The 71,386-nt window shown below is 46.2% G+C and overlaps 1 protein-coding gene across 1 annotated transcript; it reads left to right on the forward strand.

The window, feature by feature from the left end:
- The first annotated feature begins 1,001 nt into the window (after positions 1 to 1,001).
- Positions 1,002 to 54,945, forward strand: SNX31 (sorting nexin 31). Its single transcript, XM_058668367.1, has 14 exons — positions 1,002 to 1,067; positions 1,168 to 1,242; positions 9,527 to 9,641; positions 13,080 to 13,144; positions 22,416 to 22,526; positions 24,728 to 24,818; positions 27,034 to 27,121; positions 29,985 to 30,054; positions 33,065 to 33,157; positions 37,192 to 37,395; positions 41,802 to 41,915; positions 45,880 to 45,957; positions 52,027 to 52,083; positions 54,850 to 54,945. The coding sequence occupies exons 1-14, from the start codon at positions 1,002 to 1,004 to the stop codon at positions 54,943 to 54,945; spliced, it is 1,323 nt and encodes a 440-aa protein (XP_058524350.1).
- The last annotated feature ends 16,441 nt before the right edge of the window (positions 54,946 to 71,386 follow it).

Raw genomic sequence — 71,386 nt, forward strand, 5'->3', positions numbered from 1 at the left:
GCTGCCTTCTTTCTCAGGGTTCAACACCAGCCACTTCCTTTGTGGGGGGTTGGTTGGAGGGAGGGTTAAAGAAAAGAAAGTTTCAGGCTCCAGACCTCAGCCTGGCTCTGCTGTAAGCTGCGGGGGGGGGGGGGGGGCGGCAACAAAAGGAACCTGCTTTAATTGTGCTGATCACAAGATACCAAATTTAACTAATCAATTTCTAAGCCCTAATTCACACTGCTGTGTACAGTGTTGGCAGGCTAGTAACTGGTTCCTACCTAAAGCAAATGTCCCCAGGTCAACAGAGGTCAGAATCCTGGGCAGGAGCCCATTTTTGACTTCAGCCTTTTCCTTTTTTTTCTTGGCCCCCAGGTCCCCTTACCAGGCTGTGTCCCTAGCAGACAACTTCCCTGCTAGGGGTGTGTGGCGTGGTGGGGGCGGGGCAGGCTGGCCACGCCCTCTCGTGACCCTATTGCTGACGCGTGTGCCCCAAGAGTGCACTTTCATGGTTAGTTTAAGGAACTCTGAAAGCCTGTTTAAAACAAAACAAAACAAAACAAAAAACAAAAACAAACCTTGGATTTTTCTCCCCAGAGGGATTTGGCCCTCTACCCCTACCTCCTTACCCCAACACCCTCTTCCATGCCCCTCTGCCACTCCCAAGGACTCCAAAGCGCTGAGGGAGTCTCTTAAAGTTGATTGCGCCCCCAGGCTCCAGTAGGCACCTGTTCTGCCCGTTGGCTGCCCTCGACGCTGGAGGGCCGGCTGGGCCGGGACCTTGGACGCACTCCGCCCACACCAGTCCCGGGGACTGCGTTCACCTGCTGCAGGGGGAGGGGACGAGGAGAGGGGTGCGGTCCGGCCCGATCCCACCGGCTGTCAAGAGCTCCTCCCCCAGGAGGTGTAGCCAGCCCCGGTGGTGTGCCCCCAGCGGGGAGAAAGGCCACCCGTCTTGCCGAAACCTGGTTGCTGGAGCCACTGCAGGTGCATCAGGCGGTGCTGCTCCGAGCCCACCAGCCATGAAGATGCACTTCTGCATTCCGGTGTCCCAGCAGCGACCCGACGCTCTGGGGGGCCGCTATGTGGTGCGGCCAGGCGGGAGGTGGTCGGGCTGGGAGGGCTGAGGGGTCCGGGGACAGCGACCTCGACGGCTCACCTGGGACGGGACGGGTTGTGTGTTTGCAGCTGTACTCCGTGTACCTGGACGGCTTCCTTTTCTGCCGGGTGCGCTACAGCCAGCTGCATCGCTGGAACGAGCAGGTGAGCAGTCGGAGTGGGGAGGTAGAAGTGTGCCCCAGGACGCCAGACTCCCTTGAGACACGGGACTTTTCAAGTCCCGGTCCCCAGGGTCGTGGTGAGGACCCGGTGTGACCTGCTCTGCAAACAGCTCTGTGAGCACACACTCACACTCCTGATCACCTCTAGCTGAGAACTGAGAGAGCTGGATGCAAGTGCTTTTCCCTGCACAGTGCACCAGCTAGGGTTCAGAGTCTGCCATGGGTGAGTGGGCTCCCTTACCTCCCGGCCTAAGTTCCCTTTCAAACTGTGCAGAACCCTTTAGACCAAGGTGTAGGATTGAGACTTGGGCCTCCTGTTCAGGGGTTGGGTTGATTTCCTTTCCAATGTTTCTCTAAGCTTAGCCCCTTTGCCAACGTGCCTGGCTGTTGGCTTTCAAAAGGCCACCCTCACGGGCTTCAAGTTCTGGTAGGCTGGAGACCTGGCAAGCAGATGGCTGAGTTAAGAAGTCGAGTCCTCTCTGATTTCTCAAGCTGATGTCCTGGAAGGGGTTGGGGGGAGTTCTCTGCGGGGTAGCCTGAGGTACTATTCTGTGTAATGGGTTTCATTGTTGTCATAAGGAGGTGTTTTCAAATGAGTTTTCCAAATGAGCTCAGGAGTAAATGCCAAGTTTAGGAATCAACTCTGCCCTCTATAGGATTTTTCTTTCTTATTTTTTATAAGTATTTACTTAGTTGTAAGTTAATTACAGAGAGAGGGACACACACACACACACACACACACACACACACACAGGCCTTCCATCCACTGGTTCACTCCCCAAAAGGGTACAACAACCAGGGTTAGACATTGCTGAAGCCAAGAGCCAGGTGTTTCTTCCAGGTCTCCCAAACAGGAGCCCAAACATTTGGTTCATCTTCCATTGCTTTTCCAGAGGGCATTAGCAGGGAGTTGGATTGGAAGTGGAGCAGACAGATAAAGGCCATGCAGGTGGCTCCTTACCCTACTACAGCCCAATGCTGACCCTTATTCTTTTGGGGGGAATTTTAAAGAACACATACCTGAAACATCGAAGAAAAGCATGAAGCAGACAGAAATGCTCTATCCAGAGGTGTCAGACAACAGCAAGTTAGAAAGAGTCCTACTAAGCCCTGCGTTTCTGATTGATTGACACCCCTGCTGTCCACACCAGCTCAGACCTCTGCACCTCCTGTCCGCAACCAGCTCGGTTTATACTCTCGAACGCTGAAAATATCACCACGGCGTGCCCTCTTGTGCCTAAATCCTAGTGTAGAGGCGAGAAAACCACTGATGAATTCCAGAAGTGGTCTCTGTGTTGCCAGAGCCTGCGACCCATCACAGGTCATGGGGACAGATGACACAATGAAGAAAGGCGGTGGATGCAGGTGTTTGAGCGCCAAGAAGCTGCCTGAGGGAGAAGCATACAGGGGGAGTGGCGAGGACTGCAGGTGGAAGATGCAGGTGGGCATCTTAGAGGGAGAGGAGAGAAAGGCAGACTAGGGATTTGGAGGCAGGAGGCAGGGATCATACCCCCATCCCCAACCCCCTCGTCCATCTTCCTGGAATGAGAAAGTGGCCATTACAAAGTGCCAAACCCAGGCAGCAAGGAGAGTGTGGGGGTGTCTGGTTCCTTGTTCCTGGTTCCTGGTTCCTCTCCTCGCCTCGCCTCTCCTCTCCTCGCCTCGCCTCTCCTCTTCTCCGCTCGCCTCTCCTCTCCTCGCCTCGCCTCTCCTCTCCTCGCCTCGCCTCTCCTCTTCTCCCCCTGTTTCTCCTCTCCTCCCCGTCTTCTCCCTTCTTCTCTCCCCCCACGTTCTGTCCTCTTTCCGAGCTATAGTTTATATGTGTGCTCGGTTTTTACTATAGTCCTATGAGCTAGAAAATCAAAGCACAGTTTTCCCAAAGTTGTACTCAGAGTGTTGAAGCCAGGCTTTGTTCTTCAGGATCTACTCTGACCCATTGCATTACATAGGTAGCCTCTTACTAACATTGGAAAAATAATTTAGGCTTACTCTGATGTGCCTGTACTATGTTTTGGAATAACTTTAGTAAGTTCCCTCATTTTAAGTGCTCTGTGTGATGAATTTTGTGATCGCCTACAAATTCCCCCTGCATTTGTCAAGGTAGAGAAAACTCACTTCTTCTATAAGTTCAGTTGGGGCTGGTGTTGTAGTATAGTAGATGAAGCCTCTGCCTGTGGTGCCAGCATCCCATATGAGTGCCAGTTCGAGTTCTGGCTGCTTCACTTCTGATTCTCCTCCCTGTTAATGACCTGGAAAATGAGCAGAGGCTCTCTCAAGTCCTTCAACCCCTGCACCCACGAGACAGACCAGGAAGAAGTTCCTGACTCTTGGTTCCTGGCTTCAGACTAGCACAGCTCTGGCTGTTACAGCCATTTTCGGGGGTGAACCAGTAGATAGAAGATCTTTGTCTCTCTTTCTCTTTCTGTATCTCTGCCTTTCAGATAAAAAAAAAAATCTTAAGAAAGAAATAAAAGTTCACCTTTGTTCCTCTCCACTCACCCTCCCACCCTCCGCCTCCCCAAGCTCTGGTATCAGAGTTCTAGCCCCAGGGTTTGTCTTAGAACATCCAGCAATCCCCCTTGAGATGGGCAATGCAGCCGCAGGCATCACTCCTACTTCATAACGAGTCTGTGTATGGTCATGTGATTTAGCAGGTCAGAGTACAGGATCGCCATTGATGTTTGCCTTTCCAGGGAATAAAACCTGTTCTTTTTTTTTTTTTTTTTACAAATCATATTTTTTTATTAATTATTTTGCATTATGTGACAGTTTCATAGGCTCTGGGAATCCCCCCACCCCTCCCCCTCACCTCCCCCCTGGTGGATTCCTCCACCTTGATGTAGTATTACAGTTCAGATTCAATCAAGATTCTTTCCTTGCAAATGTATACCAAGCATAGAGTCCAGCTACTTATTGTCCAGATGGGTTGAACAGTTTCTTGGGGAGACCATTTCTGGTCCGAAGTTAGAGCTGGTAGAATATCATCCCAGTCAATTAAGAGACCCAATATAACATCAACAGCAATTTGCAACATTATGGAATTGACATGGTTTTGAGTAACCAGTATATTAAAACAACAACAAAAAAAAGGCAAGTTCTTAACCACAACCTATGATTAGCTCATTGACATTTCAATTTTAGTTTATATACAGGACTGGCTGCTATGTACCTTAAAATGGCTATAAGGTACCATTCAGCTGTCTCGTGTCTATTTCATTTTAGCATTTAGCCATTTGTTGTAACACCTGTTCTTTTTGAGTACCAGTGTGGCCCAAGCACTGCGAGACACGGGATTGAGTGAGTGGTCTTTGTTTTTTTCTGAGTCACCCAGAGTCTGATGCCAGAAGGTGGTGTGATGTTTCCCAGCTACTTCTTTGCTGGCTCTTCTTCTTCCATGAAAGATGTGAAATGGCTGAGAATTCTTCATCTGATTTAAAACAAAGATCTATTAAAAAGGAGACAACATACAGGTTCCTTCTGTGGTGTGGTGTGGTGTGTGTGTGCATTTACGCAACAGAGAAGGAGAGAGCACGCGTGTGAGAGAGAGAGAGAAAAAGAGAGAGAGATATTTTCTTACTGGCAAGTTCAGCATCCCAGTGGACTAGAAAGCCCTTCCCTCTGAATTCACTGATTGACCCATTGACTAAGGATTTTGTTTTGACTGAGTTCCCATAACATGCTGTTTGCTGTGTTAAGACTGACCTTCACACATCCAGACTGTGGCTTTAAGACTTAGATTTCCATTTGGAGATGAAGGAGGGCTGTCTGGCCCAGGTGAGGCAGCTCCATGTGTGGGTCAGTCAAGGGATGTGTATAGAAGCTAATGCCTGGAAGATGGGACCTGGCAACAAGGCAGGTGTTGTCTTGAGGCCAGCCACAATCCGAGCTCTTAGCTGTCAAAGTCTCCAGCCTCAACTGGGGAAGACTCCCTGGGGCCTGGCAGCTCATTCCTTCAGCTCCACCTGCTGCTGACTGCTACCCCTTCCTCTGTCTTGTCAGCTCACTGGCCCAACATCTTCCTGTGCCTTTAGATTGGTGAAACGAGTTTGATTTATGTCCCTGTCTATACCCACCCACCTAAATGGATACATAGACATGTGTGAAAGAAACACTGAATCCACTCACACCAACAGTATCTTGGTTGTGTATGCCACGTGAGGCCCTAGGAACAGGATGCCTAGCCTCTTGCCCTCTGTGAATGGCAAGTGGGATAATGGGATAAGTCAGGAAAGCTGGCAATGAAGGTTTTGACCGGAAGGGGGTGCTCCACAAGTGTCTACATGCCCCATTGGCTCTGTCCTGCCTGGTACTGAGCAGACACCCTGCTGCTCTCTCCCCCTGATCCAACCTGATTCCCTTTCCTCTGCTACCCTACCAAGGCTGGCTCACTCATTGCCTCTGTCTGGTTCACTTTGGGAATACCCTTAGTTTCTGGTTCTCTCACATACCCTTTGTCAAGACTTGCCTCCTGTAGGAAGTCTACTTTGATCTGCCGATTCATTCCCCAAATAGCCTTAACAGCTGGAGCTGGGTTAGTCTGAGCTAGGACTGGGTCGTCTGGGTCTTCTATGCTGGTGCACAGAAGAGTTTTGGCCATCCTTTACTGCTTTCCCAGGTGTATTAGCAGGTAGTTAGATCAGAAATGGAGCAGCTGGGACATGAACTGGCAAAGGGCTTGTGTTTCCCGCTCTGATTGCTTGAGAGTGCTGCCAGCTTTCATAGCTGATCTGTGTGCCTGGGAAGGCTTCCGTGTTAGCAAAGCTCAGCAGGCAGGGCCTGTGCTTGACTTTGAGCAAATGTAACTGCCCAGTTCACTGTTCCTCCCCCCGCCCCTCCCGAACAGAATCAGAGAAGGAGCAGTAAGCTTTTCTGAGTTGGGAGAGTTTGTGCCCCAAGAAGGGCACAGCCACTTTAACAATTGCTGACTTTTCCCCTAGCCACGGGATCACAGTAGGACGGGAGGGGTCAGCTTTGGGTGCTGCTCTGCTTTCGGCAGATAAAAGCAGCCCTGCTGTCTCCAGGCTGCGGGGATTGGAGGCCATGGGAGAGGCTGCAACATGTATGAACACATGCCAATTGCCTTTTAAACATCACTGAATCAGTTAATCAAGAAACAATTGCAGGCAAAGAAGATACATCTCTGCTTTGGTTTAACAGAATCAGCAGAGAGGGGGAGGCATCCATCCGGGCTGTTGGATTAGCTCTGCCTGGCATGACGGGCCAGGGATGGTGTCTGCTATGGCAGGGCAATGTTCTTGTGTTCCAGAAAAACTGTTGGTGCTGTAATATTCTGTGCTAGGTTCACGTAGCTGTGGGGTCAGTGAGTGGTTGGAATGAGATGAGGGTCCAGGGAGAAGTGGGAATGGCCTATGTTTCCACCCACAGAAGGTTACATTTGTAATATGGAGTGTCCCATTCTGCATTTCCTCCTGTCATTCCCCCAACCTTCTAAATGACTTTGTAAAAATCCTAATTTGCTAAGTTTGTAAAGTTCAAAGGGCTTTGACACATGCACATTATCATGTATCTGCAATTCTGTATCATACAGGGCAGTTTTATTGCTGAAAAAAATTCCATATGTTTCGCCTCTTAAGGACTCCCTTTCCTACCTGAAACCGTGGGGGACTGCTGATTTCTCTGCTGATGCTCTGCTCTTGCATTTTCCAGAATGTCACAGGATTGAAATCATGACAGTATATCTTTTTTTCAAATTGGCTTCTTTCACATAGTACTATGCACTTAAGATTCATTTATGTTTATTTGTGGTTTGTTAGCTCATTTATTCCCGTTGCCAAGTAGTGTTTCATCGTGTGGATGTATCACAGTTTATTCATTGATTCACAGGTCAAAGGACATTTCATTGCTTCTGGTTTTGAGAGTAATGAATCACACTGCTGTAAACGTTGTTGTTCTGTGGACATGGCTTTCAGATTGGTTGAGTAAATACTTCAAACTAGGATTGCTGGATTATGTAGTAAGACTATGTTTCGTTTTGTAAGGAAGTTCCAAACTGTCTGTTAAAACTGCTGCATTTCCTGCAGAACATTTGATTTAAGGTTTCTTTAAATCAGAAAAATAGGGGTCATTGCCATGGTAAAGTAGCTAAGGCTCTGCTTGTGGCACCAAGATCCCATATGGGGCTACTTCGTTTCTGATTCAGCTCTTGGTTTATGGCCTGGGAAGGCAGCAGAGGATGAACCAAGTCCTTGGGCCCCTGAACCCAAGTGGGAGACCCAGAAGAAGCTCCTGGCTCTCAGCTTCCAATAATCTTTGCCCCAGCCATTATGACTAATTGGGGAGTGCATCAATGGGCGGAAAATCTTTGTCTCTCTGTAACTCTGCCTTTCAAATAAAAATAAAATCTTTGAACAAACAGAAACAGAAAAATAAATATTGGCCTCAAAGTCTCTCTAAAAATCAAACAACAACCCAACAATACACAGACTGATCCAGTGGAACCTTCCGTGCACTGTCCAATGTAGTGGCAACTTGCCATATGTCTTGTATCTGCTGGACACTTGAAAAATTATGCCAGCCAAAGAAGTGAATTTCAAACTTTTATTTTTGTTGTTAAAAGGTACCCCTTTGGCTGGTGGCCAGCATATTGTTTGGTGCAGTTCTGGGCCACAGTGAGGACTCTGGCTTTTGCCTGAGTGAGTTGAGAAGCCCTGGCCATTCTGGGTAGGATAGTGGAATAATGTGACATGCGTGTTCTAGCTATCACTTTGCATGCTGGGTCAGGAATAGCCCAAAAAGGGTAGAGTACAGGATCCAAAAGACTGGTGGGAAGGCTGCTACCATAGTCTGGGAAAGAGATGGCAACGCCTTGTATCAGGGTGATGATGGGCGTGGAGAGAACTAGATTTCCCACCAACTTTGAAGTCAGAACCCATGTAAGGTAAATAATGACAATACGTATTGTATTTGTGCCAAAGTCCCTGGAGTTAAGATTCTTATCTGTTTGAAGTTTCATTTCTCTCAAGTCTGCTTTCCGTTTTCTGAAAGCAACTGCCTAGGGCAATAGTCAGATTTCAGCCCGCTGTTCCATAGCACTGTGTAGAAACCCAACTGGGGTTCGGGGTGTGTGTGGGTTCTCTTGTTCTGGAGAGAGTGATGTGGCTTCACCTTCAGATTGGGCTGGAGCGATGACGCATTTTGATTCTTCATTTTAAAGTTCTATTCTAGGCATCCAATATTCAGCATCCATAAAAGCAGCCATCATTGATTCAAGCCCATGGACCTTCCACTTACATAGGACACCCGATGATGCTCCTGGCTCCTCAATTGAGCCTTGCCCATTCCTGGCTGTTGCAGCCATCTATGGAGTGAACTAATGAATGGAAGATCTCTCTCTCTCCTCTCTCTCCCTCTCTCTTTCACTCTCGCTCTCACTCTCTGTAACTGTTTTGAATAAAAACAAACAAGTGAAGGAGTCAGCACTGTGGTCTTGAGGCATGTATGAGGGAGGAACGGGAGAAAGGGCCCATGTGGGTTTGTTTTGGTATCATATGTCAACCTTATGAAGATTCTGCCACCAGCACTGTTTAGTAGAAATACCATGTGTACAACACACATAATCTCGACTTTTCTAGTAGCCACACTAAAAGGGTAAAATAAATCAGCAGAATTAACTTTAATATCGTATTTTAGTTGATCTATTACATACAGCTATTTTCATTTCAACATGTGCGCCCAGTGACAACAAATTCTCAGTGAGCCATTTTCTTTGAAATTTTAAAAATAACTCTCTGAAGTCTGGAATGGATTTGACCCCGAGAGCACATCTCAACTAACACGAGCCACATTTCAGTGCTCACTGGGTCCTAGGTGGCAGGTCCCTATCATGTCACATAGCACTGCTGTGTTGCCCAGTTCAGCTTTGGTGGGGTGTGATGGAAGGGTAAAAATGCTAATTATCATCACTGATAGAGCAAAAGCACTCTTTTGGAATGAATTATTGCAAAAAGAAATACTGTATGGTAAGCAGTCTTGTAAGACATATGAAAAATAAAAGTACACCCCAACTCAACCAAGCTTAGGTTAGGAGCTGTCTGTCCGTGATGTGTCTAATAGTACTTCTAAGACACATGCTAGAATACATTTCTCCATCAGAAAATAAAACTATCCCCTTCTTTTGTCTACCAGGAAGGGTAAATATCAACTGAAGTGCTGGGCGGTGACTTGCCATGGAAGGGGGAAGAAACATTGGTGTCCTATCCACCTTGACTTGGACACTTGGTTCTCTGTGTGTTTTCTGGCTCTTTCAGCTGAAGCGAGTCTTTGGGAACTGCCTGCCACCCTTTCCACCCAAGTACTACCTGGCCATGACCGTATCCATGGCCGATGAGAGGAGAAACCAGTTGGAACAGTATTTGCAAAATGGTATGTATTTGATGGATAAGCTACACACCACAGAACTCACCCATTTAAAGCATACTAGCATAAAGCTCTGAACATTTACATAATTGTGTGTACCTCACCTTAATCTAATTTTCAATCAAACAACAGCATTACTCCAGAAAGAAATTTTTGTTTTAAATGTTTATTTTATTTGAAAGGCAGAGTTATAGAGATAAGGAGAAAGAGAGAGAAAGGGAGAAACAGAGTTCTTCCATCCACTGGTTCACTCCCTAAATGACTGCAATGACTGGGGCTGTGCTAGGCCAAAGTTAAGAGCCAGGAGCTTTTTCCAGGTCACCCATGTGGGTGCAGGAGTCTTAGCACTTGGACCATCTAATGCTGCTTTCCCAGACCATTAGAATGGAGTTAAATTGAAAGTGGAGCAGCTGGAACTCAACAGGTACCCTTATGAGATGCCAGTGTCACAGGTAGCTGCTTAACCTACTATGCCACAGTCACTGGTCTCCAGAAAGAAATTTTGTAATTATTAGGGGTCAGGCCAGACCCTGTTCCCTCCTCACCCAGTCATGGGGAATAGCACTCTGATTTCTTTTTTGTTTGTTTCCAAATGGCTTGAGTATTCCCCAGATATTGCCTGTGCACATAATCATGTGTACACGGCTCCTGGTTTGTACTTTATCGGAGGGAGTTAAGACATTTTCCTCCACCTGATGTTTTATCCAGAGTATGCAGAGTATGTAGGAAATTTCTGCATACTCTCACTGTTTTGAAATGTTCACTTTCTATATTTGCTTCGTTATTCTTTTCCCCATGGCTATGTTTTGTGCTGGCATATATATATACAGTATTTTTTGAAGTGCTTGTACACAGCTCAGCCACTAAACACTTATTTTAAAAAGAAATGTCTATGTCTTTTTAAAAATATTTATTTTTATTGGAAAGACAGGTTTACAGAAAGAAGGAGAGATAGAAATATCTGTGTTCCTTTCTCTGGTTTACTCCCCAAGCGGCCGCAATGGCTGGAGCTGAGCCAATCCAAAGCCAAGAGCCAGGAGCCTTCTGGTCTCCCACACAGGGTGCAGGGTCCTAAGCCTTTGGACCATCCTCCGCTGCTTTTCCAGGCCACAGGCAGGGAGCTGGGTGGGAAACGGGGCTGCTGGAATTAGAACCTGCACCCAGCTAGAATCCCAGCGTGTGCAAGGCGGGGACTTTAGCCACTAGGCTACCACTCCAGGCCCAGCCACCAAACTCTTAAATATTTCTCTGTGTATTTTCTAAGATCAAGGACAGTCTCTTAGGTAACCACAATATAGCTATCAAAATCAGGAGAGTAATATTGTCACAATAACATTATCTGGAGACCTTATTCAAACATCATTAACCATCACACTTACGTCCTTCACAGCAAAAGACAAGGAGTTGTTGCTTTTGAGTATTTGTCTTTAACTCCGTGAGTGAAAATTTTGGATCAGGTTTTTCCCATTTGTTCTCTTTAAGTAGAGATTATGCTTCTTTTTAGACTTATTGAATCAGCCTTTTGAAGTTCAAAATGCAAGCCCAGAAACCATTATTTAAAATTTGTTTATTTATCTGAAAGGTAAAGTTGCAGACAAGTTGGGGAGAGAGAGATATCTTTCATCTGCTGGTTTACTCCCCTGATGGCTGGGTCTGGACCAGGCTAAAGCCAGGAGCCAGGAATTCCATCCGGGTCTTCCATATGGGTGCTCAAGCATTTTGGCCTTCTTCTGCTGTCTTCCCAGGCACGTTACCAGGGAGCTGGATGGAAAGTGGAGCAGCTGGGACTTGAACTTGTGCTCGTACAGGATGCTGGTGCTGCAGATGGTGGCTTAATCCACTGCATCCCAGTGCTAGCCCTGTCTACAGGCACCTACCTATTCCAGTAGCTGTCCCTCCTTGCCCACAGAGATGAATATCACACATGACATGAATATTGCATAAAGCAAAATGGAGGGACTTTGTGCCTGTTTCAGAGAAAAGAGTTGGCCTGTTACATGCAGAGATTCTCCAACGTGTATGGGAAAATGTGGCACTGTTTGGGAAAAGAGGCTCCCATAACGTGATCAGACCGTTCTGGGTTTGACTGCTGCTCGTAGGCATCCTTGGATGATCTCAGGAAAGCAGCAGTCCAGAGAAAAGAAATGTGACAATGATGACAAGTTAGCTCCACTCCAGGGCAGGATCCAGGCGATGCCCGCTGTGTTTGGCAGAGTGGGTCAGAGGAACCTGGGAGAGCAGCACCTTGGAAACTGAGCTCTCACCAGGCATCTGCTCTGTCTGTTCTGGCCGCAGCCCATGGCTGCTGATGTTTTGCTGTTTAAGCGGCAATTATTTGAAAGGCAGAGCATCACGTGGGGACAGGGAGTAGAGAATAACAGGGAAATATTTTGTCTGCTGGTTTGCTCCCTAGTGGCTGCAAAAATCCAGGGCTGCACTGTGCCCAAACCAGGAGCCTGGAGCCCCAGTCTGTCTCCCATGTGAATGGCAGCAGCCCAAGCACTTGGGGTGTTTTCTGCTTTCTCAGGTGCATCAGCAGGAAGCTGGATTGGAAATTTACACCAGTGCTCTGATATATGGGATGCTGGCATCACAGGCAGAAGGTTAGTACACTGTGCCACATTGCCAGCTGGGTTTTCTGGCATTTTAAAAGAAAGAGCCATATATTTCTCTGACTATGGAAGAGTAAGCCACTCTAAGTCTCTCTGACCACCTCAGAATGCCTTTTTGATAACCTCTTGAGAGCTCTCATTATTGCAAGAGGTATTCTCAGCGTGATTTGGAATTTTTCAAATTGCTAGTTGTCTTGCTAAGTTTGTAGTCTAGACTCGGATCTACATTTAAGTTGTAGGGACACAGTGAAATAAACTGTCGCTTACAACGCCCGCATGTTGTCTCTGAGCACCCAGGTTGAGTCCCAGCTATGTTGCTTCATATACAGCTGCCTGCTAACGCAATCCAGGCCTCCTGGCTTTGGCTTGGGGCAGCTCCAGGCACTGCAGACTTTTAAGGAGTGAACCAGTGGGAGTAAGATCTCTCTCTCTCTCTTTCTCTCTCTCTCTCTCTCTCTCTCTCTTCTTTCTAGTCTTAAAAAAATATCAATAAACCTAAAAAAGAGATTATTTTGGTTTTTTTAATTAAGTTCGTTATCACTCAGACAGGGCAGCAAGGTGGATGTAGAACAGTGTGGGGATGCAGGGTCCAAGTAAGATTTCTGGGGGCCCCGTCACCCTGACTTGTTAGGAGGGGTTTCTGTTGTTGTTAAGCTGCCTGGAGGGAGGCATGCTTTGTGGGTTTTCCTGTAATGAGGACATCTAAGCTCCATCACTTTTGGGGACAGCTGTGCACTAGCAGTATATTGGGGGGGCTACTTTGGTGGACAGAACAGTTAGTAGGCTGATTCAGCCCAGCCCAAGCTAACCCACCTCACTGTCTGTTTTGCAGTAACTGCAGACCCGAATGTGTTGAAAAGTGACATCTTCATTGATTTTTTAAAATGTGTACAACTGGTAAGCTGGTCCTTTTTTTTCTTTAAAAGACTTCTTTTTATTTCATTTTATTTATATGAAAGACAAATTGCACAGGGAGAGACAAAGAGAGAGGTCTTTCATTTGTTGGTTCATTCCCCAGATAGCCACAGTGGCCAGGCTGGGCCAGGCTGAAGCCAGGAGCCAGAAGCTTCTTCTGGGTCTCCCATGTGAGTGCAAGGGCCCAAGGTCTTGGCCCATTGTCTGATGCTTTCTCAGGTGTGTGAGCAGGGAGCTGGATAGGAAGTGGGGCCGCTGGGGCTTGAACTGGTGCCTGTACTCGATGCTGGTGCTGCAGGCCATGGACTTACCTATCATGTTACAGTGGTGGCCCTTACTCTTCTGTTCTTGGGCCGTTATCTCTGTGTAGAACCTGCGTCCATGTTCACCATCTGCACACGTGGTTGGACTCACAGAAGCCTGGGCTCCAGTTATTCCCTTATAGTAGATTGGAGGGTGGGTCCTATTCTATTCTTCAGCAAATTTATAATCTAAGTGGATAATAAAGTGTGTCATTAACCCTGGGCTGATTTTATTAAGTAGATGTATTTTCTTTTTTTTTTTATTAAAGATTTATTCATTTTATTACAGCCAGATATACACAGAGGAGGAGAGACAGAGAGGAAGATCTTCCATCCAATGTTTCACTCCCCAAGTGAGCCGCAACGGGCCGGTGCGCGCCGATCCGAAGCCGGGAACCTGGAACCTCTTCCAGGTCTCCCACGCGGGTGCAGGGTCCCAATGCATTGGGCCGTCCTCAACTGCTTTCCCAGGCCACAGGCAGGGAGCTGGATGGGAAGTGGAGGTACCGGGATTAGACCGGCGCCCATATGGGATCCCGGGGCTTTCAAGGTGAGGACTTTAGCTGCTAGGCCACGCTGCCTGTCTGGTGTATTTTCTTATAGTCTCAGAATCCCATGTCTCAAAACTGACCCCAGGCAGACAGCTTTGGGGTGTAGCAGGAGAGCAGCCACTCTTATCAGCAAGCAAGTCTATGACCCTGGGTCTGCCTCCCAGGGTTCCAATTGCTCCGGGGTGAAGATGCGGGGCCTGTAGGCCATGTCAGCCTTGACTTGCATGGTTTTTGCTGCTGCCTTTCTTATAACAAGGTCAGGGAGGAAAGTCAGTGCGTTACATGGTAACCCATGGCAACTCCCTCTCCTTGGTCCACAGAGAAGGGTATGGTCACTTGCCATCCGTGGCGTGCAACTTTGCTGTGTCCATTTGTTTAGCGCATCATTCCTTCTAACTGTACAGAAGGAGATCTTTTTGTGACCTGCATGTTTGAGTGAAAGCTCTGAGAGGACTCAAGTTGTATGATAATACTATTCAGTTGAGCTGGATCTCTAGCAAGGGGAACCAGAATGTCTTGCCCTGATGTGCAAATTGTAGAGCACATTTCACTGGGACAGGTGTACAAAGTGCAGATATGCTTACTGCCCCACTCCACCTAAGAACTGGCCCTAGCACCTTCTATTATGTAGTGGTTTTCCCTTTCTCACTGTTGGATGGTTTAAAATAGGCAGTTGTATCAAAAAGTTTATGGAACTGGAATTGAAAAGCTAAATTTATTTGAGCACAAAGCTTTTTGAAATCTATGTGTGGTTTTCTCTTGACATATGTTTCTGTTCATTTGTTGGAGAGCTTAATACTCTCACTGTTTCTTTGGAAAATTTGTTGTCAAGGTTGCTGGTGATGGTAGTCAAATGCAAGCAGCATGAATGGCTATACATGGAAAAATGAGTTTTCTTCCCCATAGCAGCTTGACTCAGGACACCTGAGTACAACATTATGTGGTTTTCTACACACTCCCATGCCCACACAAGCATCTAAACATGTGGATTTTATTTTACAAGTTAACATCTACGTTTTGAATATTGATTTGTAAAACATTCTGTAGGTGTAAAAATTAAATTGATCTTAGTCCCATCATTTTTTTGGGTGTATTTTAGGTTTTACTTTCAATGCTTCTTTTTCCCCCCCAGGTTTATTTATTTGAAAGAGAACAAGAGGGCATGACAGAGAGAGATGTTGATTCATTTTCTAAGTGGTTGCCAGGGCTGGGACTGAGCAAGGCCAAAGCCAGGAACTTGTTACTCTACCTGGATCTCCCATATAGGTGCAGGGTCCCAAGCACTTGGTCCATCTTCCACTGCTTTCCCATACGCCTTAGCAGAGAGCTGAATTGGAAGTGGAGCAGCCTGGGCTCCAGCAGGTGCTGCAATATAAGGTGCCTGTTGCTGTGCCACTACACTGGCCCCTTCTACTACCTGTTAACAACAATCATCCACAGGGTGTTAGTGTTTTAGGGTTCTGTAAATATTGTTTTCTGGTCATTTGAAAGGTGTTTGCCTGATGTTAGTTCTCTCGGGGCTTTACTTTTCTGATTTTATCCAAATGCCCCTGTTGCATTGTACAGCGCTACTTCTCTCACTTTTGTAATGTCTATTTTTTTTTCCTGTGAGCTTTGCAACCTCCATTTCATATCCTTTTGTTATCTTACCTGCCTCATAGGGAGAAAGGGCCCAGAAATGCAAGACAAGATGCACAAACCACAACAGACAAAAACAAGCAATTTCCACACCCCAGCCTCTCCCTGACACTCTTTGTCAGCCCACAAGGAACATACTTTCTAGGTTCAACATAACCTGGAGGAACTGGCAAGAGGGCTATGGGAAAACCTTGGGTGAGAGGCAGAAAGAAACAAGATAATGCAAAAAGTCTACACGTGAAAACATGCCAGGAAGCTAAAAATGATGCATATGCTAATATGATCTTGCAACTCAAGTTGTGATGAAATCTCTCGAGTCCACTGGCTGACATACTCCAACTTATAGTCTTTGTTTGCCCAAATATTCACTGCCAACTCTTTGCTGAGGTACTTGATCAATTTTTTCTGTCCTCCATCCTCTGTTATGGTACCAGGTGTTCTCTGCAGGCTCCAATATACTGCCCTATCCTCCTGCTGTCCATCTAAGCCATTGAAGAGGCTCAGCTCTGACACATGCACTCCATAATCAGACCATGGAACCTGCAGTTCTCTCCAAGGTTGGAGTTCTGAGTCCAGTGATTCAGTTGGGTGAGGGGAATTCCCAACTCCCTTGCACCCTGTGCTAAGTCATGGTGAGATGTAAACCACAGCCCTTCATGTCTGCATCTGAACTTGGAAGCCCTTCGCTGGACTCGGATTAGCAGTGCTGGAGCTGGCTTAGTGACCAAATAAACCTCATCTGAGGTGATCCCAGACCCGATTCTTGTGTGTGCTTGCCAATACAGGGTCCAGCACAGTTGACCTACCCAATCAGCCTATGCACACACAGATAGTTGCAATTGCTGGGTCAGTCCTATCTCCTGCCCTGTCTTTTACACAAACCAGTGAGTGCTGGAGCCCAGCCCGATCCTGCCTGCCACACACTTGCCCTTCATGTAAACCAGTGGGAGTTGTAGCCTAGTCAGAGCGACTCACAATAACCCCCACCAGACCCGCCCCCTGCCCTGGTTCCCGTGCTTGCCAATATGTACAGCAGACTGGTCCAGTCTGTCCCACATCCCATTCAGCTCTCATACATGTCAGTGGGCATTGAAGCCTAGTTTATCCCAACCAGCCCCACTATCTAGTCCACAATAGTGTAAATGGGTGCTACCATCTGTCTAGCCATGCCTATCCCTAGTCCTGGTTCTCATGTTTATCAGTGGGAGTGGCAACCCAAGATGGAGGTACCCATTGTTTTCCTAATGGGCCCACATCCACTCCTGGATCTTGCACTCTCCAGGTTGTTCTGCTGTTTAGCCTGACAGAATTTGTCCCTTGTGCCAGTATCTGCCAGCTAATGCTGCAGCAAAATCCAATCAACCCATACCCTCTCTGGCTTATGCATGCACCAGTAGGAATAGTCAACCCAGCCTGGCTTTCCCTGATCCAGCTCACATGCAGGTCAACAGGTGTTGTAGCCTTGCCCAGCCTGGTCTGCCCCAATCCCAGCTCTCATGCTCACTAGTGGGAGTAGTGGCCCAACAGAGTACCCCAACAGCACCCCTACTGGGTTCACCCCCATCCCCCACAAGTCTCATGTGTGTTGGTTGGATGTTGTGGCCCAGTCTGGCATGGCCTGCCTCAGCATTTGCCAGTGGGTGCTGTAGCCTGACTGGGCTCAGCCTACCCCTAATTTCAGCTCACGCTGGTGGGAGCTACAGCCTAACCTAGCCCTGACAGTCCCCAATCCCAGCCCTAATATGGACTGGCTGGTATTGCAGCCCAGTCTGGCATGATCCACACTCCATTCTGGTTCTCAGATTTGCCAGCAGGTGATATGAACTGGCCCAGCCTGGCAGCCCCTAGACCTGAGCCAAACACATGCTGCTGGGTACCATTACCTGGCGTGGTCTGGGTTGCTCCCTATCTTGGTTCTTGTGCTCACCTGCAGGGACTGTGTCCTGAAAGAGGAGTTCTCTAAGTTCCTCCATCAGGATCTCTCCTTAATGCCAGATCTCATACACACCAGTGAGTCTATGAATCAGTCCCACTTAGTCCACCTCCTGTCCTAGAAGGAACAGTGGCCTTTCTTGACCAGCTATCACCCATTCTGGTTCTTGTTGTTGGGTGCTACAGCCCAGCCAAGCCTGATCCACACACAGACACAGCTCACACGTGGCTCTGCAGGGGCAGAGACCCAGCCTAGACTGTCCTATACGCACCCTGGTTCTCACAAGCACCAGTGGGTGCTAGTCTAGCCCTGTCTGGTGCACCCCAGACCCAGTCCACATCCATGCTGAGGGTCACTGCAGCCATGTGCAGACCAGACTGCAGCCCCCTCTCTGGCCCTCTCACTCACCAATGGGAACCACAACTCAGCCAGTCTGTCCCTTTAGCTCCCCAACCAGGTCTGATCCCAGCTACAAATCTTACGCATGCCAGTGGTTGCTGTAACCCAGCTTGGCATAGCCCCTCACCTGTCTTGGCCTTTGCCTTCAGATGCTACAGCCTGGCCTGACGCAGCTTGCCCCCCAGTCCCAACTCTCACTGAGGGGTGCTACAACCTGGCCCTGCTCAGTCTGCTCTCATCACTGCCTCATTTAAACCAGTAGGTGTGATAGCCTAGTCTGCTATGACCTGCACTCTATCCTTGTTTCTGCACTCACCATTGAACTAAGGTTTGCTCGGCTCTGCCTGGTCCACCCCCTTCCAAAACCAACCCATATACTTGCCAGCGGATGGAACTACCTTGCCCAGCCTGCCCAAAACCCAGGCCAGGACCACGTGCTCACCAGAGGGAGCTGTGGTCAACCAAGGGGTTACCCAGGTTCCCCCATTAGGCCCACTCCCAGACCCAGATTTCACACATGCCTGCAGGTGGTAGGCCGTTACCCGGCATAGCCTGTCCCCTCTGCCTGGCCTTTGTATGAGCTGATGAGTGCTGCAGTTCAGCCCATCCCACACCCTGTTTTAGGGTGCACATGTGGGTGTTACAGCCTGGACCTATCCAGCCTGTTCCTAGCCCAGTACCTGTGAGTGGCAGGTTCCATGGTCATGCCCAGCTTGGCCCATCACCACCCCAACTCTTAAACTAACCAGTGGAACTTGTAATTCCACAGGGTTAGGTCCACATTCCCCCCACAGAATCTACCCCCCAGATCTGGTTCTCTTGTGTGCTGGTTTGTGTCATGGCCCAGACTAATGTAACCTGTCCCCTGTTCCGACACTCACTGTCAGGTCCTGGGATTTGGCCTTGTCAGGCAAACCCCCAGCCCTAACTTTCGTGTGGGCTGGCATGTGGTGGTCAGCAATGATCCATGCTAACAAGCCCAGCTCAGGTCTCCCATGTGGGTCGGTCCATCGTTCTGATCCATAAAGGTCTTCCGGTCTCTCCCCTCCAAAACACTAGCTCTCAGTCCCCTCGTTTACCTGCAAGTACAGTGGCCTTGTTGCTGGGAGTCCCTCAAGAGTCTTTCCTCACCTGCAAGGTACTCCCATGGCAGTCCTCCCTTCCCCTGGTCCCCTTGTTTCTTTCCCCCATTCAATCCACAATCTTTGTGCCCAGGAGTGCATGGGTTCTTCAGCCCAGCCTTAAGAAGCCCAGAGGGTGGTGTGCTGATCCAAAACTCTCCCTACCCACAAGAGTCCCAAGCTCCTGGCACATTTGCTGGCCTGGTGCCCCACCCCTCCACAGACCCAAGATCCAGGCCCATTGAGGTTCTCCAAGCCTGGTCCAGAAGCATACCAAGGCAGCATGCTGACCTGGGGCTCTCCCCTCCCCTCTCCTCACCTCACCCAGGACCAAGCACATGGGGAAATCCCCCAGGTTCACTCCACCTACCTAGAGGTGAGTTCCCAGGTCCCCACATTCCCACCAGTGCTATACCCTTAACCTTCCCCCCACCCCAACCCCGCATCCCCAGGACAGGAATGGCAGCACTTTGCTGCACCACCCCCCAACCCCAGCCAATATGGAAATATTTTTATCAAGATCCAAATTATCTCCATAATTACCTTTACTGTTTGAACAATTCTTGTTCTTCCTAGAGTTAAAACTGCATTATCCTGAGGCCAGCATTGTGATGTAACAGATAAAACAACCCCTTGAGGTACCCTCATCACATATGAGGGCTGGTTTAAGTCCCAGAGGCTCTACTTCCAATCTAGCACCCCGATAATACATCTGGAAAAACACTGGATGATGGCCCTGCATCCTCATGGGTGACCTGGAAGAAGTTCCTGATTCCTGAGTTTAGTCTGACCCAGTCCTGGCTGTTGTGGCCATTTGGAGAGTGAGTTTATAGATGGAAGATCTCTCTGTCTCTCCTTCTAATTCTCTGTAATTATTTCAAATGAAATAAAGTTAAAGCACAAGCGTTATGTAAAAACACAAACATTACGTAAATGTAAGAACACATGCTCAGTTGTTCCTAACTAGAGCACTAACTCTCACCAGACCTGTAACCGTGTCAAAAACAGAACTTTCCCCAGTGATCAAGCAGGTCAGATTCATTTTCTTTGAGACATCCACACTGAGTTTCTGTTTTCCTGTTTCTTGGGAGGAGAGAGAGATGGATGTATTTGCTGCTGCTGGGAAGGAAGTGGAGAGAAGGAGATGTGGGAAGATGGGGGAGACAGGAGGGTGCAGGAGAAGACTTGAGAGTCAGTGAGTTCATCACCTGGAGGAAGCAGGATTGGCAGAACCTGGGTTCAGGTGGAGAAGGGACAGAAAAACTTTGGGCAAGGCTACAGGGCACAATAGAAGGAAAGTCCCCATCTGAATGTTTTCCCTGTGGTTTCTTGAAGGTGAGGTTAGCTGCAGGGAATGAGGAAGGAGGCAGTTGTGGTTGGAGTCTTGGGGAAAGTGGAACAGGTTGGTGCCAAATGGGTATCCGATTGCCAGTGGGTGAGGCAACCTGTTAGACGTGCTAGAGAGGAGGAAGAGAGAGGGTGGAGGCGGCTGTCAAGCAATGTGTCTCCTCCTATCCAGTGGCAAGGCCTCGAGCGGCCTTAGGCCTCCAGTGAGATGAGGTTATGCTAACCTAAACCTGTGTGGTCCATGTTGGAGACTTCAGAGTTCTTTCCTAAGATATCAGTAGGGCAAGTATGAAGTAGGGCAAGTATGCAGACTACACAGGGAGAGGATCCATATTAATAAATATAAATAGTACATCTATTCATAAATGCTTCATTTTAGGATCCACTATCCTAAGTTCTTCTTCTTTTTTTAAATACTCTCACTTGAGTTATTTGGAGAACTATGGCATGAAGATTGTTCAAATGTATCATTGTGCAGGACAGTGTGTGAAATAAACTCATATACTCTTCTACTCCTTGAGCTTCCTGTCTAAGCAGACATCCAAATAAATCAAGTGTGGAAAGCCAAAGGCATTCAGCAAATAAACAGAGTGGGTAAAGTGTAGCTTGGCTACTTCAGTGTCAGCTTTTCTAATTTGTAAAGGAGCGCAGTCACAGGAAAGAAATACATTCAACTGAGACGTTTCAGGAGTTTGGTTGGCTCCCTCTTCTCACCCACTACCCCCAAACCCTGCAATGCTCTGTGTTGCCAGTCTTTTGGAGCCACTGTCTATTTTACCCCTCCTCTCCCCCTCCTCGTCCCTGAGACTACAAGAGCTCAGGTAGCTGACTGAGGTAATTGTGGGACATACTAGGGAAAAGGGGGAAAGGAAAGTGAGGGGCCATTACAAACTGACTTATTCCTGGCCAATGGAGAAGAGTTCGGTGTCCCAGGAGTCACATAAGGACACTGGGAGGATTTAAGCAAGCCAGGAACATTTTTTGGATTTTTAAAAGGCACTAAAAAAGAGTATCGCTTTGGCAGCAGTGTGCTTTGAGGGCAGTGGGGAGAATAGAAACAAGGAGAGGGCCCATATAAATGTCCATGCAGGCTGTTTGGGGAGTTGGGTTGGCTGTAGAGATAGAGGAAGGAAATACACCAAGACAGGGTGTAAGAGGGGGCCTTTGAGAGACTCAGGATCCAGTGGGAAGCTGTTGGGTTGCTGAACACAACGAGGTGCTGGGATGAGGGTCCCACAATGAGGGCCCAGAAGCTCCCTGCCTGTGAATGCCTTGTACTTCTTCTGTTCCTGAGTTGTATCCATTATAATAACCTGGTAATTGCCAGTAAAGAGTTTTCTTGAGTCAATGAAGTCATCTTTTAATTAGGAAGTCCTAGGAACCCTTGAATTTGTGGTCAATTGGAAAGAAGTGTAGGGAGCCCAGGTACATCATTTGCAGCCAGGCAGTCCTCTGGAAGGGTACCCTTGAACGTGAAGGCTCTGGAACTGACTCTAAGGTAACTGTGTCTCAAGGGAACTGAATGGTCAGAGACCGATTTAGTGTCCAAGCATTGGAAAACTGGATGCTACGGTCCATCAGCCCTGTTCCTTTCTCCTCCACACAAAATTCAGTGTGAGGAAGAATCTGAGATAAGGACTTCTTAGGACGCTAAGAAATATTCAGAACTGGGAGAGCTCATTCTGCAGCTGCTAAGGGGGTAGGTGACATTGCCCGAAGCTTTTGGCTCTGAAATGAGTGCTGTGTCGTGTGTTTGGGAACAACTATGTCTGTGTGTGTTGCTGCGCTGTGTCCTGCTTTCATCCCCACCCCTCTCCCGCCCCATTCACCTGTTGTGGTCCTGGGGAATCACGTGCCCACAGAAACCCCCTGGGAGAGCAGCTGCTGATCGTTCACTTGCTGTTGCAGGGCCAGCTTTGACAGACAGCATGCAAGTTCCTTTTTCTTCTCTTTTGCTTGCAGAAGACATTCAGCATTGCCACTCAGACCACAACCCTGGACATATTTCTTCCTGCCGGAGGGAGGTTACAGGTCGAAATCCTCACATCAGACACCACTGAAAGAGTCCTAGAGGTAAATTTGGTTGGAAACTCCAGCTCCAGAACTGAATTCAGGCACAGCTCCTGTTGCAGAGCAGGAACTAGGACATGGCTGTCTTCTAGAAGCTTCCTAGCTGTCATTCTACTTTGCAGTGACTTATCTGAAGAAGTGCTTGGGATTTCTGGGATCCTCCCTCCCTCTGAACATCTGCTTTCAGAGATTACTTAAGTCCCTGCCGGAAGTTGCTGGTACATCCCGGAAGGAATGAAGCCTGAAAATATACTAGGTGCTTTATTATGGGCCACCCCAAGGAAATAACGGGGAGCCTTGCTGAGTCTGACACTGGCCAGACCCAGGTGACAGGACAACTTGAAAATCTTCCACTTCCACAGGAAAAACCTAGGTGGCCGGTGCTCTTCAGGTCTAACTCTGGGTGCAGGGTCAGCTCCCTGGGGACAGCAAGGACAGCATGCAGAAATCTCCCTCCTTCAGATGTGGTTGTTACTGGCTCTCTCCTCCTGGCTTGTTCTTCCTTCCACCCTGCTGGGCTGCAAAGAGCTCCCCAAGGCCTTGGGGAACTTTGGTTCTAATTTTGCACAGAGCATACAAGGGCAACCACAAAGTAGAAAGTGTGAACACTTTAAAGGACAGAAAGTTCCTGTGCTGCTGTTAAGCTATCTGATCCCTTCTGAACCAGGAATGAGAGTGCCTCCAGTGAACTCTGAGCCCCCAGGCCTTCAGTTCCCCTGATGCGGCCCCCGGTTCCCAACATTAAAGTCCACTCATGCTTTCCTGGCAAGGAAACATCTCCTCTCTGTCTTGGTCCTGCCCAGGAATGATGATTCTGGAACTTTCTTCCAGCTCAAGTCATTATGTACACACTTGATGCTGACTGATACTTGGGAGTGGGAGCACTGGTGAGAGCAGCGACACAGCTTGGTGCTGTGAGAGCAAGCTCTGAGTGTCACAGAGAGGAGTTGGTGAGCGAGACTGGGAGCACAGGAAATCCCAGTCAAGCCAGCCTGCTGGGAGGGTGACCTGGCTGGCGCAATGGAGTTAGCCTGGGGTGGTGTGCAGGTCTTACTAAAGGAAGGGCAATGCGCATATGACAGCATGATCACCTAGTTGTAAAAAAGGAACCACTGTTGAGGAAATGAAAGCTGTAGCTGTGAAGGTGGAGGAAGACTAAGAAGTGAGAGCTTTCTGAGTCTGAGTCTCAGATTTCCACTTTGCAGATTCCACAGTAAGTTATACTTGACCATGACAGGAAGCGTCAAAGAGAACCAAACCTGGGTGTCGGGGGCAGCTGGTAGTACGTGCATTGGTGTATATGCCAGCTGGACAGTGGGTGAGGTCCTGGTCTGTGCAGCTGGCAATCCAGCTCACGAGGAGGCATGTTGGTGTGCAATGCCAAGGGCAGATGTCACAGGAGGATGCTGTTCCTGGGGAATGGCAACTGTCCACAGGAGATGGTAAAAACCCAAAATATCTGGGAGATGCGTCTACATCAGAGATGGGTGACCAGCTGCATCTGAGACCTGCTTGTGTCCCTAAAGGAGTGGCTGGCTTCGTTCCCTTTTTTCTTTATAGTTTCAGCCTTTCTAAGACGAGTGTATGCTGTTTTTAGATCCCAGCATGATTTTTTTGAATGTCCAGTAACCCACAAACCTGGATGTGTATGGGCAACACCAGCTCTGTGGCACACTTGGAATACACAATGCACACTCCTTTTTAAAAAATTGTATGAATTTTATTTTTGATAATTTTTACATGTTTGATTAGGTGCAAAGAGTCAAAAGCTAGAGGAAAGTGGGTGAGACCATTGTTTTGACCTTCTGTTTTTTCCTTCCTGTATCTGGGGGAAGGGAGAAGATAGGGGGAGAAGCTACACCCAGCTTCCCCACCATCCCAGGGTCCTTGGTGTGGGGCACACTCTGAGGGTCCTGCTCAAGTGATTTTGATAGTTCAACAGTTATGAATTGCTGTCGATCTTGCAACTCCAATTGTGATGAAATCCTCCAGAGTCCACTGACTGACATACTCCAACTTATAATCTGTTTGCCCAAATATTCACTGCCAACTCTTTGTTGGGGAAGTTGATTGATTTGTTCTGTTCTCCATCTTCTGTTATGGTACCAGGTGTCCTCTGCAGGCTCCAGTGTCGTGCCATATCCTCCATGATGATGCACACTCCTAACACTCTCCCTCTCTCCCTTGCTTGTCTTTGGTTAAAGGTTGTATCTCACAAAATTGGGCTGTGCCGGGAGCTCCTGGGCTACTTCGGGCTCTTCCTCATTCAGTTTTGTGAGGAAGGGAAACTCTCTGGTAAGAAGCAAAGAAGGAAATAGGGATTAGCCAGGTGCAGGGGTAGGCAGGGGTGCAGGGGCGGGCAGGGGTGCAGGGGCAGGCTGGGGTGTGGGGTGGGCAGGCGAGTGAGGTGGGCAGATGTGTGGGGTGGGCAGGGGTGTGAGGTGGGCAGATGTGTGGGGTGGGCAAGGGTATGGAGTGGACAGGGGTTCAGCACAGCGAATAAAGAAGTCTCAGTTGAGAGGATGGTTATGCCCATCTCCCAGGGTGAGGTCTCAACTCTTTTTCTCAGTCCTGGGGCTAAAGTTTGGGGAATGGATGCTCTTAGACTTGCTCAGTAGGAGCTGGGGCAGGCAGCTGCTGAGATAGTGTGGTTGGGAGCAGGACCACACATCATCCCAGTGGATGTGTTTGCTGTTGGGCCTTCCCTTCTCTGGCCTTTCTCTCTCTGTCTCACCTTTAACCCCTGAGTTTGACCACTGACCACTGGTCACATGGCCATTAACCACTGGCTCTCCTGAATGCAATGCTAGACTCTGGGCTTCAGGCCGTAGCTCCACAGTGTAACACCTCCTTGTTGGAGATTTGTTATGGAATGTGGATAACCCAAAGAAATCCTTAGATTCTTTGAAGAGAAAAAGAGATTGTGAGTTAATGAAAGACAATCCAGTTCCCATACCTTTTGCTTTTCTCTCTAGTGTGTTCCAGATACTAAAAGGTTATTTTAAGATGTGAAATACTATCATTTATCTTAAAGTAGACATATGTATGCATGACTTTCAACGTTTTATACACTAAAAATGCAGCTACAGGGGCCCGGTGCCATAGCCTAATGGCTAAAACGTTCTTGCCTTGCACACACTGGAATCCCATATGGGAGCCAGTTCATGTCCCACTGGCCCTGCTTCCCATCCAGCTCCCTGCTTGTGGCCTGGAAAAGCAGTCAAGGACAGCTCAAAGCCTTGGGATTCTGCACCCACCTGGGAAACTTGGAAGAGGCTCCTGGCTCCTGCTTGGATTGGCGCAGCTCAGGCCCATGGGGCCACTTGGGGAGTGAATCAGTGAATAGAAGATCTTCCTCTCTGTCTTTCTTTCTTTATATATATCTGAGTTTCCAATAAAAATAAATAAAATCTTTAAAAAATAAAGTTAAAAAACCAAAAATGCACTTATAATTCCATTTTTTAAAAGATGCATTTTATTTCATTTGCAAGGCAGAGTTAGAGAAGATAGATAGATAGAGAGAGAGAGAGAGAGAGAGATCTTCTATTCATTGTTTGACTCCTCACATACCACAATGACCAGATCTGAGCTGATCCAAAGCCAGGAGCCAGGACCTTCCTCCTGGTCTCCTATCTGGATGCAGAGCTCAAGGATCTGAACTTTTCCAGGCCGTAAGCATGGAGATAGGCTACTGTACCAGGCCATAAGCACGGAGTTGGATCGGAAGTGGAACAGCTGGGTCTCAAACTGGCAATCATATGGGATGGCAGCACTATAGGTGGAGGCTTAACCTACCACACCACAGCCCTGGCTTCCTTAATTCCATTTTTCCATGTACCTCCTAAAGTCCATGTGCGTGTCCTGAAGCAGCTGTGGCAGGTGATTTGGAGTTGGGGGTTGTGCTGGTAAAGCCTCCTGGGTATCTATGATTCTATTCTATGTCTTCAACTGCCTCACAACATACCATAGTCCTACTCCAGGAGCTTTGATTTTATGAGGATCAAATAAGAGTTTTCCCATCCCACCATGTGAATGTCTCATCTATAGGGTCAGCCAACATCAGATCAACAACATTTAGAAAAAAGTTGTGTTTGTGTTGAATATGTTCAGACTTCTTCATTGCCATTATTCCCAAAATAACACCATAACATAGCTCTACATAGCACCTGCATCTACTGAGTATGATGAGGAGTCTGGAGGTGATGTAAATTATGTGGGGCTGAGTGTAGGTGCAAATACGACACCACTTAATGTCAGAAAGTTACACTTCCCCAGTCTGGGAATGTGCACGGAGTCCTAGAATTGATTCCCAACAGAGACCAAGGAAAAAGTCTATTTTTGTTTAATGAACTTCAGGAAGTCAAAGATTGCCTACACAGCAATAGGAACCTATTCTTCATTGTGATTTTCTTTTCCAATAAAAATGCTTTATTCTTTCATTCGAAAAGTGTCTGTGCGGCAACTCTTGGTGCTGTTCCAGCCAGTAAGACTGACTTTGCTCTTTTTCCAGTTGTGAAGAAGTTGGTGGACTTTGAGCTCCTTTACGTTAGCCTTCAGAGCTGTGGCGTGGACAACTGCAAGGTTGGCCTCAGAAAGTGGTGAGTACCAAGAGCAGCTGGAAGGGGCTGAGGGTACCTTCCTGGTGCCCAATAGTTTGCCAGGGTCCTGCCCACAACTACGAAACCTGAGGGAGGGTGGGAGAAACCCAGATGTGTGACCTCGGAGTGCATGTCGGGGGTGACTTTCACTGTTCTCAGCTAACTCCTCAGGGATGGTGGGATGAGGTGTTGGTGACCCGTGATTCTCCATCTGCACTGAGGAGCAATTAGGAAGGCCAAGTTGGAAACACTGGCTAGGGAGCTGAGGGGGGTGGAAGCAGTGATGGCAGGAGCTTGCTGGCAGGCCAAGACTTTGCTTGGGGATGGATACTTCTTGAGTTCAGGAAAGGAGTGGGTAGACAGCTGACAGTAGTCAGCAGTGGACAGCGGTTGGCAGACCCAATTCATCTACTGAACTATGAAATTTCCTGAAGGCCAATGATGAACCCAGCTAATTAGCAGCAAATGTGAGTCTGAAATAGTTGGCTTGGAGGCTGTGTACTACCCATATTCCTGGACAAATAAAACACACGTGTCCCTCTGCAAAGCTTCTCATTTCCCCCCAGAAATGGGGTTCCACAGAGAAGCAATGAACAGAAAGTAACAATAAGAAACCATGGCACTTGCTCAGGCCCACTGTTGTAATCTGCTGTCCCCGGTGCTAATTGCTGTGACTGCAGTGGATTGCTACTCAAGTTCACGTTGCCCAGACGTGTTATTCTGTAGTCTGAGTACAGGAGCTCTAATAAATGGAATTGGGAAGTCTAGCATTTGTAGTTTGCTTGGCCTCGCAATGCCTTGTTAGTATGCCAGAGTAACTTTTGAATTTTGGAAGAAAACTCCCCATAAGGCTAGAGGAAGTTCATAGATTGCTGTTTGAAAGTTTGCATAAATAAATAAATAAATAAATAAAAACAAGCAAATAAATAGATAAAACGAATAAGTAAATTTATTTGGATTGAAAAAAGAAGGTTTGAACCAATGCATGGTTTACTCCTAAATATGTACTTCCCTCACACTTTTTAAAGACTCCTTATGTTCTGAGATTTGGTCATAACCTTAGGGAAATAGCCTGAGAAGAAGGATAGAATGCAGTTCCATTTAAACGTTAGACGGCAGCTGCTCTAGAAGGCACGGGCATTTCTGGGTCTGTTTCTTTACCCGTATCACAGTGTGAGCTATCCCTGCTCGAGGGGCTGGGCACTGAGGAGGGTCACATGGTAAGGGTTTGTGCCCAAACAGTTCCTGGGAACAGAACACATGAATCTAAGTTCCAGCTCTCTAAGGTTTTAGCTGCATAGTTCCATCCAATTGTTTATGCCCTTTAAGACTTAGTTTTTATTCTGTAAGATGTGAATACTAACAATATTATTGGCTATTACCATTATTATTATTATGGCCACTTCCTTGAGTTATTCTGTCGATTAGATAAAATAATCCATTATGGCTCTATAACATTTTGGTTATGTTTGTTATATTCTCATATTGATGATAATAATGACCTCCCCCTCACCCCACCCCATGCACACACACACACACACACACACACACACACACACACATCCTTGGGTTTTAGATGCTGTTGCTCATGTGCTCCCCTGAGAATGAAAGAGCCAAAGAAAGAGGGAGGAGATAGTGTCCCTCATGGTTAGAAATTACGCTGTGCCCGTGACTTTGTGAAATGGGTCCAGCCCAAATGACAAGTGCCAGGAAAAGCATCTACCCTTGGACTCAGCTGGGGAAAAGGGGGCCTGCTGCATTGTTAGTGCCCAGGGTTGGGTCTCCAGACATGGAGATCCGTGGCGGTGCGTCAGAAACAGACTTCCCACTCCTCTTGTGCAGCCCTTGCAAGTGAGAGCAAGAATGTTTCTGTTCACTCATTCATGCATGCATTCATTCATTCTTAGCATGCTGCTAAAATTTCTGTTCATCCCAGTGATGAGTCCAATAGATAGACCTGGAGCCCCTACCGCTGTTTTTAAATCACTCTTCCAAGACCCAGAGGGGCAGCCCTCAAGGGCACCTGGCCCCCAGGATCATGAGTCTTCAAATCTGCTGTCAGGAAATGCTATCAGAGCAGCAGTTAGGATACACTCTGTATGTTTCTGAAGCATAGGGTGTGGATTGCAAAGCCTTGGGGTTGGGCACCAGAGGAGGGGACATTGACTGAGGCTTACTGAGAAAGGCATATCAGCCAGGGAAGGAGGGTGGGAGGTGGGGCAGACAGTGGCTTCGAGGCAGGGGCAGAGGAGAGGATATGGTTGGGAGGTGGTGCTAGGAGAAAGGATGACAAGAGTAGAATGGGAATGAAAGCTGGGCAGGTCCAATGGTGGGCCTTGGAGGAGAGCTAAATAAATGCTCCAACTCCTGGGCCTTGGAGGGTCTGAAAGCTTACCCAGGGAAGACCACTGTGTGATTAGGCTGTGGGGGCACAAGACTGATGCAGTCAATGGGGGAGGAGGCACCAGAGCATGAAGCTGAGAGGTGAGAGTGAGCCGGGTATAGGGCAGTGACCATGGATAAGCATGTTGGTTGTGGTGACAGGGAATCCAGGAACTGGTTACCAAGAGTGAGGCTGGGTGGGAAACAAGGATGTAGACTGTTCCCTGAAGGGGATGAAGTTATTTAGTTATTTATGAATCTGTTCTCAGAGACCACCAGGTCAGGGCTTAGAGTATAAAGAAAGTAGCTAACCTAAGAGCTGGAGGGACACATTGAAGGGGAGTCAAGTAGAGGGATGTGTCTATGTGAGACAAGGAGCCCTGGGCTGGTGGGGGAGGGGCCACCACATTCTGGAGACTGACCTGCAGGTGGGTCACTCGCCATGTCATAGGAATTCACAGTACACGTTTGAATGATGCAGGTACATGGATCCATCCCTCGACTCCCTGCTGATGGACTGCAGAGTGGCGCTGGACTTGTTGTATACACAGGTGAGGGGGCCCAAAGCCGCTCTCAAACCATTTTGTTTCAAAATTATTGTTTAAGATGTAGTTAAGAATCCTACCTCCATATCAAGACTAGGTAAATCCACAGAAATGTAAAGTACCATCAGAGTTAACAGGGACTGAGGGCTGGGGAATGGGTGGCTGTTATTTTTTCATGGGAACCAAGTGTTTTGGGGGGGGGGATAATAAATTCTAGGTATAGATTGTGATGATGGTTACACGTGATTGTGGGTATATTTAATGGTATCGAATTGTACACTTACAAATATGGCTAAAATGGTGAGTATATATTTTGATTAGAAAATTAGAAAATAACTGAGAAATTCCAGTAGGGATCTGGTGTCCTTTGCTGAGGGTAGTTTCCCCAAGCTAAGCAGGCACACCCAGCCAGGTCTTCAGTAAAATTTGCAAATTTGGAAGAGCTCAGAAAAGTAAGTGAATGTCAACCCAGGGTCTCAAATCAGCCACACACACAGACTGTTGACTTTTGGTGTTTATTTCACTTACATTTCATAGATAGGCACATTCATTTCCTTGATTCACATCATGCAAGGTTATGTTTGGAACTGGCTGGATATTTACTTTTTGTTATTTTGTAAGAATTGAAGTCTATGGCTCTACCTCATTTGTGACTTGAGGCTTTCCCCATGTTTCGAAGTATTCTGTGTAATTTCCTGTGTTATTAAGTGCTACACATAGTTTTTCATGATTGCATGACATTTCTTCCTTGTACCCAAACTTGATGACCTCTTTTGGGCATCTTATCACACACCTTTTTATCAGGTGGCTGTGAGGACTGACTGTTATTTTAGAGCAATGAAAACATTACCTGTCACATGGTAAGCCCATGTAAATGTTAGCTATAATTTTTTCATTATTAGAATTAGTGATAATGATCTGTCCATATGCGTGCTTATGATTCGCGTAGGTGAGTTTACGTTTGCACTGCCCAGTTTCCTTTAGAAAATTTTCCTGGGGTAGACGCAGGTGCTGCTGTACAGCAAGGTTAAGGTACCACTTGAGATGCCCACATGCAGTACCAGAGTCCCAGCTGCTCGACTTCTGAGCCAGCTCCCTGCTGTTGCCACTTGGAAGGCAATGGATGACAGCTCAATTACTTGGGCCTCTGCAACTTATGTGGGAGAACTTGCATAGGCTTCTGGCTTCTGGCTTCTGGCTTCTGGCTTCTGGCTGCTGTTGGGTTTGGGGCGGGAACCTGAGGGTGAAAGATGGAGCTCTCACTGCTCTCTTCCTGCCTTTCAAGTAGATGGAAATAAAAAGAAAAAATTATTTTTATTTTTTAAGGGAAGCTTTACTGATACCCATCATACTGTTCAGAATGTTTTGTCTCCCTAGATTATTAGTAATTTTGATCGCGCATCATGAACATCTCTAATGCCAAAATTAGGAATCCAAACTTCTCCAAAATCTGGGACTTTTTGAGTGCCAGGATGACAGCTCAGTAGAAAATTCCATACCTGTCTGTATGTGACAGGTTACTGTCAAAACACAGACATGCTAAAAATTATAATTACCTTTAAGCTATGTGTGTAAGGTGTGTGAAACTATGTGTTCTGTGTTTAGATAGGCTTCTATCCTAAGTTAGCTCATCACATGTATGTAAATTTTCTAAAATTTAAATATCCAAAATCTACACCACTTTTCCAGTACCATCTATTTCAAATGAGAGGTGTTAAACCTATATATGTAATAGTCTTTTTGTTTTGTTTTGTTTTTTAGTGTATTTTTCAAATATTTATTGTATTTTTATTAAAAAGGCAGATATTTAGAGAGAGGAGGAGAGACAGAGAGGAAGATCCTCAGTTCATTGATTCACTCCCCAAAAGCAGCTGGAGCTGTGCCCATCCGAAGCCAGGAGCCCAGAGCCTCTTGGGGGTCTCCCACGCAGGTACAGGGTCGCAAGGCCTTTGGCTGTCTTCAATTGCTTTCCCAGGCCAGAAACAGGGAGCTGGTGGGAAGCGGAGCTGCTGGGATTAGAACCGGCATCCATATGGGATCCCAGTGCGTGCAAGGAGAGGACCTTAGCTATTAGGCTACTACGCTGGGCCCAGTTTTCATTTTTTAAATTTTCATTTATTTTTAATTGAAAGGCAGTTTTACAGAGAGAAAGAGAGGCAGGGGGTGGGGGAAAGGAGGAAGACAGATAAAAAGAGAGAGACCATCCATTGGTTCACTCCCCAAAAGGACGCTTGACCAGAGCTGGACTGGTCTGAAGTCAGGAGCCAGGAGCTTCTTCCCACATGGATGCAGGATTTGGACCATCATCTACTGCTTTTCCAGGCCACAAGCAGGAAATTGAATGGGAAATGCAGCAGCCAGGATAGGAACTGGCTCCCATATAGGATGCCCGTTCCACAAGCAGAGGATTAGCATGCTATGCCTCTGCACAGGCCCCATATAAATTAATCTGCCAGGTTAAATAATTCTCTTATTCCTAGTAAGAATGAATATTTGGATTTCTGTTTTGTCAATTGCCAGTGCTTATATTTTATTCATTTTCCTATTGAGAATGTTTATGTTTTTCTATTGCTTTATATAAACATTAACTCTCTGCCGTACATGATGTGTTCATTTTACTGTTTTACTATCTACAGCTTTGTTTGTTCTTGATAGCCTTTATAATTTATAGTTCCATGTAATTACACATGACTGTGCTTTCATTATGACATTTTGTCTTTATAGCCCAGGATGTTCTCTGCCTCAAGAGAAGATTAAAACACTCACCTTTATTTTTCCTGATTAATTTGCTGTCTTAATTCTATCTGTAATGAACTAATTTTATTTTCATTTCCAAATGTTTCCAACTGTCCTCAAACTGTTGAACAATCTCTTCCCACCCACTAGCTTATAAGGTAACCCTTATCCCATGCTGCATCCTTACGTAGACCCACTTCAACCCTTCCTATATGATGGATTTTGTGTCGGGTAACTGATTTCTGCTGACTGCTGATTCTGCAATGTATGTTGTTTTAAGGCAATTGAGGACATTGAGAAAGAATGGGCCAAACCCACAGAGACACAGAAGCGGAGATTAGAAGCTCTCCAGAGAGAAGAGAATCAAGCAAAGGTGATTCAAATACTAAAGCAAAGTAACCCCCTTGGAAGAGAGGCAAGAAATGTGGAATCATTCTGATTCTATTGATTATAAAAGTATCAAGTGCTGCCATGTTCTCTTTCAAAAATGACAACACTTGTACCGATGTTTTTGATTATACAGTTAGTAAAAACTTATGGGTTAAGGGATCTAAAAACTATAGGCAGGGTCTAATCAGTCCTTTGCCAAGTTCATTCATGTAGTTCTTCCCTGTTCTTTTGAATGATTGCAGAGTATTCCATTTTATGGTTGTGGCCAGCGTTTGCTGCTATATCATTTATCACTCTGTTCCAGCCTCTGGGCCAGGTACTGGCTAAAGGTCTCACAACCCTGCAGCCACCGTCCCCTGTCTCTGAGGTTGTGTCCTGCTGTTCCTTAAGTGACATTTCTGAGCATACTGTTTTAAAGCCTCCATAATGGTGGTACCAACTCACGAGCCTCTTACCTCCAGGCAGAGCCAAGAAGTCTGCTAGCCAGACTTCCTGGGACAGAGAGCGTGCACTCTGCTTCATTGTGTGCCTGCATTGCTTCTCTTTGCCAAGGTTTGCAGCTACAGCCTTGATTTTGAACAGAATGCAAGCAAAATTCGAAGGACTCATGTAACTTTAGGTTGAGAGAGAAAGTCATTCTTCAATGGCTCAGGCACTTGGAAATTTTTTGTCAATGGATGGCAAAAAAGAAAAAATGAAGGGAAGCTAAAGGTTGCCAAGAGTGGTTTTTCGTTCTTCCCTTCTTGGTTTTCTCGCTTAGCTTTCTCACCAAAAAAGAGAGAGAGAGAGAGAGAAAACCACGGGAGTTGGGTTTCTGTGTGCATTTATACGTTTTGACAAGGACAGCTCTGATTTTGATGGGTTATATGGGTGCTACAGTTTTGAGTCAATTAGAGATTGTGTATATCATCACTGATTCCAGATTCAAATCTGCCTATAAAGTACTTAGTTGTAATCATATTGTTTTCATTGTGCTGCTGAATTCTATCCTATTGGGTATTTTTTTTACTAAATTTATTCATTAATTACATTGTGTTATAATTACATAGAATTTGGGATTCTCCCTCCACCCTCCCCCGATGGTGGGTTCCTCTACCTTGTCCTATTGGGTATTTGTATGTTTGTCACAACTGTTTTTTCCATGATAGGTGCTTTACCTGAACTTTTCATACTGTTAGTAATAATGAACTTAAAAAAAAACTTGAGATCACAAATGAGATTTTGAAATTGACTCTTCATTGAAATGAGTATTTTTTTTCTAGAAGTATCTAAGAACGCTGATACAAGGCCAGTGTTAAATAAGCGTTTCTGAATTTCTGCTGGTCTTGGGGCAAGCACATTAACAACCACTACTGCACTTGCTGGCTATGCACAAGAAAAGTTAGAATGGATAATGAGTATGTGTGTAAATCAACCATTTTGTGTGTGTGTGTGAATCTTAAAATAATGCATTTTTTCTAGTGCATGAGCCTTGTAGAGATCTTTCTTCTGGTTTCCACAGAATTCGTAATACCACGACATCTCTTTATTGAATGACAAATGCCAACAAGTGTTTTAAGTTACGGATTCATCCCCAACTTTCTTGCAAATTAGAGCATGTATTTTAGAGCAAGAATTTATTGTACATTCTTTAAGTGATTTATTCATTTTCATTTGAAAGGTTGATGCTACAGAGAAGGAAAGACAGACGCAGAAGGTTTCCATCTGCTGGTTCACTCCCCAAACGGCCGCAAATGGCCGGAGGTGAGCCAATCCAAAGAGCCAGGAGCTTCTCCTGGATCGCCCACGTGGGTGCTGGGGACTAAGAACTTGGGCCATCCTCGACTGCTTTCCCAGATGACAAACAGAGAGCTGAATTGGAAGTGGAGCAGCCAAGACATGAACCCATGCCTATGTGGGGTGCCAGCACCACACAGGGCAGAAAATTAGCTTGCTGTGCCACTACACGGCCTCATTATTGCACATTTTTAAGTGTTATCAAATGGTAAGATAAGCAATAACAGCTTCATGCCCTAGACTGCATGAATAAGAAAGCACTGTAGCAACAGCATGAACCTACTCCCTTTGAGTGTTCTGTGCCTGTGTGACTCAGCCCAGGTCCCAGGTCCTCACAACTTGTCCTCTCTGACGGGTCTCAGTGCACAGCTGAAGGCTGGGCAGGTAAGCACATCTCCTAAGACAGCACAGTGAGCTGACGCAGGTGGCTGAACCCTCCAGCGTGAGATGGAGTTAGCTGTCCCTCTTTGCTTAGGTGAGTGCTGTTCTTGAAAGGGAGGTTTAAGTTGACTGACTCCTGGAGTGGCTTGGCCAAGAGCCAAGCTGTCACTGCGTGGTAATTACTGTGTTTTAACCACATGTTGTTGTGAGAAATCTCATCTTCACACAGACATTTTTATTGGAAAGGCAGATATACAGAGAGGAGGAGAGACAGAGAGGAAGATCTTCCATCTGATGATTCACTCCCCAAACGGCTGCAATGGATGAAGCAGAGCCAAACTGAAGCCAGGAGTCAGGAACCCAGAGCCTCTTGGGGGTCTCCCACGTGGGTGCAGGGTCCCAAGGTTTTGGGCCATCCTCGACTGCTTTCCCAGGCCACAAGCAGGGAGCTGGATGGGAAGCAGGGCCGCCCAAATTAGAACCGGCGCCCATATGGGATCCCGGAATGTACAAGGCAAGGACTTTAGCCACCAGGCCTCAATCCCTTATCAGTTTATTATTATCTTTTTAAAAGATTTATCTGTTTACTTGAAGGTCAAAGTTACATACTGAGAGGAAAACATAGACAAAGAGAAAGCTCTCTTGCGTCTGGTTCACTCCACATATGACTGCAATAGCCAAGGCTGAGTGGAGCTGAAGCAAGGAGCCAGGAGCTTCTTCAGGTCTCCCATGTGGATGCCAGGGGCTCAAGCACCTGGGGCATATTCTGCTGCTTTCCCAAGCACATTAACAGAGTGCTGAATTAGAAGTGGAGCAGCTGGGACACGAACCAGTGCCAGAGTTACAGGCAAAGATTTTACTCACTATGCCATGTTACCTCCCCATTTCATTTAAATGCAGCTGTTAATAATAGTGCTTCATTGTAAATGAAAATTCTAGACAAATTTAATAACACAGGATGTTAAGTCAGCAGCTTGGGCCATAGCTGTCCTCTGGTCTGAGGTCCCTTTAGAAGGAAAAGGAAAACTAAGCTTTACAAGTAACCTCAGCATGTTCACATGGTATTTGGGAACCCTCTGGAACTCTGTTTAGAAAGCAGATCTTGTAGGCCCAGCCCGATGGCTCAATGGCTAAATCCCATAATGCCAATTTGTGTCCCAGCTGCTCCACTTCCCATCTAGCTCCCTGCTAATGTCCTGGCAAAGCAGCACAGGATGGCCCAAGTCCTTGGGACCCTAGACCCACAGGAGAGACTTAGAAGAAGCTCCAGACTCCTGCCTTCTGATCAGCTCAGATCCAGCCATTGCAGCCATTTGGAGGTGAACAAGTAGATGGAAGATCTTTCTCTCTGTCTGTCTCTCCTTCTCTTTCTGTAGAATCAACTTTTCAAATAAAAATAAAGTAAGTCCTTTTAAAAAAAATCAGCTACTTTTCCTGCAACATTAATTCCTTTAGTTTTTAAAGGATGTCATCTTAAGTGTACATTTTTTATTCATATGCTGTTGTAATATTATAACAGACCCATATCTGCTCATTCATTGTATCCACTCCAATCTTGATTCTCCTGTAGCATATTTCCCTTCCTGCTCTGTCCCAAGAACTGTTGCAGGTGCAGGAACTCAATAATGGTGAAGCAGGAATGGCCCTTGCCTTGGCAGGACACAGCCTGAGCTTCCCCACAGCTTGTTGCCTGCACAAAACTTTGGTCTTCAGTCACCCACCCAGATGGAAGGGTACTTTCCTGTGATGCAGCTCCCAGTGTCCTAATACAACAGCAGGAGCTTCTGCCAGCAAGACTTCATCAGCTTCCAGTGACCTTTTTCTTCCTCTGTCCTCCACATCGTCTTCCCCATGGAGCAGTTTTTGCAGCTGTCACACGAGGTGTGGCACTACGGGTACGTGCAACTGGATCCCTGCACCTGCGACTACCCAGAGCCAGGCTGCAGGGCTGTCCTCGCTGTCGGCAACAACGAGATCAGCTGCTGCATAACCCTACCCGATGGCCAGACCCAGGACGTCGCTTTCCAGCTGAGCAGGGTGAAGTGCTGGCAGGTCACTTTCCTTGTACGTACCCGTCGACACTCCCATGACTTACAGTCTCCATCCAGGGTTTGAAAATCCTATGGCTCTTGATGACCCATTTGGCAGTAGTGAGACAGGTTTACCAGTTGGATTAGTACCTTGCACAGCATAGCATCTGTGCCTTGTTGAACATGACTTAGGGGTAAAACCTATCTATGGTGTAGTGCAGGTTCCCCACATTCAGCACTAGAGACACTTGTCTTCCTTCCTCCCAACAGCAAGCTTCTCTGTTGCACATAGTTGCATCACTATAGCAGATAATAATCATGGCTGCCATTTATCGAGCATTTGATTGTGTTCAGTGTTGGTAAGCTTTCTGCCCTTGGAAATTTGATGCTGGCCAGTAAGGCTCCTCTTTATATATCCTAGAAACCTTCATATGATGTCTTCTCCATGCAAACAAGCAAATAAAAAAACCACTCATCCTTAGATTGATGGAGAGCCTACATAGTACCAGGTGCTGGGCTGAGCACTTCCCTGTCATTTCATTCTTACACGTACTCTGAGATGTGTGGGGTTATCATCTTCACAAGGCAGTGTAACACAGGGGACAAAAGTTCCTGGAGAAACTTTGACACTTACTTGTTCAATTCATGAGGATTTTTTTTAGCTGACCTAGTAATTAACCTCTCAGTAGTGTTTGATAATATCACTCACTTCTTCTTTCTCAAAAGATTCTCTTTTGGGGTGGAGCTTTGAGCTGGGTGAGAACCCAGTGGGGACCCCTGTATCCTGCGTTGCCATGCTTGAGTTCCAACTTGGGCCTGAGCTTCCTGAGAAGGCAGACTCTAGCGAGAACTGTTGATGGCTCAAGTGATTGAGTATTTTCCACTCAGTGTGTGGGGCCTGAACTCCTGGCTGCTGGAAGCACTTGGGGAGGGAATCAGCAGGTAGAAGTACACTCTCTTTGCTTTCAAACAAATGATGTTTTTAAAAATAACCATCTTGGCCCGGCGGCGTGGCCTAGCGGCTAAAGTCTTCGCCTTGAAAAGCCCCGGGATCCCATATGGGCGCCGGTTCTAATCCCGGCAGCTCCACTTCCCATCCAGCTCCCTGCTTGTGGCCTGGGAAAGCAGTCAAGGACGGCCCAAAACCTTGGGACCCTGCACCCGCGTGGGAGACCTGGAAGAGGTTCCTGGTCCCGGCATCGGATTGGCGCGTACCAGCCCGTTGCGGCTCACTTGGGGAGTGAAACATTGGATGGAAGATCTTCCTCTCTGTCTCTCCTCCTATCTGTATATCCGGCTTTCCAATAATAATAAAATCTTTTAAAAAAAAAATAACCATCTTTCTCCTTCCATCTTTATTTTTGTAGACCTTCTCCCTCTGAGCAATCCTGAAAATTCCTTTGCTGAAATTCCACTTCTAGACGAATATTAGATCCCCCTGAAATCAATCAGCAGATCCACCTCTTAACCACCGGATTCTCCTGTGCCTGGCAACACTGTGGCTGGGCACACCACAGACACTGCGGACTCAGTCTTTCCCAATGTAGGCTCATTTTTGCCTTCTTGTCTGCTCTGAACTTTCACTACTTCTCTGGCTTGCTGTGTGGGTCTTTCCCCACCCCCCCCCACAACTGCCAGGCTAGAAGACTTGACATTTCCTCTGACTATTCTCTCTCTCTTGCCCTCTGTGCTTAGTGAATGCTGGCTCCTCTTCCACCTTGCTGCTCTTTTCCATACTCACAGCTTGTTCTCAACACTGCCTGCCTGCAAGGTTTGAGAAGCTTGTGAGTCCATCTCCTTGCCACCCTACTTTCATCTTGGAATCAGTGCCTGAGTTCAGTTCCTTTCAACTTTGGGAAATTTGCTTTCTGTTATTTATCTCTTCATTCATTGGTAAGTACATGGGTTGCTTCCCTTCTGGCTATTCTGATTTCTGTTCTGTGAACATTTTTGCTTAACCTTTGATGGGCACATGATTGCTCACTCCACATGTCTGTGCAAGCTGGGAGTGGCATTACTGCACCAATGATACCTCTGTGTTTCATTCTCAGAGCAACTGCCGGGCTGGTTGACCTGGTAGCTGCACCATTTCATACCCCCCCATCAATGTATGGAGATTCTGGTTTTCCCACATCCATGCCAGTATTTGTCATTTTCTGATTTTTAAATTATAACTAACCTAATGTGTGCCAAGTAATATCCTATTATGATTTTATTTGTTTTCGTACCTTTTTCCATCTGGCTTCATTCTGGGTTTCTATTACTGTGTTTTCAAAATTATTGGTTTTTTTCCCCTGTAATGTCTAACCTGGTTGTTTATCCAATCCAGTATGCTTTTACTTCTAATATTTTGTTTTTCATCTCTAGATATTACGTTTTATCTCTAGAAATTACATTTTGCCCTTTTTATATCTTCCACTTCTCTGTTATCATGCTTATGACTTTAAAATTTTGAGTGCTTGGAGAATATTTGAATAACTTTTAATTTTTAGAAATATTTTTGTTCACCAAACCTGTCATCTCAGTAATTTGTGGATAGTTTCTGTTGATTGCTTTTCTTCCCCTTTGCAGGACATATCTTCCTCCTTCTATTACATAGCAGGTAATTTTTAAAAAAAGAAGTATTTATTTGAAAGACAGAGTGACCAGGAGTCTAGGGGTTGGGTGGAGAGAAGACAGAGAGAGACAGAGAGAGGGAGTGAAAGAAAGAGCAACAGGGAGAGAGAGAGAAAGAGATCTGTTGATTCATTCCCCAAATTGTTGCAATAGCCAGAAATGATCCAGGCTGAAGCTAGGAGCCAGGAGCTCTACCTGAGGCCCTAGCTTTTGGGCCATCATCTGCTTCCTCCCCAAGTGCATTAAACAGGGAGGTGGATCAGAAATGAGGCAGCTGGGACTTGAACTTACACTCCAATATGGGATACCAGAATCGTGGCACCACAGCTTCAGCTCCTGCTCCTAGGGGTTGTTTTTTGTTTGTTTGGGTTTTCATTTTGTTTTGCAGTTTACCAAATATGGTGTTTTTCACATTGGTGTACACCAGATTTTTGTTTTAAGAATATAATTCTGTCTTGAGGTTAGGTTACTTGGGAATTGTCAGGCTCTCTTTTGACCTTTCTGAGGCCAGTCCAGAGTTGTCTTTGGGGCTCCTTTAACCCTATCTTCATTAGCCACCACTTTTGGAACGCTGCCTAAGACTTGCGCAACATCTCTCTGTTCTGCCCAGTGGAAACCCCAGCTCTCTCCTGGGAGTTGTGAACACCCAGAGTGGCTCAGTCTTCTGTGTTCAGCAGTTCTTTCCCTAGCCTCGTGTAATCCACTTCATGCCTACACCAATTATGCATTCTTCATCCAGAGATTTGAGGGGAGCTCTTGGGGTTCTCTCTGTGTCAAAACCCTCCCCTCTTTATGATACTCTTCTGTTCCCCCAGCTATCTCTTCTCATCTCAACTTCTCCAAGCTTCTGTTCGACCTCAGATCAGCAAGAACACTGTGCTGGGTTTGGCTTCTCTCTCCTTGTGCTGCTTCCAGCGAAGTCCTGCAGGCAGTGAGCGGGGACAATCGTGCTTCTCACTTCAGTCCCTTTTCCTTCTCTCTGGGCTAACAGTCTTGTGCTAGCCAATATTCAGTATCTGAAAACAGCTCTTTCCCAGCTCCTCCTTTGAACAGTATTTACAAAACAGAAATCTAATTGTATCATTATCCAGCTTTTAAAACCTCCTAATGGATATCTGTTACCCTCAGGATAAGGACTTGGATACCTAGCTTTGTTTGCAAAGCCCGGTGACAGTTAGGACTCTTCTTGACAGCAAGCAGTAGAAACCAACGCATCTCATATTAGTGGGAAAAGGGGGTTTGTCAGACAGGTGCAGAATAACCTAATGCTTATCCAATACCTCCTCTGCCTTAGGCAAGTCAAGAGCCCAAACAACTAGGAGGGAGCTCTTTATCAGTTAGAGAGAAATCCGCAGGGCTCTACCAAACAGTTGGAGGCTCCCCTGGGCCCTGCCAAGCAGGGGAGCTGTTCTCTTCACACCTTCGTGTTATTCACACCTTCTGCACAGACGCCGACAGATGCAGAGACCCAAGGACTTGTGCCACTATTCTTCACTGCCTGGGCCATTAGCAGGGATCTGGATCAGAAGTGGAGCAGCCAGGGCTAGAATTGGAGACCATAGGGGATGCCAGTACCACAGGCAGTGGATTAGCTGGCTGTGTCACTGTGTTGGCCCCAGCTGTCTATTCTCTTTCCTCTCCAGGCCAGTCTTTGCTTCCCTTATACCATTTACTGTACCAAACTGTGGTCTCCCAACATGGCTCCTCAACAGACTTGATGACTTCTTGGGAACTGGGATAGGCCCACTCATCTTGGTACTTTGCCCAGCCTATTAACAGGCACTTAACTTAGTGTAGCATGTTCAGTCATATCTTCCTCTGCAGGGGACTCTGCTGGATACAGATGGGCCCCAGCGAACTCTCCACCAGGATTTAGAGCTCCGATTCCAATACAGTGAGGAAGGTCACTGGCAGTGGTTTGTCATGTATAGCAAACAGGTGAGTTCTCGGGCAGAGTGTGAGATTCTTCTGTTTGGGAATGCTGCCTGGCCTGCTGGGCTGGCAGACCACATCCCCCACCCCACCCCCAGCTCAGCAAGGATAGGACACCACACAGGCATGGCCGCAACACTTCTCCTTCCTGATTTGTCTTTCTTAGTCTTCATACCTTCCTTTCAGTTAGAAATCATTTTCGTTATCACATGATGGTTGGCTCAAGGAATGGTGGCTTTCACCAGGATTTGGTCAACTTTTACTTAAAGGGCCAGATGGTAAATAGTTTAGGAATGGAGGTCCGTATGGTCCTTAGTGTGGCTACTTCATTCAAAGCAGCTGCAGAGTATCCGTGAGCAAAGAATCTGGCTGTAAAAACTTTGTTTACAAAAACAGGTGATAAGCTGGATCTACTTGTTGACTGTGGCCCAGACAAAACAGATTTTTATTAGCTAACTCAAAAAGGATGATCAAAGACAGAGATTGGTGTCCTTGTCATTCTCATGGCCTTTTCCAAGCAGATGCAAAGCTGTGTCTCTTATCTGGAAAGCAAAAACTTTACCCCAGATATTTCCCAACAAGTTTTTTTATCATCTCCTACTGGCCAGAACTGGATCCCATGACCAATTGTAGCTGCAAGGGAGTCTGAAAATAAAGCATCCAGCAAAGAGGAACAGGATCTGTGATTGACTTAGAGGAAGTATGAAGAATTGCTTGGAAGTTTGACACTTGGCCTTCCCACACAAAGTCAGGGTCTTATAGAAGTAGTAGCAAATTACTCTTGTCTGCAAAAGGCTAATGGTTAAAACTGGAGCAGAAATTGTACTACTTCAAAGACAGAAAACAACTCTAATTTTCTAAGCACCAATTTCAACTGCAGCCACACTTGACATGTTCTACAATGTGGTAAGAATGTCCAAGTGATGTCTGCATTGACATTTATTCTATTAAAATCCCTCATGATTATGCTAAACCCTGAGGAGCATTCAGGTAACCAAAGCACCCTATCCGCTTTAATTCTAGGACAATTATAGCCATGCTGTTAAAGCTTTCCGAAAAAAAAACAAAATATCAAATCCAAACCCTAGGTTAAGGAAATGGGTCCTGGGGCCAGTGTTGTGGCACAGCCAGTGAAGCTGTTATCTGTCATGCAAGCATCCCGCCTAAGCACCAATTCTAGTTGCAGCTGCTCTGTTAATGTACCCAAAAATGTAGCAGAAGACAGCCCGTGCGCTTGGGCCACTGCTACCCATGTAGGAGACCCAGGTGGTGTCCCGGGCTCCTCACTTTGGCTTGGCTATCTGGGACCATTTGTGAAAAGTAAACCAGCAGACAAAAGATCTCTCTTTCTTCCCCCGGTAACTCTGCCTTTCAAATAAATAAATAAATCTGAAAAATCAAGAACTGGGTCCTTAGGTTCAATATGAAACATCCTTAGGAAGTAGTAGGATGGTTTGCCAAAGAGAGATAGAGAGAGATGCAGAGAGATTTAGGCAGTGAAACTGCCAACCTTCTCCTTGCTTCCCCTGCACCACCAATGCTAAGTGCAGCTGTTTTATTACGATCTTTTAATGTAGTCAGGCACAAATGAGTTTGTGAGCCATAAACATTCTTTTAAAGGATTCCCAGTAAGGTTTTTATTTCCTTCGAAGTGTGAGTTTTATTGCGGTGCACCCAAGGTCTACTTTGGCTGTGTCTCATACAAATACAAGTAAGTACTGGGACGCTTCTTTTCTCAGATCTTTAAACAAGAGCTCAGTTTATTTATTTAATCAAGGATATAGCTTATAGCCAAGTTTTTCTATAAACTTCTAAAATGTTTCTATAAAATAAAGTTTGAAGATAAATTTATTTGGGGACAAAACCTTTAAAATCAATGTGCATCAGGGATCTTTTGAAAAGTTCACAAGAAATAGGTGTTATGAAAAAAAATGCATGGATTTTGGAAAACTTGTTGCATCCAAATAAATCTATCTTTTAATTTGTTTTCCACCAGCTTGTTAAAGTACTTTCATATTTGTGTACATAAATTGTATAGGAATATGACAGTAGTCTACACTGTGGTGGATGCTACCAAACATGCTTGCTGGCTGTACTAACCTGGGATTTTGTCTATTTATGGTCTGGTTTTGTGTAGGATACATATCTACACAGATCAGCAGAGCAAGTTCTTTTTTTTTTAAGATTTGTTTATTTTTTATTAGAAAGGCAGATATACAGAGAGGAGGAGAGACAGAGAGGAAGATCTTCCAACCAATGATTCACTCTCCAAGTGACCGCAACGGCCAGAGCTGCGCCAATCTGAAGCCAGGTCTCCCACGCAGGTGCAGGGTCCCAAGGCTTTGAGCCATCCTCGACTGCTTCCCCAGGCCACGAGCAGGGAGCTGGATGGGAAGCGGGACTGCCAGGACTAGAATGGATGCCATGTGGGATCCCAGCGTGTTCGAAGCGAGGACTTTAGCCACTAGACTACTGCACCAAACCCAGCAGGGCAAGTTCTTAACCCAACAAGGAGGCTGAGCCTTATTTGGGTGTAAGTGCCACATCTATTACTCTTCCTTATTGGTGCAAGTCCCTTTGTCTTTCCTGTTTGCCTCCCCTCTAAGTACAACAAACTGCTATCACAGTGCAGAGTCCTATGTCGCAAATCACCTGTGTGTAGCCCACTGTTCCTTTGAGTTTGCTGTCTATGTCCTCCTCTAAGTCCTCCCTTCCTTTTTTTTTTTAAAGACTTATTAATTTTTATTGGAAAGGCAGGTTTTATAGAGAGAAGGAGAGACAGAGAGAAAGATCTCCCATCTACTGGTCCACTCCCCAAATGACCAGAACTTAGCAGATCTGGAATCAGGAGTCAGGAGCCTCCTCCACACATAACGCATAAGCGTCCCAAGGACTTGAGCCGTCCCCTGTTGCTTTCCCAGGCCTTAAGCAGAGAGCTGGATCAGAAGTGGAGCAGCCAGGACATGAACCAGTGACCATATGCTTGGAGGGATTCCAGTGCTTGGAGGTGGAGGATTAGCCAATCCATCTAGCACATCAGAGCCCGGTTTTCTTTTTTCTTTCTTTGTTCCTTTCTTACTTTCCCTCTCTCTCTTAGCAAAATTAATTAGTTAATTTGAAAGGCAGAATGAGATCTTAGATCTGCTGGTTTTCTCCTCAAATGATTGCACTAGGCAGGCCTCGGTCAGGACATCAGGAGCCAGGAAATTCCCCCAGCTCTCCCAGGTCCCTGGTTTCAAGCTGGCATTACGGTCTGGGAGCAGTAGAAGATGATCCAAGTGCTTGAGTCCTGCATCACAGGGGATCTTGGAAGAAAGCATTAGTCTTGACTCCCAGCTTTAGATTGGTCCAGCTCTGGCCATTGCCACCATTTTGGGAGTGAACCAATGGATGGAAGATCTGTTTCCTTTTCTCTATTTTAATACTACTTTTCAGATAAAATAACTAAGCAAATCTTTTAAAAGGATTCGTTTATCTAAAAGGCAGAGTTAGAAAAAGAGAGAAATGTGTTTTCCAACTGCTGGTTCATTCCCCAAATGGCCACAGTAGCTGGGAGAGGGACTGGATCAGGTCGAAACCAGGAGCCAGGAGCTTCTTCCAGGTCTCTCATGTGGGTGCAGGGCCCAAGCACTTAGGCCATCTTCTGCTGCTTTCTCAGGCACATTAACAGGGAGTTGGATTGGAAATGGAATAGCCAGAATTGCTTGAAGTTGTGCTGTGCCACAGTGCCAGTCCCAGAAATCTTGCACTCTTTCCTTTTTCTTTTAAAAACTTATATACAGTGAGTAAATATGTAATTCATGAGAGTTAGCAGTGTAACAAGACCTCCCACCCTCCCCTGCCATCTAAACCCTTGAAATCTACCTGTTTAAGCTGCTATTTAAGGCAGACCTCCACATCAGCTTTGTGATGCAAGGAGAAAGACAAAGAGAATGAAGTTATCGTCAGTTGTGACAATTCTCTTTCTTAGGCTTTTTTGCTGAGTAGCTGCTTGAAAAAGATGATCTCAGAGAAGATGGAGAAGTCAGCTGCAGAGAACCCGGAGATGGTAAGTCCTCCTTGCTTGGCCTTCCCACCATAGTCCACACTGAGATCTGCCCTGGGGCCAGCAGGTTTGCCTCCCACCCTCCTTCCCCCATGTTGGGAGAAATCCAAGAGCCACAGCTCTGGCCAGTGGTCCGAGGGCCACACCATCTCCAGACAGCGGGTGTTTTATCCAATGAGAAGTCCTCTGAGACTGCGGAGAACTCTACAGTCTCGGCCTCTTTATGTTTCCCTTCGACCTTCCCCTATAAGGAGGCTTTCCAGGTAGTCCTAAAAGGCTCATCCCGAAGCCAGGATCTTTGGGGGCATCTCTTTGACGGTGGGGGAGGAGCTTAAAGAAGACCCTGTAGCTGTTCTCTGGGAAGACTCCTGAGCCTCTTTTGTTTGGTCTGGTGAAAACATCTCCGGACACTGGAGGAGCCCTTGGGTACAGCTACTCTCCCCGTTGTCCTTTTTCCATAATGCCAAATTCTGTATATTTATTAAAAGACCCGGAAACTCATTGAAGGAATTGCAAAAAAAAAGTTACTGCATTTTAAACTTTTTCGATTTGCTTTTTGTCACCATGATACAGAAGTCACAAGTAAGACAGCACAGTTTGTTTTTTTAATGGTTATAAATACCAATGTCTGGCTAATATTTGTAAGCATAGTTATTTTGCATAGTTATTTTACTGATCCTTCAAATCAGGAAACTTTTGGCAAGTTTCCCTAATGTTTTCATTTAAATTTAGTTTTTCCTAAGAGGGTGGATGTTATCGTTAGTTTAGCCTTGACCCTTACTTTGTTTTTTTTTTTAAAGATTTATTTATTTTTTATTACAAAGTCAGATATACAGAGAAGAGGAGAGACAGAGGGGAAGATTTTCCGTCCAATGATTCACTCCCCAAGTGAGCCCCAACGGCCGATGCGCGCCGATCCGAAGCTGGGAACCAGGAACCTCTTCCGCGTCTCCCACGCGGGTGCAGGGTCCCAATGCATTGGGCCGTCCTCAACTGCTTCCCCAGACCACAAGCAGGGAGCTGGATGGGAAGTGGAGCTGCTGGGATTAGAACCGGCGCCCATATGGGATCCCGGCACATTCAAGGTGAGGACTTTTAGCCTCTAGGCCACGCCACCAGCCCGACCCTTACTTTGCAACTTTTTTCTGCTTAAAAATGCACTGCATTTTATTCTTATTTCTATTTTTTGTGGAACTGAAAATAATTTTCTAGGGAAAATAAATTCACTGCCTCTTGGTTTTTGAACAATTCATTACACACCCTTGGGGAGTGAATCAACAAGGCCCTTCTTGAACGAGTGTAAGAATCAAGTCCTCAGGGTAGATACCCTTGGGCTCTGATTATTATATATAAAGAAAAAAGGGAGAAAGAAAAGAGGAATTAACCGAAGTAGCCTCATTAAATGGGAGAAGTGCTCTCCACTGTGGGTGAACAAGATGTGAGCTACTTCGTGCCGGAAATACTCGTACAGTGAGTAACTGAAGAGCCAGCTCAGTAGATGCAGAAGGGAGAAGTTTAAGACATTGCATTCCTTAGATTTGCACAGGAACTGGAATACAATCCATACAATAATCCCTGATCTCAGCTTGTCAGTCAATCCTCTTGTTTGGTTTCAAACAGTCAACATGTTTGATCTGCATAAAGTCTTTTGTCACATGCTTTGCTTCTTGGAAAGAAAATTTAAGACTTTCCTGAAAATTGAGTTTTCAAGATGATGTTGTAGGGATGGTTAGATTTCAAGTTGAAATTTCACCTCTAACATCCTGGTCTAAAAGGGGATGGTGGAAGGTAATGAGAAATAGGACAGATGAGCTATTTGAACTCATACTGAATCCTGGGCCTCATCCCAAAGGTTGCTTGACAGGAGTCACTTTGTGGTTTGAAGTAGCTGTGACAACATGTGACCGTGAACTGTTGTTTCCTGGGTGTCCTGACCCATGTCACTTATGGAAGAATCCTATGGGCCAGGGCAAGAGGTCTCCTCTATTCCACAAGTCACGTTCTCAGCCCAAGATCTTGATCATCTTGAAGATTCTCGGGGCACAAGGAGAGAACAAGCAAACCCTACTTAAAGGAGTTCCATAAATAAAGCAGATGGCCCAGAAAGCTAATACAATAGCGATACTGCTTAATCCTGGAAGAATGAGTAAAAAAAAAAAAGATACATGCTAAATTTAGCTAGCTTTAATCAATGCTTTGAAAATATGAACTGTTTATAAATAGATCATTAAAGTTGGACACAAACAGATGCACTGAAGAATAATATTAAGACGTACTACAGCAAAAATAAAGTTAAATTCCTAAAGGTAATATCAAACACAATCAAAAGCAAAAAAAAAAAAAAAAAAAAAGCAAGTCTTCTAAAAAATATATTCCTATACAAAGACCTAAATCTTTTTTTTTTTTTTTAGATTCGTTGCTTCCTAAAGAACGATTAGGAATAGGTTGAGGAAACTAAGACACCACAGGGGTAGGCAGGCTGAGATTGGGATGGAGGCTTCACAATGCCATCAGAGACCTCTGTGCTATGTCATCTTCCATGTGTGGCTTCAATGTCATGCCCAGGATGAGCAGCAGAGTTTCAGTTATATCCACATACCAGATAGCGGTATAAGCATGACCTGAGTAAGGGCTCACTTTTTTTAAGGAGTCTCAGAAATCTATGAGGATTTCTGCTTACAGTGCATTGACTGTTGTCCTAGCATCAGCCCACACCTAACTGCAAAAGAGTCTGGTAAATGCAGTTTTTTAGTAGAATGTGTTGCTGTTTCAAGTTTAATCAGGTGTTACTACCAAAGAATAAAGGCAGAATGAGTACTAAAGTACTTTCCTAACTATCTCTGCATGTACAGAATTCAAAACATAACAGGAAAAGAAAGTTTCTATATTTAATCCAATAGATGTATTCCTAGAGAATTTATAAAAGTATGTTATTATTATTTTATTTTACTATTTGTACAATAGTAAATACTATTCACCATAGTGATACATAAGGAATATGCTGGTAAATTTGTTTTCTGAGTTGAAAAACAGTTTAGATTTAACTATACCTAATTTGTGTATTTTTTTCCTTTTTAAAAATATTTATTTGAAAGAGTTACAGAGAGAGAGGGACATATCAAAATCTTACATCCAGTGCCCAGCGCAGTGGCTTAATTGGCTAGTCCTTCCCCTTCAAGCATTGAGATACCAAATGGGTACCATTTCATATCCCAGCAGCTCCACTTCCCATCCAGCTCCCTGCTTGTGCCCTGGGAAAGCAGTTGAGGATGGCTCAAATCCTTGGGACCCTGCACCCGCATGGGAAACCCCGAAGAAGCTCTTAGCTCCTGGCTTCGAATTGGCTTATCTCCAGCTATTGCAGCCACTTGGGGATGAACTGCTGGATGGAAGATTTTTCTGTTCTGGTTTCTTTTCTAAATCTGCCTTTCCAATAAAAATAAATAAATAAATAAGTCTTAAAAAAAAAAAAAAGGATCTCCCATCCATTGTTTCACATTCACCCTCCAGATGGCAGCAATGTCCAGGTCAAAGCTTCATCAGGGTCTCCTACATAGGTGCAGTGACCAAAACACTCTGACCATCCTCCACTGCTTTTCCCAGGCCATTGGTAGGGAACTGGATTGGGAGTAGAGTAGCTGGGACACAGAGCTGCACCAATATAGTATACCTGCATTGCAGGTGGTAGCCTTACCTGCTATGCTGCAATAACAACACCTTGTTTCTCTTAAAATTGAGTCTGACCTCTGAATTTAGTTTTCTAAAAAATGGAAAAGAGCAAGATAGCTTTCTAATTTCTGTTTACCTCATACCTCTCCCTTTCCAAATGTCATCACCATCTCAATTTTTCTCTCCATTTTTCTTTCATTTGGGGCCAGGTAAGACTGAAAGGTAATAGGTACTCTACGTGTGTTTGTATTCTGTGACAAGGAGGGGAAACCAGATAGCAGATTCCAGGGCCAGTGGCATCTGATTTAAAAATACAAACAGTGCACACATATGGTAGCAGTCACAGAATGGTGTGAGCAGAGCAGGGATAATGAAGTGTGGAAGAGCCAGGGGGGGAATTACTCTGGAGGAATAAATGACTATCGGAGTAATAAAAAGTACTCTATTTGGGGGAGTCTTTTTTTTAAATTTAAATTGCTTATTTGAAAAGTAGAGAGACAGGGCCAACTCCGATGCACTGATTGACTTCTCAAATGCCTGTAACAGCTAGGGCTGGACCAGGACAGACCGAAACCGGAAAGTAGGAATTAAGTCTAGGCTTCCCAAGTGGGTGACAGGGACCCAGCCACCTGAGCCTCACTTGCCACTTTCCAGGAAGTGTGCATTAGCAGGAAGTTGGAATTGGAGGTGAATGTGCTTTCCCCAGTTTTATTCCCCCTATTAAATATTTAAAGATGTGTTACAACAAATCAAGAACATGATCATACATTTACTTAACATCGGTGAGAAGTTCTGGTTTCTTTTCATGTAAGGAACTGAATAGGAAAGAGACTAGAAGAGAGAAAAAAACTAAGAATTCCAACTGTATTTCATAGCACAAGATTATAAACTATAATGTCATAGGATAATAAAAAATACATATTTAACATCATAGTTTTTACTTATGTACTGAGATTTAGTAGATGATTTTCTTTAAAGTAACTGAGCTAGGCTTTAAATATTGGAGCATTTCTATAAAGAAAACAAGCACTGTTGCTGTCATCTGCAGATGTCCATGCTTACCATGGACATGTCGGACTATGGGGTGCTAAGTGGTGTGTGATTGTTGGAGAGTAGTGCTTTGCTTTTTCGTGAGTCACTCTTTCCCTCCAAACTCTGGCGAGGTCACGTTCATTGGGAATGCCAGACACTGCTTTCCTTTACAGATTGCTTCTCCATCTGCCCCACCATGCTCTGTGCTCAGGAAACTGAGCTCTGCTTTCAATGCTCTTGCTCTCTCTGGGGTTGCCATTGGGAAGCCCAACAGAGAAATTGGGAGTGGAGAGTGAGACTGCTTGCTTTCAGGTTGGTACAGCCTTCTACTCAAGGCGATGACTGCCTCTCCTGCTGTAGCTGCAACTACTCTGACTCCAGGGGTAGCTGCTTCCCCTGCCCCTTTTGACCTAAAGATGATAAGAATTCTACTCCCGTAGCTGCCATTGCGGTGTAGCAGCCTAACCTCCATCTGCAGTGCTGGCATCCCATATAGGCACTGGTTTGGGTCCAGTCTGCTCCACTTCCAATCCTGCTCCCTGCTAATCCACCTGGGAAAGCCACAAAGAATGACCCAAGTACTTGGGCCCCTGCAACATAGTGGGAGACGTTTAAGAAGCCCAAGCTACTGGATTTGGCCTGATCCAGTCCTGACTGTTGCAACTATTTGGGAAGTGAATCAGTGGATGAAAAACAAATAAACAAAAACACCTGTCTGTCTCTCCCTCTCTAACTGTAACTCTTTCAAATAAAAATATAAATTAATCTCAGGAAAAATATTCTCACCTCCATGCAGCCCCCTGTAGCTGGCAGCTGCATGACCCCAACATCCCAGCACTGATTGGCTTTACTCCTGCCCACACATCCCTTAAGCAGCAGCTGAAGAGTTCCTATTTCAAAGTCTGTTCCCTTGCCTCCTGGTTGTGCTGTTTCTGCAGGAACCCTGAGCAATGTATTAAGTTTACCTGTGTCCAAGAGATCTATTCAAGAGTCTTCAACTTGAGTTGGATTCTTCATGTGACTCATGGGGCATTTGGTTAAGCCTCATTTAGCTCACACTTCCCATACGAATTGGAGCTCCATGGCTTATTTCGGGATTTAGCTGTACCTTGCATTTTGAGTGAAGTCTCTTGCCAAAGCTGCATAAAATCACAAAATCCATAGGCAACCACTCTTGCTAAACACTGGGAACTTGATTTAGACCCCGGCAAGAGAAGGAAAAATGCATGAGTGACAAGCAGGTGCGCCCGCTGCCTGGCAGCCTTCGAGATCAGTAAGAGGATTAGTGTGGAAGGAGGGCTGTAGTAGCTAAACAGAGCATTTGTGTGCTTGCCTCTCTAGGTTGTGCTGACATTTAACTAATCTATTTAGCAGATTGAAGTTCCGGAACAAGGCAAAACGAAAAAACACCACATTCTGCAAAACCAGGTCCGTGAGTACAATTATGGTGTTGATGTAGTGTCGTCTTAGTCAATCTGTCCTTGGCCTCCCTTTACTCAAAGTCATTCTTAAAAAAAAAAGTGATAATTTTTTTTTTCTGGCAGCTATCCTATATAGCTTAGGCCCACAAGAGGACCAGCACAGACATACAATGTTCTTATTGTAAGAGGGCTAAGAGAACTTTTTTACAGAGAAATTTTCCAAGAGGAACACAGCATTCTTTGGTGATTTTTTCTTGCCTATGTCCCATGCATGTTTTACAAACCCTTGATAATCATTGGTATGCTTTAGTCTATATAGTATATTTTATTTCACAGATTTTCTGCAGTGTTTACTATATAAAATAGCTTCTAAGTTTCTAAGCGTGTTTTTAGGCATTTAAGTCTGCCATGCAGCTAACAAGAGGAGAAAGAGTTGCCAGTGTCAGCATGTGTGGGCACTCCCAGCCAGCCCTTAGTCTGACCACTTCATGTCAATGAACATATTCACCCTCCAATTTCTTCACAACCCCATCCATCAGTTAAGCAAACTGGGTCCCAGAGAAGGCTAATGGTTTGCCCAAATTTGCACAGGAGTTGATGGTGGAAGGAAGCAGGAGTCTGACCTTGAAATAGTGCCTTTAACAGTCTTGCAAACCCTTCCTTTCTACATCCAAATCCGAGGGCAGGTGCTGAAATCAAGGTGACCCCCTAAGGTGAATGGGATCTGTGTGTGTCCTAGCCCCTGTTGGAGTCTGGAGTGTATGCAAAGGCCCTCATTCTACAAGGACAAATAAATATGCTATACTTAAGGACCTTTTTGGAGTAAAAAAGCTCAGAAAAGAACCCCATAAATGCTGCTTTTCCCTGTCATGATAACAGCCTTTCTGGCTCCTTTGGTCAGAGGTAGGAGACAAGACTCCACCACGTACTGGCTGTGTGGCTTCAGATAGATCAGAAACCCTGTATATGTATCAGGGGCTCTGAAAGAGCTTCTTAGAAAGCAAATTCCTGGTGTGGTGGTGTACTGGATTAAGCTACTAACTGCAGCACTGGCATCCCATATGGGTGCTGGTTCAAGTCACGGCTGCTCATTCCTGATCCAGCTCCCTGCTAATGGCCTGAGAAAGTGGTAGAGCAGGATAGCTCAAGAGCTTGAGCTGCTGTGCACCTATTTGGGAGACCCACAAGAAGCTCCTGGTTCTGGGCTTTAGACTGGCTCAGATCCAGCCACTGTAGCCATTTGGGGGAATGTACCAGCAGATGGAAGAGCTCTGTCTGTGCGTGTCTCTCCAATCTCTGTAACTTTTCAAATAAAAATAAAATAAATCTTTAAAAAGTCCCCCCAGTTGGTGCTAATAGGCAACCCGGACTGGAACCACTTATTCTAAAACAAACAGACCTTCAAGTGTGGCCCTTAGACTTGTGGTGTCATCGTTACTTGGGTACTTACTTGAAATTCAAATTCTCAAGCCCAAACCGACTGGATCAGGAACTTTGGGGTGACACCTGGTTCTGCATGTGTTTGACAAGATGAGAGTGATGCATGTTCAGCTTTGAGAGCCCATATCCTAGAAGAACAGACTAAACAGTGCATCGCAATCAGGCCCAGTGCCCATGCTCTTTCACTTGTCCTCCCAGATGAGTAACAATCCTTTACTTTTGTTTGAAAGCTTTATTTATTTATTTATTTATTTATTTATTTAAAGGGCAGAGAGATAGAGATTTTCCATCCACTAGTTCACTCCCCAAATGGCCATAACCATAGGGGCTGGGCTAGGCTGAAGTCAGAAGCCTGGAATTCCAACCAGGTCTCTCACAGGGATGGCAGGGCCATCTTTTGTTGTGGATTGGAAGCAGAGCAGCCAGGACTAGAACCAACACTTATATGGGACACCAGCATCACATGGACCCACCTCATGCTAGGAGCAGAGCCCATGTACCAGGCAAGGGCCTGCTGGTCCAGCTCTATCAAATATCAGTTGATTTATCAAACCCTCATGTAGACTATCCTGAGCCATATGCTGTGGGAATTCCTTTCCATGGAAAACACATCTGATCTTCAGAACAACCCAGATATGATTACTAAATGTTATCCTTAGTTTAAAGGCTAGAGAACCAAAAAGAAGGGCTCATTAACTTGCCTTGGGTCACACAGCCAACAAATGGTGGCTCCTGAAATCTCAACGCAAATTGTCTTTGCTGTTTAAGAAATAAAATTAGCTTTGTTTCTTTAACCACTTGGCCATGGAGCCGTGCTCCCCTGGCAAACCACCCCCCCATAAAGACTTCAGTTCATATGTTTCATGTGACTGTTGAAATAGTTGCCCAACATCTTTATTTCCATGTAGGCTCAAGCTTGCTTTCCAAAGCCCTGTTGCTTTAGATTGTCTAAATACAGAAGGCAAACTTCTTCACTAGGAGTGTATGGCAATCACTGGCTCTTAAAATTCTTTAAAATAGCATAATATATATATTTTAAAGTTTGTTTTATTGTGAGATGTGAAGTAAAGATTGTGAGTAGAAGGTTCAAAATAATAAAGCTTCAAGAGGGGGAATAACTCAGGACCTATCTACTCCTCTGACCAAAAGGGGGAACCCTCCTTTGTCATAACAGACATAGCTACTGCAAAATATCTATAGGAATGAACCAGGGCTTAAACAAACAACCTTCCTGGCTCCCTTTTAATATTAATTTAACCTCTGTGGATTTTTATTGTTATTGTAGAAATTATTTCCTTCACTCACTTGCATTTCTGACCTCTCTGTGTTGCAGCATAAAGACTCTCACAGTTTTCTATTAAGAAAAAGCAACATTAAGGCCACTGAAAGTGATTGTGTTTTTGGGAACATAAAGGAAGAAGACCTTTGAAGAGAAGTTGCATTTTTAAAAATATCCCTGGTGGCTTTCTCAAGCCAGTAAAGAACTTGGACATTGAAGATAACTGGAAAAGGTTGAGTTTCTCTATACTAAGGCAGACCATGTTCATCAGGACTGCAGCTGCAGGTTTATGTTGATGTAGCATCATGGAGTTTCTATAGGTTAGGATAGTTCTTTAGAAAATCTTATAAATGCTTTTGGGGTCAAGTTCTAAAGACATAACATAATAAGTATTGCTCTGGGGGAGACATAGCAACATTGAGAAAGTAATGTGGGCAAGGAGGACATAAGGTACTCATTTGTGCCCTCACATAACTTGGAGCTTGGCAACATGGGAATACAAAGTAACAGGCTGCCCCATTGCTACCCTGCTGTTATAAATGTATCCTGTCCTTAGAACACTGAATTCAATTCAGCATTCCTCATTATTATCTCAGACAGAAGGAAGGCTCTGAACTTGCTATCAGATACTTTCAAAGTCCCTTAGCTTTAGAAAAATATATATTCTCTGACCATATTTTTCCACATCCAGTTTATCTCACAGAAATTATTATCATTATATCTAGAATGAAGATCACAAGAAGAGAGGGACAGAGGAATCTATGCAGTGGAATTAGAAAAAGCATAGTATTGTGCCTTTTTAAAACTGGGTTGTATGGCTTCTTATATAATAAAGATAGCATATATTTTAAGAATGTGGAATTTTCTGATTAAAAATCTTAGAAATGATGTTTTTGAAATGTAGCACCTACGCAAACTCCATACTATCTTTAAATCAACGCCTACAGCCATGATTTCTAGTACTTTGAAGTTTGTGTTTAAGATTTTAGGCTGTGTTTTTGCAAAGCAAGTCATGGACATCCCAAGTTATCATTGATTAAAATGAGCATATCCATGGGTTAAGATTGCTTTCAGGTAAAAATGGAAGATTATGTCTATTAAGCCAATTTAGGAATAGTCAAGGTCTTCTAATAAATACCAGTATAAGAAGTGATGATGGATAGGGGAATGTGGGAGGATTTTGTTTGGGTAAAAGGTTGTTTGTATTAAACTGACCTAGATGTGACTGCAGTCTTTGCAGGTCAGAAGTTGCTCAGTGTCATCCATCAACCGTGTGATGAGTGTCCCAAGTGTAGTGTGGGCCTGTGTGCCAAGGAAGCTTGCGGGCTGTGGGGGGAACCTCAGGAAAGCCTGAAGGGAAGGCAGACCTTGAACAACGGGGTACACTGCAAAATGGCAGATAGTCAGGATGGGAGAACAGCAAGGGAACCTGCCGTGCCTGCTGTGGGCCAGCAGGGTTGGAGGTCGAGGAGGGAGTTAGCAGATGGAGCTAAGGTGTCAGAGGGATCACCATGGTGGTGACTCGAAAACTTCATGGAATTGGAGCTAAAAGGGCAAGGCACAGAAAATGTTTTCATTTGTTCAGTGCTTTCAAAATATACATTTTTTCATGAATTTCTTTGTGTTCACTCATAGGCATGGATTTTGAAATTTTTTTCTGCATCAAAATAAACGTACCTTGCAAATCCATTTTCCATGAATGCGTAAAGTTCCCTTAAGTATGCTTATACTAATGCAAAGTTTCATAATACAAGGAAAGCAGCTTGTCTTTTATTTGCGATGGAAAAACAATAATAGCTTTTTTTCCCTCCAGAAGCATCTAGATGCTCATCATTTTCAGAATAAGAAAGACACAGATGATAACATGCAGTCCTGAGTAATATGGTAAAAAATGGAGAACAAAACGCAAGCAGGTTGTAAATCACATAATCTTTACTTATGGGGTTACTAGGCATGCATAGATAATATGATGAGTTGGGGGTTGCATCCCTCTGGATCAAAACACCAAACCATGGGGTGGAAAGCTTGAACTTCCACTACTAGAGTTCTCTCCCCTGATATGGGGTCTGGGAGGAAGTTGCAGGCAAGACCCTCCCTCCATCACAGCTGGCAATGATGGCCCCCCTTTGTGCCAGGCCAGTCTAGCATTGGGGAAGACATCCATCGGTACACGGCGTATCTAAGGCAGGTCACCATTGCTGGCCTTCCAATAACTCCCTAAGAGGAGTGTGGCCTGGCTGTGGAAAGGACCAGCTCTGTTCTCTCCCATGGACTGGTTCCTCATGGCACCTGCAAATGGTCCCCAGTCACCACAGTTTCTCTCAACCCATCTGCACCTGCCAGCATCACTTCTCTCCATGTGAAGGTCTTCTCACTGCTAAGACAATTGACATAGGTGATTTGCCCATGGGCTAGTATGCTTGTGCTAAAAAATGTTCTTCAAATAGGAATGAAGGGAAAAAGCAGAGCTAATTTAACTGTGGTCAGGTGCTGCTGCTGAGCCTCCTGGGAACAGAAGCCCAGCCCCTGCAGGGAGGGGCCCCAAAAGTGATGCATGGTATTTTTCTACTCTTTCTGCTTGCAAGACTTTAACAGCATTCTCATTCCTTAAGCGAAGAAAGGTATTACTGCAAGGGGAGGAGGCTGCCTGTGACCCTCCAATCCTCAGACCTGAATCCCGAGCTCGCTTCTGCCATGGGTCATTCAGATGGATATGGTATATGCAGGTTACCTGCCGCTTGTGGCCCTCCATCCTCTCTGCAAACTTCCCTGTAGGAAACAATTGGCTCCGCTCTGGTCTACTTGCCCAAGTTGAGAATTACACTTTCTAGCAGCCCCTCTCCTGTGCGTTTCTAAGTGAGAATCAATCCAGCCAGAACCTTGCATGAAAGCTGTGCAGTAACATGCAGCTACAGAGGGACCTGTACTTGGCAGTTAGCATGGGGTGACAAACCTTCTTTTGACAGGTTTTCTGGACACCTTTTAGTCGTGCTCCTCGCATCAAATTTTGACTTCCAAAGATTGGATCCTAGAGCCTGGCAGAGGGGATTCTGGGAAATGTAGTTCCCTACTTAGGCAAGCAGCCAAAAGGGAGCCCAATGCAGGCTGCATCCTAGACAGGTTCTCCCCTCTAGTTCTGCAAATGAGACAGGTCATTCTTCTAGGCATGTACTTTTTCTCCAAATAACGTCATGCGAAGGAGAATCATGGTTTCCTCTTGCAACCAGAAAGTAGGATTTTTTTGGGGGTGTGTGTGTTATCTCACCGCGTTTCAGAGCACAGCAACACGCTTGCTCTCGCAGGGGTTATACTTGACGTCCCCTCCCTCTTGTCTGAAACACCAGCCTAGTAATAAATAGCAGGGTCTCCTCTAGAGTCAGCACCTCCCAGGAGCATGGCGCCCTCTCATGGCAGGTCAGCGGGATTACAGCAAACCAAAGTGCACTTGGGAAACACCAAGACAGCGCTCCAAAACAAGAAATCTCTCCTACAGGCATAACTGACGCTCGCGGATGTCTTCTCGGACACTTTGAGACTCTTCTAAATGCTCGGACACAGCAACACTGAGTTGGAATAAGCGAGTTCTTCTTTTCCCCAACAAAAAGAAAACTCCTTTCACTAAAATTCCCCCACCTCGCCCCGCCAGCAAGCAGGTGTGTTCTTCTATCCACTCATTAACTCAGTCATATCGAATGCAGTGGTGGTGCTCAGCTCAGTATTGACGGAACCTTAGAATTTTCTGAGCAGCTTTAAAAAGCACAGAAGCATGAACCCTGCGCTATGCATTTGATCTTGATGATGCACCGCTCTTTTGAGGTTCTTACAGTGGCTATAATACGCTTGCTAGGGTTGGGCCCACCGTTAATGGTCACGAGGAGGAAAAGGTATGTCACCTGGATAGAATGAAGCTGAAACCTCAAGAACCATCGACAGACTGGAGGAAGGTCCCCCAGAGATGTCCAGAGTCTGAGACTAGGCTGTTTTGCATGGTGTGATCAAACTACAGATCTTGAGATTGTTCCGGACTGCTCAGCTGTGCCCCGTGTAAGCCCGGGGGGCCTTAGAAGCAGGCAGGGAAGCTGACAGTAGTGGAGATAAAAGGACAGAAGCCCATCTCAGTGGAGAAAGGCTGCTACCTGCTGGCTTTGGCCTTGGAGTTGAGTTTCCAGGAACATTTGGAGAAGATCCCTCCTGTATCCTTCCTTCGCAGGGACCCCTTGCAACACCCTAGGAGGGAGTCGGGAGATGAGTTCTCGGGGCCATATGCTTCTGCAAAACTTGTTAACTTCACTGCAGTGGTAGAGGTGCTGTCGCTTTGTGCTCAGGCTCTTCTCTGGATAACAGCACTCTGGGGCTTGGCCCAAACAGGAACACAGTTGGGGATATGTTGATTTTTCACGTGCATGGGCTTTATGGTCACTTCCATGCAGCAGTGCCTTACTGATGGAGAGTAGGAACAACTTCTGTGAGTGCTCCTAACAGCCCTGGTGTCAAAGTCCCCAGGTGTGGTGACCCCAAGGACTCATAAAACACCTGTGGTCTAAGGTTCATCTCCTCAACCCTATTGGACAAAAAGTAAATGAATATTTTGAATTGAACAAGATTAAATAATCCATGCAGATGAAGAGATAATCCGGAACACAAGTAATGGCGAGGCTCTCAGGTGGGTGCTGGGAAATGGTTTCATTTCCTGGCTGATTCGACACAATCGACATGTCTCACTGAAGATGATCTAAACTCAACACATGATCCTCTGGAGGACACCAGTGAAAACTTGGTGATAAATAAATCCAAAGAATAATAGGTGTTGGGGGTCAACGCAATGGCTCCCCTGGATAATCCTCTGCCTGCAGGCTCTGGTATCCCATACGGGCACCAATGTGCATCCCAGCTGCTCCTCTTCCCATCCAGCTCCCTGCTTGCAAGCTGGGAAAGCAGTAGAGGATCGCTCAAGTCCTTGGGCCCCTGCACCCACATAAGAGACCCAGAAGAAACTCCTGGTTCCTGACTTCAGATCAACTCAGCTCTAGCTATTGCAGCTATTTAGGGAGTGAACCAGTGGATGGAAGAGCTTTCTCTCTGTCTCTCTTTCTCTCTGTAAATCTGCCTCCCCAATAAAAATATCTAAATAGACCTTTAAAAAAGGAGTAATCGATGTTATTAGTTACAGCACAAGAAAATGTGAAATACTCTGAGATCATCTAACTCTTAAAGAAATTTGGGGGCCTGCAAAGTGGTTCAACAGGTGAGTCCTCTCACTGCAAGCTCCAGCATCCATGTGAATGCTGTTTTGTGCTCCAGCTGCTCCACTTTCAATCCAGCTTTCTACTTGTGACTGGGAAAGCAGTGGGGTGGGGGGTGCACCCACGTGGGGACCCAGAGGAAGCTCCTGGCTCCTGACTCCTGGCTTTAAATGGACTCAGCTCTAGCCATTGTGTCCATCTGGGGAGTGGACCAGTGGATGAAGAATCTGTCTCTCCTTCTGTCCGTAAATCTGTCTTTCCAATAAGAATAAATAAATCTTTTATTAAAAAGAAATTTGGCAGAGTGGTCCTTAAATTTGACACTAATCCTAAACCTGGATATGACATCAGCTGTAACACGCTCTCAGACTAGAATAGATGGCTCTTGAATGAATGGTTGAGTGGTGACAGAATTCACAGGAGACACTGTCATTGGGTAGGCAGGGGAGGTCACACTGGCTATTGGATTTGAGTTGGTAAGCTTAGAAAAGCGAAAAAATAATTTTGCATGAAAGTTTCAGTAAATTGGCTTCCCCGTTTTTTAGTTTTGACTGAATCCCGTGTCAAAAAGGTAAGGAAATCCTACAAAGTGGAATGTAAATGACTAAAAAGGAAAGAGAGAGAGAGAAACTAAAAACTCAGGGTCACGGTTTAAGGTGAGGTCACTTGGGTTCCGTCTACCTTAGCAGCGGGTAACTATCATTAATTGAGGCTTACATAGACTGGTAAACCCGGCCTTGCCTTGGAGGCCTCCACTTAGCGGAAGGGATGGGATGCCTATTCCAAGGAGGTGCGAACCACGCCAAACGCTCTAGGGAGTCTGCGGCTTGGAGCCGGCCCAGCCGCTGTGCGGGCCGCCCACCTGCAGGGGGCGCGCGCGCCCGCGAAGGGCCGAGGCGGCCGCTCTGGCCTCGGTGGCCGCCCCGCCCGCCGCCGTCCGCGCCGAGGCCCTGAGGCTGCGTGGCCGCCGCTGCCTTCCGAGTCGCAGGTAGCTGGGCCGGGCCCCGCGGGGAGCCCCGGGGCGGGAGCCAGTGCTGCCTCCGCTGCCGGCCTGGACCGGAGAGCCGGGCGGCTGCCCGAGGGAGCCCCGGGGCGCGGGTACCTGCCCTGCGGCCGAGGAGGGGATGCTGGAGGGGGCGGGTGGCCCGGGCGGCGCGGGCTGACAGGCGCGAGGTGCGGGGCCTGTTTCACACAGTGTGGACAGGCGATGCGGTATCCGAAACGCCTGGGGGCCCTGAGGGTGTGGGGCAGGCGTTTGGGGCGTGTGGAATCGTGGGTGAGCGCTCTTGAGGGGGGATGGGACCCCAGTGGTTGATGTTTGCTGTATTCCCTAGACCTCTAACCCGAAGACCATTTTGTGCAGTGTTTTGACAGCAGCTGGACTTGAGGCCAGGGGTGGGGTTTTATTGGCCCGTGGTGACATCCTGTAGAAGCATCCAGTTCTTGAAGCACACTGGGGATTTTGGTTTAAGGAATAGCTCTCCGGCCCTGACAGTGGTTGTCGGGCTTTGTGTCCAGGCTTGACATCACTGGGCATCTTCTGTGGAATCCTTGCAGCAACCTTCCCCACCTGTATTACAGGTGGGGAAACTGAGGCTGGGGGCGTCTCACTTGCCTGAGATCTGACGGCTGGCCGAGGGTGAGCGGAGCCTGTGTCTGCTATCTGTCAGCCCGTGGCTGTCATCTACCTGGTTGTGTGTGTGTGTGTGATTTATAGCTGTTTTTCAGACAGGCTTGTTAGGGCTGTATACATGCCAGCCCCTCCATAGTTGAACGTTGAAGAAGTATTTCCTCATTAGGGGTTATAGACAGAATGAAGTTGAGTAAGGTCCTCTTTGCCCCATGGAATTGATCTGAAATAGAGCTGAGTTTGGGTGTTGGCTCTCAGGAAGACTTTTCTTCCTTCTGCCCTCATGGTGTTATGCAGCAGCATTGTGGGGAATGAGATGTTTTTGCATGGTGATCAGTTCTGTAGAGCAGACTGAGGCACCTACTATGGCAGATAAAGGCTTTCCAGGGTTCCTCTTGTTATTAGAATGGAAATTTCATATTTCTCATTGTGGGAAGAGTTGGATAGTATCTTGTCCCAGAAGAAGGTGGAGGTGGAGACAATAAACAAAATAAATTTAAAAAGCAAAAATCGCCTTAGGGGCTGGCATTGTGGTGCACTGGGTTAAGCCTCTGCTTGCGAGCACCAGCATCTCCTATCTGCTGCCTTGAATCTTGGCCACTCGGCTTCAGATCCAGCTCCCTGCTGCTGTCCCTGGGAAGGCAGAGAAAATGGCCCAAGTGCTTGGGTCCCGGGCATGGGAGACCCCGATGGAGTTCCTAGCTCCTTGGCCATCACCCGGGCCCAGGCCTGGCTACTGGGGCCATTTATTTGGGAGAATAAACCATCTATTGGGCAGGTGTGTCTCCCTCCTCTGTTGTTCTATTTTTTAAATAAATATATTTTTTTTTCTTAAAAAAATCAGTTAAAAGGTAACCAGTCATCTAGTGACAGTGACTGAGAAGATAAAGGAGTGAGGGGGCATAGGGAAGGAGGACATGAGCTTCTAACAGGGGAAGCTTCTGGTAGGGCCCCCCTGAGCAGAAGGGAGGGAGAGTGGACAGCTGGGAGCGTTGCCCAGGGGAGGAGATGGGCAGACAAGTGCAAAAACTCAGGGGGACTCAGTAATCCAGGTGGGGGCTGACAGTGCTGGAGGTATTCTGGCCCCTGCTTTATGCAGAGGGGGTGTGAACCAAGCCCCCCAGGAGATGCCTAAAACCATAGCAGGTAAAAAACCCTGTGTACAAAAGTCCCTGTGCGTCCTAGACAACATCCTGGTGATGACGTGTGTACCAGGACAGTGACAGGAGCCTCTCGTACTACCAGGGTCATTGGTACTGCAGGGGCACTTTCAGGAGAGAGCGAGGGAGATTTGAGGGGTATGGTTTCAAGAGCAAGTGGGAGAGGAACTGGAGACTGCTGGACAACTGCAGGGAGTTAGCTGCGACTTTTTCATGTATGTGTGTTGTGTGCATACACATATGTATTGTGTACACATTTTAAAGATTTACTTATAAAAGAGGGACAAAGAGAGAGGAAAAGACAAGTCTCTCATCCACAAATTCACTTTTCCGATGGCCACACAGCCAGGCCTAGGCTGGGCCAAAGCCAGAATCCTGGAACTCTGTCCAGGTTCCCCGTGGATGGCAGGGACTCAAGTCCTTGGGCCGTCATCCACTGCCTCCTCAGGCACATCAGTGTGGAGCTGGATCAGAAGCCAGCATGCTGGCACTAAGGCCAGCACGCTGAGAGGGATGCCGTGTCCCAAGTGGTGGCCCAGCGCACGGAGCCACAGCGCCCTTCTGCATGAACTGTTTGGAAGCACTACAGTCATTCCCCCAGAAAGTGGTCTTTGTTTCTAACTGTAGCTACTTAGCAGTTAGATGCGGATTATTTTATCAGGGACCGATGGAAATGAAACAAGCATGCTATTGTTAATAACAATGTGTAATTAATTTTCCAATCCAGTACCTAGTGAAGCTCACCCTTTTTTGCACGGCACTTTTCAGGGCCCATAAAAATGCCCGGGTGATTATGTAACATCGAGACTTACCTTTGTTCTCACCTTAGCTTGAAAAATGAACTTAGAACTGCTGCCAACTGCATTTTTAAAAACACAGCACGTAGAATAAGGAACAGGATTTATTTTGAAAGGTGCTTTCTCAGTAATATCGAGAACTGACAGTGCTTGTATGTTGCATCTGTTGTAAGAATTAAGAACCCTTTGTCTATAAACATAAAGTCTGAAAGCCTTCAAAGTAAGTAATGGGACTTACATTGTGTAGTTTAAGAGTGGTAAAGTGGATAAGAAGAGTAAAACTTTAGGGTCTTGCCTGTCCTCTGAGAGCTACTGCCCAGCTCCACGCACGGAGGAGTGCGGATGTACCGACTCTGCCCGACCATGGGCATCAGGGGCCTTCTCTGTTGTACCATGGCGAGTTCAAGTGATTAGACTGTTTTACAGTGTGGAGTTGTTTTTTGCTGATTTTTTCCAACCCATTCATTTTATCTGAAAGATGACAAGCTCTTCAAGTTTTCGGTAGAGAAAAATATTTTCTGAAGATTGGTTCTTCTCTATGGGAGGGGCCGTGTGTGTGTTTGTGTGTGTGTGTGTGTGTGTGTGTGTGTGTGTGTGTTGTAGCTCCCCGGGGGCCGTCACAGCTGTCATCTCACACATTCATTCCTTTCTCTTGTGCACTGCTTTTTTACTGAGGGCCTTTTGTCATTGGTTTGATTTTCTGCAGTTTTTGTTCAGGTCCTGCAATGGATCATTTGGATTTTAGATTTCTGATCTGTTTTTGCTTAGCTTAACAGTCTATAAAAATCCAGCCTACTTTTTTAAAAAAAAAAGTTTTCTTTTTAGGACTTAAGAATGTTTACCATTTTTTCATATTTATTTCATACAGTTACTATTTACATATACATATATAACATTTTTTATTTGAAAACACTAATAGCAAAATGTGTTCTTTATGGCAGTGATTGTAAAGTGGAAAAGTATATTGTCATGTATGTGGTGTAATTCTGTGAAACAATATTTATAATTACATGCTAAGTAATATGACAATCACATCATTTTGTACTCTGTAAACTTCTACCGAAAAAACTTGGTATTTGTCGTTCTGAATCTGCCTTATTTTACTTAGCATAATGATGTCCTGTTGCAAATTGTAAATGTTAAGATTTCATCCACTTTTTATGCCTGAGTACTGTTCTGTTGTGTCTGCATGTGCCATTTGTCTATATGGTCATCAGTGCACGTCTGGTGGATCCCTGTATTGAGCTGGGTTGCCAGAAACATGAGTGTGCATTGTTTTTTTCATGTTGTGATTTCACATTCTTTGGATATATTCCTAGAAGTAGGATAGTTCCGTCCTATAGTAGATCTGTTTTCAGTTTTTTTGAGGAATCTACACACTGTTTTCCATAATGGTTACACTAATTTGCCTTCCCATCAACAGTGTATTAGGCTGCCATTCTCTCTACAACCTCATTAGCATTTGCTAGTGTATAGAAATGCAATCTTGCCAACGCCATTTGTCTTTTCTTTAGAGAATGTCTCATCTACTTTTTTCCCCCTTACTCTGAGTTCTGAATTTTTTTGTGTGTATATGTGTGTATTCCTAAGCTCAATATACTGCTTTTTTCTGAATTTTTGTTATTGTAAGTAATTTTCAATGCTTTTTTTTTCTAATTAGAAAGAATGTACTTCTCACAGTACGGAATTTTCTCACTGATTCCAGGGTCCCAAGACTTTGGGCTATTCTCGACTGCTTTCCCAGGTTACAAGCAGGGAGCTGGATGGGAAGCAGGCTGCCAGGATTTTAACCAGTGCTCATATGGGATCCTGGTGTGTGCAAGGCAAGGACTTTAGTCACCAGGCTACTGCGCTAGGCCCTGAGAGGTATTCTGTCTGCTGATTCACTGTCCAAGTGGCCACAATGGCCAGAGTTGAGCTAATCTGAAGCCAGGAGACAGCAGCTTCTTTTGGGTCTCCCACATGGGTGCAGGGTCCCAAGGCTTTGGGCCGTCCTCCACTGCTTTCCCAGGCCACAGTTAGGGAGCTGGATGGGAAGTAGAGCAACTGGGAAACAAACTGGCATCCATATGGGATGCTAACACCACAGGCATATTGTTGGAGTGTTATGCCACCGTGCTAGCCCCTGGTTTATGTATTTGAAAAGCAGAGTTACAAGGGAAGAGCTCTTGCATTGGCTGATTCACTCCTCTGATGGCCACAACAGGGCAAGGAGCTTCACTCAGGCCTCCCTGTGGGAGCAGGGGCCCGACGACCTTGCTTCCACTGCTTTCCCGGGTGCATCAGCGGGGAGCTGGATCCAGAGTGGAGCAGCCAGGACTCAGACCGATGCTCGGATGGGATACTGGCATGCAGATGGGGGAGTCACGCGCTACGCCGCAGTGCTGACCCCTGGATTTACTTTTTGGTTTTTTAAAATTTCTTACTTATTTTTAAAATTTGCTAATTTAAAATTTTTTTTGATGATGTCTACATGGTTGAGAAGGATGCATACCCATGTAGACCACTGATTAGCTTGGCAAGGGCTTAGGGATAGGGGAAGCTGAGTGAGATCATTGTTCACAGTTTTCTTTTTCTTCTTCCTGTGTCTGAGGAGAAGCCGTGCCCAGCGTCCTAACCGCATTAGTACCCAGGAATGGGGGACAGCCATGTGATGTTAGCCCAGGGTCCTCGTGTGGAGCATGCTCCAAGGGTACTCCTCAAGTGGTTTTGATAGTTCTGAAATGCTGTTGATTTCATTGCTCTAAGAATGAGGAAATCCTTCCAAGGTCCATTGGCCAACACAGTCCGTCTTAGAGTCTCTATTTTCCCGGATACTTTCTGTCAACACTTGGCTGCGAGAGTTGTCCAATTTGTTCTACTCAGCATAGTACTAGACGTCCTCTGCAGGCCTCAGTGAACTGGTTGCCATGTCCCCCATGAGCATCTGGGTATGCCGTCCACTGCACTACCTTCAGCTACTGAGGAGATCCATTCTGACATATGCACTCCAAGTTCAGACCACAGATCCTGCGGTACCCCCATGGTTGGGGTTCTGAGTTCAGCAGTTCATTTGGGGGCGGAGTCCCCAAAGAAACCTCATCTGAGGTGTGCCCCCCGACCTGACTTCTGTGTGTGCGAGCCGGTGCAGGGCATGGCTCAGTCCATCACCCACCTCAGTCGTGTAGAAGTTGCAGTTGCTGAGTCAGTTCTGTCTCCAGCCCTGTCTCTTACGCAAAGCAATGGATGCTGTGGCTTAGCCCAACCCTGCCTACCACACACTCAGCCTCACATATGCCAGTGGGAACTGCACCCCAGTTGGAGTGACCACAGTAACCCCTACCAGGCCTACCCCCAGCCCTGGTTCCTGTGCTTGCCAGTGTGTGCGGCAGGCTGGTCCAGTCTGTCCTGCATCCCATTTGACTTTTGTATACACCAGTGAGTGCTACAGCGTAGCTCAGTCTAACCAACCCCACTATCCAGCCCAAACTTACACTGTCAGGTGCTGTCCAACCAGGTGCACCCCAGCCCTGTGGTCCCAGGTGGGAGCTGCAGCCCATCAAAGAGGTGCCTGTATTTACTTCTTAAGCTCAACATGCTAAAACTTAGCCAAATAATCTCTGTTTTCTCTCATTACATTATGAAGTCTTTTATTTGTTTAGCCTGTTTCATTTAAGTTCTGACTTGACATTATTGCACTAACTTACCTGCTTTGAACTGCGGTGACGTTATCTGTCCTAGCGTCTTTTTTTCCAGCAGCCAAGTGGCACTACTTCTTGAAATCTCTCATCTTTTGGCTCTGCGCAGGTGACAATTTTGCTGAATTTTTTTTTCCCCTAAAATCAAAACCCATGGTTGCTGTCAGAGTTTCCCCATAGCTCAGCTCCACTTCATCTCTTTCTCCAGGGCAACCTTGCAGCTGTATTCCCTGGCCCGTTCTTGGAGTTTATCCAGCTCTTGATCAATTTTCAGTCTGCTGTTCCCCTTAAGCCTGTGACCTCCTGGACCTTAATTCAACTCCTCCTCCAGCCGAGTTAGCCGAGTTAGCCGTCACAGCACTCCACCCTTCCTCTGACCTTTGTCTCTTGTTGAAGCCTGTCACATGCTTTCCGAAAGAAAGCCATGACCAAAGCGTAGAGCAGCAGGTGTCAGATGGTCTTGATCGCTTCTGAGGCAGTGTCTTGTAGCTGTCTTACCGCAAGGAGGCTGTATTGATCTCAGCAGTTGAAGGGTCCAGAGTCGGAGTTAGTGTGAGATCAGGGCTGCTGGTTCTCTGCCCTGTCGCCTTGCACTGGGCCCCACCTGTTCAAGATGCAGCACCTCGAGCCGGCCACACGGGGGAGCACGCTGCCAGCACTGAGAGCATAGAGGGGCCATGCTCGGCGCACTGGGAAAGCCTCCTCTTGGGACACCGGCTTCGAATGTTGGAGCGCCTGGGTTCAAGTCCCAATTCTGCACCCAGTTCTAACTCTCTGCTGATGTGTACTCTGAGAAGCAACAGGTGATGGCTCAGGGAGTTGATGCTGCCACCCTTGTGGGAAACCAGATTCACATCCCTGGGCTGGATTTGGACTGGCCCTGGCTGTTGTGGGTATATGGGAGCTGAAGTAGCAGGTGGGAGATTTCTGTTTCTGCGTGTCAGTTAAATGAGATACACACACAGAAGTAGAGATGGAAAGGTATGTGCTTGACTCCAAACTCTGTCAGTCACTGTGGCGAGCAAAGGTTTTCCCCACCCCTAGATAGATTCAGCGTAACCTCAATCAAAATCTCAGAAATAAAAAAAAAAGGTATTTACTTATTTATTTGAAAGGGCAGAGTTAGAGAGGAAGAGACAGAGAGATATTCAGAGAGAGATCGATCTTCCGTTGGCTGGTTTATTACCCTAATGAACACATCACCTGGGGCTGGACCAGGCTCAACCAAGAGTCAAAAGCTTCTTCTGGGTCTCCCCTACAAGGTGGCTGGCGACCCCAACCCTTGTGTCATCTTCCACTGCTCTCTCAGGCCTGTTGGTGGAGAACTGGATTGGAGATGGAGCAGCCAGACACATACCTGTGTCCATATGGGCTGCCAGTGTCACAGGCAGTGGCTTAGCCCCGTGTGCCACAATTGCCGCCCGCGCCCTCAGCAAGCCATTTGTGGATGTTAAAAGACAGAAAACCCAGTATAGCCAGCAGGACATTGGAATGAGGACAGAATATAGGACTGACTCTGCCTGAATTTAAGACTTATATAGGACCTGGTGTGGTAGCCTAGTGGCTAAAGTAATTGCCTTGCATGCACCGGGATCCCATATGGGTGCTGGTTCTAATCCCGGCAGTCCCGCTTCCCATCCAGCTCCCTGCTTGTGGCCTGGGGAAGCAGTCGAGGACGGCCCAAAGCCTTGGGACCCTGCACCCATGTGGGAGACCTGGAAGAGGATCTCTAGTTCCTGGCTTCAGATCAGCTCAGCTCCATCATTGCAGCCACTTGGGGAGTGAATCAGCGGTTAGAAGATTTTTCTCTCTGTATATCTGAATTTCCAATAAAAATAAATAAATCTTTAAAAAGATAGACTTGTATAAAACTATCGTATTTAAGACAGCATGGCATTGGTCAAAACAGTAGGCATGAATCAGTGGAACGGAGCAGAAAGTGTGATTGGTGTCTGACAGAGAAGCAGTCAGTGCGATGGAGCTGGGGCAGCTTTCTCAACAAGTGAAGCTGTAACAACCAGACATCCACATGCAAATAAAATAAAAGTAGGCACAGCCTGCACAAAAATGAACTCAGAGCGGATCACAGAGCTAAATATAAAAGACAAACTGCAAGAACTCCTGCCAGGTAACAAAGTGGACAGGCAGGCGACCGGGGATATACCAGCAGCTCTTAAGACAGGACAGAGGAAGACCATCAGTGAAAGCAGGGCTTGTTAGGTCGAGCCTTATTGAGATAAGAACCTGCTTCTCTTTGAAGGACACCATCAAGGTGATGAAGGGCTGAGCTGCAGACTGGAGACCCAGCTGGAGGTGCTGGCGAAGATCGTCGCCAAAGGAGTATCTGGGGGATGGCCTTGTGTGACGCTGCCACTTGCAATGGTGGCAGACTGTATGGAGCACAGGTTTGAATCCTGCCGGCTCTGCTTTTGCTCCAACTCCCTGCTGATGCATTGGTGTGGAATGGAGCACAGCGCTGTGGCCCGACAGGTAAAGCCATGGCCTGCGACGCCAGCATTCCGTATGGGTGCTCAGCCGTGTCCTGGCTATTCAGTTCAGCTCCCTAATAATGGCCTAGGAAAAGCAGTGGTAGATGGCTTAAGTGTTTAGGTCCCTGCCAGCCACTTGGAGACTCAGATGAAGTTCCTGGCTCCTAGCTCTGATCTAGGTCAGCCCTGGCTGTTCCCAACTTTGTATTTCAAACAAATAAATAAATAAATCTCATTGTTTTTAAGATAAATCTGGTACTGTAGTGCAGCAGGCTAATCCTCTACCTACAAGCACTGGCATCGTGTATAGGTTTGTGTTCCAGCTGCTCCACTTCCGATCCAGATCTCTGCTCACGGTCTGCAAAAGCAGCAGAGGTCGGCCCAAGGCCTTGACCCTGTACCTACACGGGAGACCCAGAAAAGGCTCCTGGTTCTTTGTATTGGCTCCTCTTTGGCCTTTGTGTCCATTTGGGGAGTGAACTAGTCGATAGAAGACCCTTCTCTGTCTCTCCTCCCTCTGAAAATAGGCCTTTCAAGTAGAAATAAATAAACCTTTAAAAAAAAAGAAGACCTCTGATAAACTTCAGTTACTTAAGAATGCACCAAGAACTCCTAAAAATGAGCAATAAGGCAACTTGATTAAAAACATAAGCCAAAGACCTTAACAAAAATCTTACCAAAGAAGATAGCTAGCAAAGGCATGTTATCCGGACCTAAGAAAATTTGAACTGAAGGAGTGGTGAAGTGCAGCCACACACTGTAAAGAGCATCGGCAGCGCCAGCTGCTCACCGGGATGTGAGTCGGCAGAAGTTCTCATCCGCTGCGGGCTGGGTTGCAAAGCAGTGCAGCCGCTTGGCAGGAAGCTGGGTGGTCTGTACACACTGTTGTGTTGGAAATTTGTTTGTAATGCACGAACTTAGACTTCACCGTGCCTGCTGACCCTATGCTCGTGGTCTTTGTTTCCGTACATGAGTGGAGAGTTTGAGAGGTGTAAATGAGCCACGTTTCATCAAGTCTGCGGAAGGGCAAAGGCAGAAGGCCCTGAGCTAGCCGCTGTGTCGAGGTGGAACCAAGTCCCGAGTGTGTGCTGTCCACGTCGGTGTGGGGGAAGGAAAGGAGAGGGCAAGACTGACATTCAGCAGTTTCCCCTGTGACAAGGGACACATTGGAAACCATCCAGTAAAGTGTCATTTACAGTTAAAATTTGATGGGACCAGGATGGTGGCCTAAGGGGTTAAGCTGCTGCTTGTGCTCCTGGCATCTCTATAGGAGTGCTGGTTCAACTCCCTGCGGCTCCACTATCAGTTCAGCTTTCTGCCAGTGTGTCTGGGAAGTGCGTGGAAGATAGCCCAGTGCTTGGGGTACCTGCTGCTCCTGTGGGAGACCCAGAAGGAGTTCCTGGCTCTGGTTCAGTCCTCAAATGGCCACAGTGACCTGAGCTGACCCAGGCTGAAGCCAGGAGCCTCATCTGGGTGTCCCATGTGGGTGCACTGGTGGCTGGATTGTCCTTCCCTGTCTTCGCAGGTGCATTGGCAGGGAGCTGGATGGGAAGTGGAGCAGTCGGGACTCGAAACAGCACCCAAATGTGATGCTG

The sequence above is a fragment of the Ochotona princeps genome, chromosome 9, assembly GCF_030435755.1.
Source record: "Ochotona princeps isolate mOchPri1 chromosome 9, mOchPri1.hap1, whole genome shotgun sequence".
Lineage (NCBI taxonomy): Eukaryota > Metazoa > Chordata > Mammalia > Lagomorpha > Ochotonidae > Ochotona > Ochotona princeps.

What these genes read in the sequence shown, in the direction of transcription:
- SNX31 (XM_058668367.1), top strand. Translation starts at nt 1,002, where the DNA reads ATGAAGATGCACTTCTGCATTCCGGTGTCCCAGCAGCGACCCGACGCT. An exon ending in CTCTGGGGGGCCGCTATGTG is followed by an intron (nt 1,068 to 1,167) that starts GTGCGGCCAGGC and finishes GTGTGTTTGCAG; the next exon opens with CTGTACTCCGTGTACCTGGA. An exon ending in GGAACAGTATTTGCAAAATG is followed by an intron (nt 9,642 to 13,079) that starts GTATGTATTTGA and finishes TCTGTTTTGCAG; the next exon opens with TAACTGCAGACCCGAATGTG.